The sequence below is a fragment of the Hevea brasiliensis genome, chromosome 4, assembly GCF_030052815.1.
Source record: "Hevea brasiliensis isolate MT/VB/25A 57/8 chromosome 4, ASM3005281v1, whole genome shotgun sequence".
Lineage (NCBI taxonomy): Eukaryota > Viridiplantae > Streptophyta > Magnoliopsida > Malpighiales > Euphorbiaceae > Hevea > Hevea brasiliensis.
The window spans coordinates 110,708,158-110,780,246 of NC_079496.1; the positions used below are offsets into that span (position 1 = coordinate 110,708,158).

Genomic DNA, 72,089 nt, shown 5'->3' on the forward strand with positions numbered 1-72,089 from the left:
TACACTGCTTCAAATTATCATAAAACAACATCCATAACATTTCATCAAATAAAGATACAATATAAAATGTGCCTACTATTTAACTACATAAATATATATTTATAAGTGATGCATGGGCATGCCTAAACATATAATAATATTGAAATTATAATTAAAATTAATATTTTACTCACAGACGTAAACTGAGGTCACTGTGGTGGCTGAGCGGAGGAGGAAGACTGTCCTGGCTCACCTGATAATTACATTACAATTATTTAATATAATTGACTAAATACAAGCTTAAAAAGAATCAAAGACACCCTAAGTTGTGCGGAAAATCCAGCAGAGTTGTCCCTATACCTAGGACCTACCCATCCTGCAAAAGAGCTCAAAATACACTTCTATATTCACAAGTCACACAATCATATCTCAATCACATCACATGACCCCTCCTGGGCCCATCCAAATAGTCAACAATCATAATTTTGGAAAGTTACAATTTAGTCCCTATAACTAACCCTTTTTACAAATTCTAAAATTTTTTCCCGTGGCCTTAGCAATATTACTAAGCTAATACAAAATGAATTATAATTTTCTAACTGTCCACGAATATTTTATAGATTTTTAATCTAAACCCGAAACTAAATAATTTACGAAACTTAGGGTTCGGGCCAATTCTGATACTGGAAACATATCCGAGACGTCTGAAAATGGTGGGATAGCCTATAATCTTGACTCAATTCTGAAGTAGCTTTGGCCGCCTGTTTGTCCGACCCGAAAATGCAGACCCGATCGACAGTCGAATTTTCATGAATCGAATGTATCTACATGAAGCCCATAACATGAGGGTTAGTACATAATTTTTTATGAAATTTATTAAGCTCATTTAATGCCAGAAAAAATATTACGAAGTTTCGTGGGACCCATCGGAAAATGGTGTTAGAAAATTTTGAAATGGGTATTGCCTGGAAGCTCTCGTCAAGGCACTCTGGTGCTCTCGAATTTTTCGTGCGGTTCACAGTTTGCGAGAAATCTAGCCTAACATTGAAAATGGGCTAAAATTTTTCGGGAAAAAATTGAACAAGCCGCTCTATGGATTTTTGTGTTCTTGGCGTCTATGGAAAGCTCTCGAAGTGTAGATGGGTTTTGGGATAAAACTCGATCCAATTAGTGGCCAGATCAACCGGAATCGGGCCGAGAAGGTGGAAAGTCACACACGCACTGGGGGGAGTTTGGCGCGACTTTTCGGCCAACTGAGGAGTTCGCCGGCGAGGGGGGGGGGGGGGAGGCATCCAGGTGGGGCGCCGGTGACTGGGAAAGGGTTGGGCTGCAAGGGGAGGAGAGAGGAGAGAGAAAATGGAGAGGGAAGGGAGGTGCAGCAGGCGCGCGATGGGGAGGAAGAAAAGGAAGGAAATCCGATCCAATTCGATCAGTCTGATCCGGTCCTGTTTGATTCGGCTGGTCTGATTCAGGATACTCAAAATTAAATTTTTACTTTGTCCTGGGATAAAAAATGAGACCCAAAAATTCCAAAAAAATTACAGAAGACTTAGAAAAATTTTTGGAGTTCAAATATATTTTTAGTTTTGCCACGTAGTCTTTAAATTAATTTATAAAAATTAACGAAGTTTATTAACTTTGAAAAATCGAACCCGATTTCTAAATTCTTAAAATATCAAATAAAATTTCAAAATTTTAATAAAATAAAATATTATTATTTACCCATAAAATAAGTAATTTAAAAATTAGGGGTGTTACAGAAGGATCGAGGGACATGATACCTATCAAATTAACACAAAAATAAATATTTAGAACACTATATGCAGATATGTATTCTTATTAATAAATTTATATGAAAAAATTCCTCACCATCTTTGTGTTGGCTTCCCACAATTAGAGACGCATTTGTTGTTATCAGATATACCCCTGTAATTACAGGCCTCAGTGCTACAGCCATCCTCCTCAGCAAGGAAACTTGGCCAATATCTGCCAATGCCATAACTGATAAGGGTATCCTATCCCATATCATCTACTGTATCAAACTAGATATGTTGATAAGCTTATAAGATGATAAGACTCCTATCTTTATTGTAACTGCACTGTGTATATAGATAAGACTCCTATCTTTATTGTAACTACACTCTGTATATATATCCTTTACATGACCAATAATGAAAAGCAAGTGAGATTCATTTGCCTTCATCTTTATGGTATCAGAGCCATAGGCCACAAAACATGGCTGATAACACACAAGCCATAGTCTTTTCTTCTTCATCTTCTTCTCAAGCTTCTGCTTTTACTTATCTGAATGTCAGCCAGTTTATTTCTATCAAACTTACATCAAGCAATTATCTTCTATGGCAAGCTCAATTTAAACCCCCTACTACATTGCTATAATCTCTCTAATCACATCTCTGTTTCCTTTACTCCACCATCTCAAACATTAGAAAATGGTGATGCTAATCCACTTTATGATCGATGGTTTCGTGAGGATCAGTTGGTCCTTAGTTGGATTTTTAGCTCTGTCTCTGAAAGTATTTTGCCGCAAGTTATCAATGCTCAAACTGCTGGAGAAGCTTGGACAAAACTCAATAACATATTTGCCTCTGGCACTCGAACCCAGGTTCAGCAAATTCGAAAATAATTGAAACATTTCTCTAAGGGCAATGAATCTGTTGATGATTACATGCGTCGTACTAAGTCATTCTTTGATCAATTGGCTGCTCTACACTATCCTATGCTCGAGGATATACTTGTTAATGATATCTTGGATGGACTTAGCCCTGATTTTTGTCCATTTTCAAGAGCAATTGAAGCCCGTAATACTTCCATCACGTTTGATGACCTCTATGCCTTGCTCTTGAGTGAAGAGAATCATCTCAAAATGGAGTCTTTGTCTCTTGATTCTGCTGTTTCTCCCACTGCCCAATTAGTTTTTAAATCTTTTGGCAATCCTAGCAATTCTAATCGTCGTTTAGGATATGGCCGTGGTGGCCGTGGTCGAGGGTGTTTCTCTAGTACTTCCTCGCAACATTTTTCCATTAGTCCTACAACTGTTTGCTACAATTGTAATGGCAATTGTCATTTGGCTAGACAATGTCCTACTCCCAAGAAGTCATCTACACCACATACCTCATCCAATCGTCCTAAGCATATGTCCAATTTTGCAACAAGCATGCCACCGCAGCAATGGACTATTGATTTTGGTGCTAATTTTCACATGACTGCTGATCGTGGTTACCTCACTCACTAATTGCCTTATCATGGCACTGATGAAATTTTACTTGGAAATGGTAAATCACTTCCGATTTCTTCTGTTGGTTCTTCTGTTTTTTGTACTAATAATAATTTCTTTCGATTTGATAATATTTTGTGCTCTCCTTTTATGAATCGCAATTTGCTCTCTATTTATGCCTTGACTAACCAAAATTCTATGTCTATTAAATTTTTCTCTGATTCCTTTGTCATTAAGGATATCCGCACGAAACGGTTACTGTATTAAGGCCAGAATAACAATGGTCTCTACCTCATGCCACTTTCTTCTACTCTTGTTGCTCAACCTATTGCTAATGTTGCGGAATTCGAGACTTGGCATGCTCGTTTGGCACACGCCAATCGTCGTATTATTGATCATGTTCTTTCCAAAAATAATTTAGCTTTCTATAAAAATGAGTCTGTTAATTTTCCTTGTAATGCTTATCATATTAGCAAGACTCATAAGTTGCCGTTTGTGGATTCTCATTCTCCTATTTCTAGACCTTTAGAATTAATTTGCTCTGATGTTTGGGGACCTTCTCCTATTGCTTCTATTAATGGTAGTTGTTATTATGTTCTCTTTTATGATCATTTTACCAAATATTGTTGGATCTTTTTCTTGAAACAAAAATCGGAAGTGCTTAACGTTTTCATTAAATTTCGTCACATTATTGAAAAATATTTTGACCTACCAATTAAAAGTTTCCAAGTTGATTGGGGAGGTGAGTTTCAAGCCTTAACTAAACACTTGAGAGATAATGGTATTACCCAATGCATTTCCTGTCCTCACACACCTGAGCAAAATGGTTGTGCTGAAAGAAAGCATAGACACATCATAGAAACTGGTAGGGCCTTATTACACCATGTTAATTTACCCGCCAAATACTGGACTTATGCCTTTGAAACTGCAATGTATACCATAAATCGCTTGCCATTGATTCAAACACAACTGTCCACTCCTTATGAACTGCTCTTTAGAATTAAGCCAAAATATACTGAATTACGTGTTTTTGGATCACTTTGTTATCCTTGGCTCACTCCTTATGCTAAAAATAAATTAGCTCCTCGTTCCACACCATGTATTTTTTTGGGTTATAGTAAATTGCATAAGGGATATTATTGCTTGGATTCTTTCACTAGTAAAATTTATATTTCACGCCATGAATGACAAATTTACTGCACATCTTAAAATCGGAACATGGGAATTGGTTCCTTGATCCCTTGCTCAGAATGTCATTGGGTGTAAATGGGTCTTTCGAATCAAGCAGAAACCTGATGGATGTGTAGATCGCTATAAAGCTTGCCTTATAGCAAAAGGTTTTCATCAAAGACTTGGTATTGATTTCACTGTCACCTTTTCTTCGGTCATTAAACCAGTCACTTTGAGAGTCATTTTGTCTATTGCCATTTCTCATGACTAGCCGATTAAGCAACTCGATGTATCAAATGCTTTTTTTCACGGGGATCTACATGACTCAGTTTTTATGGAGCAACCGCCTGGTTTTTTGGACAAGGAAAAACCCAACCATGTGTGTCATCTTAAGAGGTCCCTCTATGGTTTACGTCAAGCACCTAGACAATGGTACCAAAAGCTACTAGATGCATTAGTTTAATTACACTTTACACCATCTTATGCTGATTCCTCGTTGTTTATCTATAAACAAGGTTCTATTCATGCCATCATTTTAGTATATGTTGATGATATTTTGTTAACTGGAAGTGATTCAAAGTTTTTTGCTTCAACTATTCATCAACTACAACGCCATTTCATGCTTAAAGATCTTGGACAGTTAGACTACTTTCTTGGTTTGGAAGCAACTTTCATGCAAAATGGTCTCTTGTTAACTCAAAAGAAATATATAGTTGACTTGCTACATAAGACTAACATGCATGACTGCAAAGGGATTACAACACCATCGTGTCCCAACATTAAACTCACTGCTGCCAAGGGGGAAAAAGCCAAAGATGCTGCCTTGTTTAGAAGATTTGTTGGTTCTTTACAATATTTACAGTTTACCAGACCGGATATTTATTTCTCTGTTCACAAAGTATCTCAATATATTCATGATCCAATGGAGGATCATTGGTGTGCAGTCAAACGTATTCTACGTTATCTTAAACTTACAGCAGATTATGGTCTTTATCTCTCCAAGTCTAAAAATAATGCCATCAATATCTACACGAATGCTGATTGGGCAAGTAACCTGGATGACAGGAAATCCACATCTGGCTATGCCATTTACATGGGACGTAACTTGGCATCATGGAGCACAAAGAAACAAAAGATAGTGGCTAAATCGTTAACTGAAGCTGAATACAGGGCCATTGGAGCTGCTACTACTGAAGCCACTTGGTTGCACTCCTTGCTACGTGAGATTTCTTATTTACCGACAACTGTCCCTAATCTTTGGTGTGATAATATTGGTGCTACTTATTTATCTGCAAATCCGGTGTTTCATGCATGTACCAAACACATTGAAGTTAACTTCCATTTTGTTCATGATAAAGTGGCAAAGAAAGAGTTACATGTTCGTTTTATCTCCTCAAGAGATCAAATTGCTGATTTACTCACTAAAGCCGTTTCTCGCATAAGACATGTCCAACTTCGTGACAAGCTAACAATTCAATCCTCAAACGGTTTGAATTGAGGGGGCATGATAAGGGTATCCTATCCCATGCAATCTACTATAACAAACTAGATATGTTGATAAGCTTATAAGATGATAAGACTCCTATCTTTATTGTAACTGCACTGTGTATATAGATAAGACTCCTATCTTTATTGTAACTACACTCTGTATATATATCCTTTATATGACGAGTAATGAAAAGCAAGTGAGATTCATTTGCCTTGCTCTTTTAATAACCATTTACCCAAGCAATACCCTTCCCCATATACCTTCCAAATCTAACACAACTGGATCTTTTCCTAGTGGAGCTTTGAAGGTAGTTTGAAATCATATATTGTAATGAACAATTCAAGAACTTGAAATACATATGCCTTCCAATTTATTTACACAAAAGTCATAACATATGTTATGATTTACCTTGTACCAAGTCTTCATCCTGTTTGTGGGAAGATCATGTTCTTGCCATTTGGAAGCTTGTGGTGAATCCAAGCTGTAGAGTTTATTTTCCAAGCCATGCAATCCAACTTTGTACGACAATTTATGTGCAGAAAGATCTTTTATAATGCTCTCATCACCTTAACGACCAACCAACTCCACTGGACCTGGAATTCCAGTTTGTATCAAATCGTACTTAGGACCATAGTTCTGCCAACAAGAAGAAGGTTTAATTAGTTGTTTCCAAGACCAATATGTTATTAAATACTTCAATTTTGTTAAATATATAGATTAACTGTACCGCTAATCCAACTGTTGAACTGAGTAAACTGATCAAGTTATGCCCTAATTTCAACTTGATATTCTTTTCAAAGATATCACTGAAAACGCCATATTTTGCCCATTGAGAATCTAAAATCAAACAAATTATATTTGTAATTGATGATAAAAGATTTATAATTAATAATATCATTATTATACTAATTAAGGTTTCATTACATACCAAGATATTTTCCATTAACATATGCACGAAGAATCTGACCACTGCCATTAACTCTAAGAGACATATCACGGCTCCAAATTGAATCATCTTTCTTAAGGTGTACACTGTTACCAAATAAATTAGTAAACAAATAGCAATTACTAATAAGAAAAAATTAAGAAGAAGATGTAATAACCATTGATTGAAGTTGAAGTTAATTACCTTTGTCATATACAAAAGATAATCAATCGCATCATTAGCTGCAGCTTTCTGATCACTAAGTTGGCTAATTTGAATATGCCCCTTCCCCAAAATTACAGTTCTATCAGAGTTCTCTGTCCTCCATGACCATTTAAGAGAAGAGGGCTCATCCTCAGCTTGGTTCTTTTTCTTTATCATTACTGAAGTTTGTGTTTTCACCTATAGGCATGGTGAGGGTTGGGGTTTTCAATCAATAACAATAAGTGAAAATTACATCCTTTATTGTATTATTGAACGTGTACTGCATGAATTGATAAGTGTTCAATTCGTGAAGTCAACAGCTTAGGGAGGTCTTCACTTTACACGTCCATTATTAGAGGGGATTAGTCTTTTGTCAACCGTAACACAATCAATACACCTAAAAATATATTATAAATAAAATACTATAAATGTGATATGAAATATTTTAATTTTACAAATTAAAATTTATTACTCAATAAAAATTATTGTCAAAATAACATTTTTTTTTTAAAAATTGTTATAAAAAATGAAAATTTGAAAGAAAATGAAGCCTTAAAAAAAAAACAAAAAATCCATGGTGAGAGGTTTATGATAAGGGCGTACTTGTAAGCCAAGGCAATTGATAAAGCCATGCCTTCCTAATGAATCTACATACCCTTTGATGATAGCTTCAGAATCTGCAATGTCTCCTCTTAGAAAATGCACGTACTGTTAGACCATGCCTCAAGAGAAATTGGATGATGAATAATTTAATATGTAAAAGATTAGGGATAGTTTTGTCTCTTCCATTGTTGCCCTTTTCACTTTTATATAAGTATAGATTATAAATTATGATGTTGTATTAAATTATTAAAAATAGAATAAAATCATTAAATTACAATTAAATTAAAGCTATCATAATCGAGAAAAATCATTAAATTACAATTGCACTAAATCTACCATTATCAATTAGTAGATATAATTAAATCGATATTAATATTTATAATTCGATGGAGTAATTTTGAAATACTTAAAAAATCCATCATAATCAGGCAAAATCATTCAATTACAATTAATTAGGTATTTATGAAATTACAATTATTTTAAATAAAATATTTATGAAAAAATCTTATATATCTTTATTTATCAATTTACATAATCATATAATTTTCAATTATTGAATTATCAAATACTTTATTAATCATACATTAAATTAAATAGATTCAAAATTAATATTTTTAACTAATGGTTTAAGGATGTCGTTCTATTTCAAGATAGGGCCATGCCACCAGCCCACGAGATCGTTGCTCCCACCTCCACAAACCCCACAATCTCCCCAACTCTCCTATTTGTCCAACATTTATCAATGCCCCGACATAAGCACCTCGGGCGTCAATGCCCAGGGCCAGCCCATCGACCCTCGAAAGATCTATGAACACTTCGGGGACTTCTACAATGATATCTTTGAAGAACTCAACCAGTTTGGTGAGATCAAGAGCCTCAATGTTTGCGATAACCTCGCTGACCATATGATTGGCAACGTCTATGTCTGGTTCGCGGAGGAGTAGCAGGCCACCACTGCATTGCAAGCTCTACAGGGAACACTTAGGGGACTTCTTCAAAAATATCTTCGAAGAACTCAACAAGTTTGGTGAGATCAAGAGCCTCAATGTTTGGGATAGCCTCGCTGACCACGTGATTGGATGTCCAGTTCGCGGAGTAGCAGCAGGCACTGCTACATTGCAAGCTCTACAACCCTCGATTATTGTTGATTTTTCTCCTATTACTGATTTCCGTGAAGCCACGTGCAAGCAAATTTGAGGAGAATTGGAGCTTACTGTAATTTCATGCATGTGAAGTTGATTGGGAGAGAGTTAAGAGGAAACAATTCAGAAGGCACTGTTGATATAGAGGTAACAGGAGCCGGAGTCAGAGCGTGAGTCCAAGACACAGTACAGTAGGAATAGTTGTAGGGGTGTGGACAGGCACGACAGTTATGACAGAGATCCCAGTTAGGGAAGGCAGTAAAGAACAATGGAACAGAGAGGGAGGGGAAGCAGGGAGGGGGACCAAGTTAGCTTGTTCCCACCTGGAAAAGTCTGGCATTTTCCCCTTATTGGTAATTTTTCTAGGCTTAGATGCTTTTATGCTCCTTGAAACATTGATATTTGACACTTGATGGCACTCCCTTCAAGTGCTGGCAGTGACGTAGCATTTAGGATTAGTTTAGGGGGCTTAAGCAAAAACGATTTTAATAAGTTTAGCCCAATTAAATTGGAGTATTAGAATGTACACAGCATTTGAAAATTGAAAGCAAATAAAAAATAATTAGATTAAAAAATAACCTTTATTAATTCATTTAGAATTTATCTTAATCACTCGATAGAGAACAAAATTGAAATTATCACCGCTAAAAAACCTACTACTAATTAACACAGAGCTTCCACAATTAGAGTATTCACAATGCTACTGTCACAATTTGTGGATCCAAGTACGCCTTTAGAGACTTCAATTTTGCAGGTCTCCTTGCCAACACATGCCTGCAAAAACCATTAATGGAGGGGTGAAGGTGATTGAATGTATAATATTCCATACTAATTAATTTGGATTTGAATGATAATTACCTTTTGAATGATTGATAATGCATCTTTTGATTCACAAGTTCCTTTGACAAAGGAACCTGTTGTCCCTTGAGGGTCACCAAAACTGGCAAATTCAATTGCTGAAATTGGTTGGCCTTGACAAGACAATTCAATTGTATCTCCTTCAATACCACTTCCACTTACTGATCCAACTGTAATAGTTTGAAAATTTACTCTTGCTGGATTGCCACCAAATTCTTCAAATAGAATTAAGGTATTCACATCATTTTCCATGAAAGAACGAGGAACATGATACCTATTATTTTTGACATAAAATAGAAAGAAAAATTAGCCATATAAGAAAGCACAAATATATCAATTTTTGTAGTTGAAATGCTCCTCACCATCTTTGCGTTGGCTTCCCGCAATTAGTGACACATTTGTTGTTATCATATGGACCCCTGTAATCACATGCCTCAGTGCTACAACCATCCTCCTCAGCAAGGAAACTTGGCCAATATCTTCCAATGTTATGACCATTTACCCAAGCAAAACCCTTCCCCATACCATCCATATCTAACACAACTGGATCTTTTCCTAGTGGAGCTTTGAAGGTAGTCTGAAATCATATATCGTAATGAGAAATTCAAGAACATGAAATACATATGCCTTCCAATTTATTTACACAAAAGTCATATGTTATGATTTACCTTGTACCAAGTCATCATCCTGTCTGTGGGAAGATCATGTTCTTGCCATTTGGAAGCTTGTGGTGAATCCAAGCTGTAGAGTTTATTTTCCAAGCCATGCAATCCAACTTTGTACGACCATTTATGTGCAGAAAGATCTTTTATAATGCTCTCATCACCTTTACGACCAACCAACTCCACTGGACCTGGAATTCCAGTTTTTATCAAATCGTACTTAGGACCATAGTTCTGTCAACAAGAAGAAGGTTTAATTAGTTGTTTCCAAGACCAATATGTTAATAAATACTTCAATTTTGTTAAATATATAGATTAATTGTACCGCTAATCCAACTGTTGAACTGAGTAAACTGATGTGGTTATGCCCTAATTTCAACTTGATATTCTTTTCAAAGACATCACTGAAAACGCCATATTTTGCCCATTGAGAACCTAAAATCAAACAAATTATATTTGTAATTGATGATAAAAGACTTATAATTAATAATATCATTATTATACTAATTAAGTTTTCAATACATACCAAGATATTTTCCATTAACATATGCATGAAGAATCTGACCACTGCCATTCACTCTAAGAGACATATCACGGCTCCAAATTGGATCATCTTTCTTAAGGTGCACACTGTTACCAAATAAATTAGTAAACAAATAGCAATTACTAGTAAGAAAAAAAAAATTAAGAAGAAGAAGATATGATAACATTGATTGAACTTGAAATTAATTACCTTGTCATATACCAAAGATAATCACTAGCATCATTAGCTGCAGCTTTTTGATCAAGAAGTTGGCTAGTTTGAATATGCCCCTTCCCCAAAATTACAGTTCTATCAGTGTTCTCTGGCCTCCATGACCATTTAAGAGAAGAGGGTTCATCTTCAGCTTGGTTCTTTTTCTTTATCATTACTGAAGTTTGTGTTTTCACCTATAGGCATGGTGAGGGTTGGGGTTTTCAATCAATAACAATAAGTGAAAATTACAAGTTGATTTTAAAGAAATTGAAGATTACCTTGGCAGTATTATAAGCTACATTTTGACAATCAGGAAGGATACTAACAGACCATGCGGGAACTGTGTATTTAGTTCCATGAAGATCAATGGTAGCATCTGAAGTGCTATTTGCATTTCCCAAAAAGCAGCTTGATACTTTCTCAGTTGCATAAATAGTTGCCTAATTACAAAATCAAATACTACATATTAATTACGAAAAGAATTCAAAAAATAAATAAAAAATTATGAAAAATAAACTAAATTATGTGTACCGTGACAGAGTTGTGATAGTCAATTGTGGTAATGTTGCCATGAGTAAGAGTTTCTTCTATGGAATGCAAGACTTCATGAAGCTGCTTCAAATGTCCCCATTTTGGTTGATTCAAATTTCCTGTTGAAAATTTTCATTTTGGTATATATTTATGAGTATTTATTTATGATGATATATAGAAAAAAAATTAGAAAAAGAAATATATTATTAATTACCAAATTCGTCAAGGGGTGCATCATAATCATAAGAGGTGGTGATATATGGACCACCAGCTGTTCTCCCAAAATTAGTCCCACCATGGTACTGCAATTAATTAAAAAAATAAAGAGAGGACATTTTATATGAAAAGCATATAATAAATAATATATTTATTAAGTTAAAAAATAATTGAAGAAATAAAAACAAACCATGTAGTAATTTTGGAAAGTGCCTCCAGTTTGGAAAAATCTAGCAACAGAGAAAGCAACATCTTCAGCAGTTCTATGAGGATCCTTGCCACCCCAGCTCTTAAACCAGCCAGTCCAATTTTCAGTCCACATTTTAGGACTATTAGGGTTATTAGGTGTGAATGAATCGCAATACCAACCATTGCATGTGTTGATCTGATAATTAATGACAATATTATAATCGTTAATTAATTGTAAACAAAATTAGTATTTTAATTTCTAATTAAAATTAAAAAAAAAATTGATACCATTGGCTCTGGAGCATCACTTTGTTGGCACATGATCCATGGGACTCCAACATGGAGAGAATCGGCCATATTAGCACACCAATCAATATATGCCTTTCCTGCTGCTCCATATGGCGACATCACATTCCCATATTCATTCTCTATCTATATAATTATGTATATATTTCAGATAAATTATTATATTATCAAATAAAACAAGAAAATTAAAAATTTATAGAATACAAAATATAAAAGGTATAATATTATTATATATACCTGGGCAATAATAATTGGACCTCCTTGAGAAGCAAAAAGGTTTTCTTGTTTCATCATATCAACTATCAAGGTTGTGAAGTTTTGCATCTCATTCATGAACACATCGTTGGCGGTGCGTAGTTCAATGCCAGGCATGTTGTGCAACCACACGGGGAATCCTCTAATTTAAGTGAAAAAAAGAATTACGGTAGCTTCATAAAATTAAGTAATCAAAATAATTTGTAAATTATTTATGCAAAGTCCTTACCCATAATTCCACTCAGCACAAACATAAGGTCCAATACGAAGAACAACATAAAGACCTTCAGCTTGAACAGTCTTGATGAACCTTACAAGATCAAGATTACCGCTGAAATCATATTGGCGACGAGTGGGCTCATGAGCATTCCAAAAAACATATGTTTCAATGGCATCTAATCCACCTTCTTTTGATTTCTTGATGAGGTCTGGCCACATCTACCAAAAACAAAACAAGTTCAGATTAGATATATGTAGGCAAAATCATCGTAAGCCTTTTATTCACTAAGGAAGCATACCTCAGCTGTGCTTCTTGGATAATGAATAGAGCCGGATAGCAAAACTCTACGTTTGCCATCAATGGTTATGGCTCTTCCATCATGAGAAACAATTGTAGCAGAAGCAAAGAGATTAAGGGTGAGAAAAGTAAAACAAAACAAAATTGCACAGCAATTAAATCTTGAAGAAGAACCCATCTTCATGTCCATTAGAGAATAAGATTAATGGATGAAGCATAATAACAACACCGATAACCCCCAGTATTTATAGAAGAAAAAAAAATGAAAATAAAGTTGTTAATAAAATCTTCTGCAATATCCAAATTACAATTACAGATAAATTTAAACAGAATAAATATATCCAAATCTTTATCTTCAAGCAGTACAATTTCAATTCTCAACAAACTTCTTCCTTATTTGTTTAACCTTTTTTATTTTCTTTCTCAACAATCTAAATTGAGTTCAAATTATTGAGCAGCCATAAGTTTATTTCGAATGAAAGATCGGTTTATTCAGCCTTATATCATCTATGGGGTTTTCGCGAACACATACCACATGCAGACCATATAAGAAATTGTGATTTTTACTCTTTTTTTTTTTTACTTTTAAATTAAAATATATTTTTAATTTATAAATTAATTTAAAAATTAACAGTTAATTATTTGATAAAATTATTTAAAATTAACTTTTAAACAATTTCAGTATTTGGTTAAAAGATACTTAAAAAAAACTTAATCTATATTTTTATTTATATCTATATTATATATAAATGTGAGAAGGAGAGCATTGGCTTTGTCAAATGCTATTCATTTTTTAAATTAATTATATTTATATTTTTATTATTTAAATTAACTTTAATGTTTGTATAAATTTAAAATTCTTGATTATTAGAGTTCATACAAATTTAAAATTTTTAGTTTTGCTTATACTTAATTTCAATTAAATATAAAATTTTATAAGAAGTAATTAACTAAAATAATAAATTAATAAGAAAAATAAAAAAAATATAATTAATTTATAATCTATAAATTAATTTTAGTATTTGTAGAAATTTAAAATTTTTAATTTTAAAATTTATATAAATTTCAACTTCTTAGTCCTATTTATATTTAATTTCAATTAAATATAAAATTTAATAAAAAGTAATTAATTAAAATGATAAATTAATAAGATAAATAAAAAATATAATTAATCTAAATTCTATAAATTAATTTTAATATTTATATAAATTTAAACTTTTTAATTAGTTAAAATTATAATTTTAATTAGTTATTTAATTTTAATTAGTTACTAATTAAAATAATAAATTAATAAATAAAAAATAAAAATACAATACATATACACACACGAAGGGGAAGAGGGAAGATGATAAATATAAAAAATATATTAATTTTTTTAAAAAAGTGTTTTCCGTGAAAAAGGGAATTATATTTCAATAATATATATATTCTTTTTTAATGGTAAAAGTGAAATATCCCACTATCAAAATATTTATATTTTTTGTATGATTATATTTTAAAGATAAGTGCTAGCAATTTTTTAATAATTTTTGTACTCATAATTGGTCGCATATACAAATTGAAACAAATTTTAATTTTAATTTATAATTTTACTTATAAGATAATATAAATCAATTACTAAGAAATATTATAACAACCCAAAGAAAATATTTACAACGTTTCAAAAAAATGTATATAGTATTCTCAATAAAGTGTTTATGACATTCTCTTTTTCATATTGTTGATATATACTTGCAGAATTTTAATAATTAAAAATTATAACCGTCACGACCCAAATAATTAAAAATTATAATTGTCATAACAAAGCAATCTAGGAACGACCTAAACACCCTGTTCATTAAGTCCATAAAGGCCACTGGTGCATTAGTGAGTCCAAAAGGAACTCATAATGACCATACCTAGCTCTGAACGTTGTCTTTGGCACATCATCACCTCTAATCCTCAGCTGGTGATAGCTTGATCGTAGGTTTATCTTTGAAAAGTAGTTGGCGCCTTGTAGCTGATCAAACAAGTCATCAATCGGAGAAAGTGAATATTTATTCTTAATAGTCACTTTGTTCAATTGTCTATAATTAATACACAATCTCAAAGATCCACCCTTCTTCCTCACAAACAGAACAGGAGCACCCCAAGGTGAAGTGCTTGGCCAAATGAAACTCTTGTCCAAAAGCTCTTGCAACTGCTCCTTCAATTTTTTTAACTCTACTGGTGCCATCCTGTAAGGTGGCATAGAATGTGGTTTGTACTCAGCACAATGTCTATGCGAAACTCTATCTCCCTATCTGGCGATAACCTTGGAAGCTTCTCAGGAAATACATCCACAAATTCCTTGACAATAGGAACATCTTCCACATTGACACCTTTAATAGATGTGTTCCTTACTAGTGCCAAATAACCTTGCCAGCCAAGCCTTAACATCTTTCTAGCACTTATGGCTGACACTAGATTGTATGGCGCTACACTCCTGTCATCATCAAAACTAAACTCTTCCACTCTAAGAATATGAAAATACACATTTTTGTTATTTCTTAATTCTAACTTGATTGCTAACTCCATTACTTTCAAAATTCTAACTCTGCGATTGGTTTCCACCAGCACATTTACCATATAATATCATACTATAGTACTAACCTACTTCTTATTTTATGGAACATAAGCCATTCACCATGGATGATTCTTCCTGTATCTCCTTCTTAACATATCCAAACATTATCGTTCTCCACTATCCTTTGTAGGGAATTACTCTTCATGGTTAGATAGGTATCCTTGAACCTATAATTTCTACCTGCACTATCATGGTAGTGAGAAATGGGTGTTGTACTACAATCCTAGACAAGATACTTTATGCATTCATTCTTCTTAATATAGCCACATCTATTGCCTATAGCTTTTCAGACTTTAGTCTCAAATTTATCCATATCTCTTGATCCTCCTCTTTAATTTTCATCATCTCTTCGCAATTATTGTGCTCTACCTACAGGATTTTGGTGCACCAACTCTTTATTGTACCGCTGCTTTGCATGGCATATAATCTCATAATTTACTTTATCTGTTTATACTCCATTTGTATTTCATAGCTAGCATTATTATCTTATATTTCTGCCTTCTGCGGTATTCTGGAAGATACATTTCATTATCAAATCCTTCCAGAGCTATCTCTAGCCTTTCATTCATTACTTTGATTTTCGCACTTCTTAGCAACTTGAGAGTAACATTTATACCTATCATGTCCTCTACTATTGTTCTATTACCTATTATCAAACTGCCACTCATGTTTCCTCTCAAAGTTACCTAGTTGGTCACACTGAAAACACTTGCTTAACTCCCGATAACAAACTCTAGGTCTCACTATTTTGAATTCTAGCATCAAATCTTTGTGCCATTATCCCTCATTCTTTTCTCTCATTAGGCATATTTGAATCCACTAGGTTGAGTTTTATTCAATTTACTATCTACTGACTTTGCTTCTTTGTCTGATAAGATAATTCAAGTTACCATTGCACACCCTCTGATTACTACCTACTTTGGTTGCATACCTCACCTAGCTTTTCTCATACTATTAACAATCTAAAAAGTCCTTGTCCCATTGCCCCTCATTTTATCTTAGGGACAGAAAACAGAAAAAATCTATTCCAGATCTTACAACTCTGAGCTCCATGATCTGGATACTAATACTATATCAATTATGACTTGCTTTGAGTTCTGCACTTCTAGGTTCTATACCTTGACAAACATTCTCCCTAATGTCATCCTTTTCTAATTTCTCTATCCTTACTTTTCTATTTAACTTGTTACCTTTCTAGAACTGCACTTTGCCTCCTCTATATCTCAACTCTGCTCTTCCTATTCTTATTCCAATTTGGGCCTTTCAGTTTGTTCTTTAGCCAACTCCTTTTATCTTACCCAAATCCGAACTTTAACTATTCTATTCTTTAGCTCTATTCTCTTTCTTGACCTGACTGTCATGTTAGAAGCTTATATCCCTTCATTGTCTCTATCAAGTCATCAACACCTTGATATAACTCAGAATTGGTCCTCTAACCACTCTACCTAGTATTGCTACTAGCATTTAGGTTATTTCTCCTGCTGCATTTGATCCAACTATTTTTTCTTTCTCTTCTGCACTTTTTTTTTTATATATACAGATTTTATGATTTATCTATGCTAACTTTCGTCCTTATCCTTTCCTTTACTTAGAGTATACTTTTGTCTCGAGCAATAAAAAGTTAAGGAGGAACTCAGGGAATAGCAGTCATATATTCACTATGTGATCTTTGTTTCTGTCCATTGGACTATATACTACCCTTTACTATTTTGAAGAGGGGATCTACAGGGATTCTATTTTCCAATATCAACTCAACTAGCCAAAACTTAAGATACTGAGTACCATAACCCATCATTCAATTCACAGACCTTTCATCCATTATGATTCGATCACTTATGGTTCCTATAATGGAACTTGTACCCTCTTCAGGACACCTGAGTCAACAACTCTGTACCACACTCTACAATCTCATCTAGGACACTGTTCCATAGGTCACCATCATTAGTAGTAACCTTCTATCTCTTCTAAAAGGATAAGACCATACCCTACGTCTCAACTGACTGCAAAAGAGATACTGCATCTGCCACCTTGCTACAACCATGTCAAGCTATCTGCTCTCTTATCATACTGCAAACCCCTTAAAGCGTCATTTCACAGGCTATGAACATCATTCATAGCATCCGGTCTTCTTTTAAGGAAGCATAGTCATACTCTGTGCCTTATTGTCACACAAAGAAGATACTATTTTTACTAAACTTTAGGCAAAATGTCCATTGTAATGCTAAAACTATCTAAGACCCCATATCAGAAACCAGATGGTCTCACTCTATAGGTATTACCTTTACTTTGTGATTATACTAAAATCTCTAATCTTATGGCAACTCCTGATATAACTCTAGTTTATGCTAGGATAACCAAGCCACTGACTCTAGTTACTGCCTAACTGTGACCTTCAATATTCTAGATAACCCCTAACTAGTAGTTTCAAACTCTTCTGCAGAAATAGAACTATGTTCTGGCATAACTGTACCAAAACAAAGGCTGTTTATAACTACCCTCATCATGGGAAAGTACGCAGCTCTACACAATAATCCCATGTTGGTACTGAATCTGCAGCTTACAGTACAAACATCGAGAATATTGCATAGTTACTAAGGTACACCCCAACAGACTAGGTTTCCTAATCTCTTATCTCTCTTAAACCCACTAATATCATAAACTTATTCTGAGTAGACTATCCACTGATGACTGCCAGTAGCATTACCCTCGCCCCTATCTAGGGCAACTATACTGCCATAACTCACATTTATGTACTCATGCTTTATGCTAGATAGGCACGCCATCTAGCCCCATACTGATAAAAACACAAAACTTCTTGGAGTACGTATTTCCATGGCAGACCTCAACACATCTGCTAGCCCTAGTTCACATCACCATATACTCCACGGAAATCGAAACACTAAACTAAAGCACTCTTATACTACCCAAAGAATAACACAGAGTCTAAAAATAAAGAATTACAAAAAGAAGACAAAATAGGATCCTATACTCTGCATGTGACAACTCTAGGTATATACTTTTTCATGAATCTGGAGCCTAAGCTCTGATACCAACTTTGTCATGACTCAAATTATGGGCCGGACCGGCATTAGGACTTGGTTTAGTATAAGGCCCCTATGCTAGCCTAATTATTCTAGCCTAACCATGAAGCCCATACTCTAAGTCCCAATTTAAGAAACTAATCAGATAGAGTCCAGCCACAACTTGGACTATCCAACGAGGAGTTCTTGACTCACCCGATCTGTAATAACAAAATATATCCATTTGGGGAGCTCAACTCACCCTCATAATACTCAACACAACAATTTAATTAAATGGGAGCTCAGCTCCCTCATCCAAGACAAATACTCATTCCATATATCCATACACGTATAATTATTAGGTTTACAATTTAAAAAATAAATAAACTATTACAGTCCCAAACCAATTAAAATACTTCTAATACATGCGGAGTTCTAGATTTGTAATCAATACTGTATAACACTGATATTTGCTACTAATAGATCTACGAGAAAGGAAGCAGGTTAATCACAAAACGAATTCTCCTGTATCTTAGAAAAAAAAAAGGGGGTGAACAGGAGTGAGCATTCGACTCATATAGTAAAATATTGATTTTAAATATAATTTCTATAACTATTTAGGGCTAATGCATCTTTAAGGATGAAATACAGCATATATCAATACATTCAACCAAGTTCAAATAATATTCCAACAAAGAATAATTTAGAGCACTCACACACCCGTATGTCACATCAATCAAATATATATATATATATATATATATATGAGAGCTGATCCCCTACACAGCTCTCTTAATTCCAACCTCTGTCAACGAGATCAACTCGAGTCGGACTTTCTCTTAATAATCCAAATGCTGGGGTCAGCGAGTTCAACTCAAAGCCGTACTCACCCCGACTTATTACAAAAAGGACCGAGCCCCTAGCGAAACTAGCTCAAGCCGATCTGTCCGTCTTACCCATATCCAATACCACACCTTACGCACACCTGCACACACACAGCTCCAAATTACCCTAAGGCGACATTCACATCAATTTCATTAAATAATAATGCAACACAAAGCGTACCTATAATAGCTATATACATATACTTATAGATGATGCATGTGCATGCCTTGAATATATAATAATATTGAAATCATAAATAAAATCAATATCTACTTACTGATCAACCAGGGACTACTGTGGCGGTTGGGTGAAGGAAGATGGCTGACTCTGATCACCTAAATAATTATATTAATAAATTTATCAGTATTAACACAAAATAATTAATTAAAAATTTGGGGTGTTATAATACTGTTATAATAACTAAAACTTTAATTTTTTATTATTTGAATTTTTTTTCAAAATGACAACATGATAATTTTTTTTATATATATAAATTACATAGAATCACTTGTGTTGTATAATAAAAATGATATATTCAATGAACAATAATTATGCTTTAAATTAAAATTATTATTTCTAAAATTTTGATTAAAAATAATAAAAACACTAGTTAAAAATAATAAGATGCACGTGCAATGTACGTGTAAAAAAGAACTAGTTTATCGAAACGACCAAAAAAGATATATAACTGAGTGATGTGGTTGTTAAAACGAGGATAGTATTGATATTTTTAAAAATTATAAGAATAATATAATTTTTTTACTTAGTCAAATAGTAATTTTAAAATAAATAGACAAGTTGCTTATGACTTCTGACTAATTTTAAATAATTTTTTAAACTTATAAGCTAAATCAAATACTAATCTACTTATAACTTTCGATTTATAAATAGGTTTTATCTACTTATAAATCAATTCAAACACCCTCTTATCTTTCAAATCTCATTTTACTTTTTTCTCTAATACGAGAGAATGAGATTTATTTTTTGCTCAACATTAAAAATATTTATAATTACATGTGACTTATTATATTCTTAATGCTTAAAAATTAAAACCATTTCTAGTTTCTTGAAAGTTAAACCTTCAATCATGAAAAATTAATTTATTTTTTTTATATCTAATTAAACATTATACTTTTCTTTTTTTTAATTTAACAAAAACTCCTGCAAACATAGTTTAAACGATGTATTCAAAAATTAATATATGATGCACTTCTTCATCTAGTAAATTGGCAAGGCCTAAAAAGGCTGGAGGGATTGGTCTGCGAAATTTACGTCTTTGTATCAAGCGTTTCTAGCTAAATTGGCAGCAGATTTTTCATAGAGAAAGATTCTTTAAATATGTTGCTTATCAAAAAATGATTCTTTAAATATTTTGCATTTTCAAAAAAGATTCTTTGAAAGTGTTGAAAATACAGGTGGTTGTTGGATCAACCATGGGAAGTGCACTTATACAGTGTGTTTTTGGTGAGGGGAATAAGGTGGTTGATCTTCTTGCTACTGCTGTTATACAATCTGCTTAGACGGTAGAGAAACTTGTTCAACCTACTGATGCTGCACTTAATATTTTAAATACTAATGTAATGGCGATGTCAAGTCTCTAGGAATGATGATAGCTTTTTCATCCTTGCAATCCATAGTGGATCGAAATAGGGATAGAGACTTTCTTTTGTAGGTTTTTCACGAAAAATTTTATCTTTATTCATTTATTATTATACAATATAAATTTATTAATTAAAAATAAATTATAAATCAAAAGTATAAGTTTTAAATATAATTTTAATATATATTATAAAATTAAATATATAAATACATAAAAATAAATTATTTTTTAATAAATAATTGTAATAATAAACTATCGGGGGAGACATTCTCTCCATCATCATTCTGCATAATATCAGGGTTAAGGAAAATTGAACAGATTCAAGGTGAATCTGATCTGGTTTGGGAATAATCATCATCCCTATATAATTTTGGAATGAATTATTTTCTATATAATTAACTTTAAATGATATTTCAACTCGAAATTTACAATATTGAAATATCGCTTAGTTAAATTTTATTGGTTTTACAGTAAGTTTCAAGTTCTTTCTGTTATTAAAAAAATAATTATGTAAAAATATAATTATTAATTATTTTGATAGTTAATATTTTGGACCAAGTAATTAAAAAAAAATATCCATCAATAAATAGGACTAAAGTAATCAAAATTTTAATTATTTTCATATCACAGCCTATATCATATTGCCAATCATTTTCAATGAAGAAAATCTTCTTTGGCTATAATATTATATGGTTGAATCAATTATTGTATTAAAAAAATAATTCCATTTTCATCGATGATATCATTAGATTTAATTTCTTAAATTATTCCATCTTTTGTTTTCATAAAGGCAAAGAGGAAAATGATAGTAATAAAAGAGAAGAATTTGTCAATATTTATTGAATAAAAGCAACACTTACCTGCTTTATTTTTATTGCTTTAATAATGACAGTTTAAAACGAGATGAACAATTAAAGATTACTTTTTTTTTTTTAATTTCTCAATAAAAATAAAATAAAATTTTTGCTTCTGGGCACAAACTAAAAGCAACAAATTAAATAAAGGTTCTTCTTCATTTGCAGCTGCTTCTAAATAAGGTTGCCACCGGTCCGATCGGTGTGGTTTAGACCGAAAACAGCTGTTTTAGGTTTTTTTTTTTTGAGTTTAAAGAAATTGAAATTATTTTTTTAATATTGAAATTAAACCATAGTCTCTTTAGTTTTGATTTAAATTCAATTTCGATTAGATTTTATCTAATTTTCATTAAATCTGATAACTGATTTTTAAAAATTTTTATTTTAAGAAGAAAAATATAATTTTAATCTAAAATTAAACTGATTAATTTCAATAAGTTGGACATAATTTAAAATTGATTTTAATCAATGCAATTTTAATTTATATGATTCAATGGGTCTACTTCTAAGTAGGATTGTGCTCAGTTATTGGAGGAACAGAATCGAATTAAAGAACCGTACTAAATCGACAAAAATCGTATTAAATCAAAACTTTTTTTTGATACTTTAGTTCAGTTCTAATTCTACATTAAAAATCAAACTGAAATCATATCGAACTAGAATCAAACTAAAAATCGAATTTATACATTTATTTTCTTATATTTGTTTTGATATATCATATACTTTCAATATAATTATATATATTCATATATGCATATATAATTATGAACTAAATACAATCTAATATTATATTTTATTTTTTTATAGTTTTTAATAATTTTAATCACAAACACATTAAATTATCTTATAATTTTTAATTATAAATATACTATTATATTATTTTTATATTAATTCTTAAATATAAATATTATATAATCAATACATTATTAAAATATATATTATATGATATATTATACTATCATATAATATAATATATTTAATTCTAAATTATATATACACCTTATAATTAAATATTATATAATTTAGAAATAGTTAAAAGATATATTATATGATGTATTATGTATTAATAACTAATTCAAAACTTAAATACTAATTCAAATGTGATTTTTTAATAAAATAATTACATAAATTTGCTTTAAGAACCGAAAATCGTATCAAACTGAAGCGAAATCAAAACAATAAAGAATTGAATTGGAATCATATTGAATTTTTAATTTAATTCTGATTCCTAAATAAATACTAAACTAAATCGAAACTACACACCTCTATTTCAAATTAGCATAAAGTTGAAAAGAAATAATTATAAAAATTTTACGATAATGTTCAATTTTATTGGTGTACATTCATGTCCTACCTTTTAAATATGAAAGACTAATTTTTATTATTGATTTTTTTGATATTAGTACCCATAAAAGCATGATGGATCTTACAGTATTGCTTGATGAAGCATGGATGCCAATCAAATATAATATTTTGGGATAAAAGGTAGATTTGTTATTTTTTTTATTATTATTTGAAATGTGTGGATAGAGTGAGAAACTTAATTCCTGTTTAATTATGAAAATTTGGGTAATTTTTTGAAACAAAAAATTTAAATTAAAAAATAGAGTTTTATGCTTATATGTGCCAATTTTTCAAAAGGAGAATTGTAAAATTAATTTTTCAATTTTTTAAATTTTAACTAAAATTTGAAAAACAACTTTCCTTTATAATAAAGATTCTAGTTTTCAATTATTTTTCAAATGAAAAATCATAACTGTTTTATGATCAAAATTATGCTATAATTTTTTATTATCTAAAATTAAATAATTATTTAGAAAAATATTTATTTAAATTGATAAAAAAATCATATTATTATAAAATAAATGATAACATATATTAAAAAATTTAAAAATAAAATAAAATTTTTAAATATGTTTTACAATAATTTATTTTTTAATTATAATAGATATGAATAATTTTTTATTTTTTAAATTAAAAAATTATTTTTTATTATTTATAGTTGAACACATTTCTATGTTTTCTCTTATTTTTCATGATAAATGAAAATTATAATTTTCTTAAAAAATAAAAAACATTATCAAATTATCTTTTTTTTTTTTAAAAAAGCCTCAATAAAGTAAATTACAATTGGATTATTAATTGAATAACTAAATATTTATTTTATAATATAAAAATCAAAGGTTCAATTTTTTATATATCTTTTTTTAAAATTATTTTAATATTAAAAGAAGACTATAAAATCAATATATATATATAATTTTATTATATAGGGCGACGTTTGAAAGAAAAGAACCAATTTTATTAATAATTGAAAAATGGGTCAACATCTTCACACGTCTAAAATTAAAGAAAATAAATAACCCAACACGGACCGGTCATTGTCAGACATGCAACTCGGTCTGAGCCGAACGGGTTAACTCGGATTCACGTGGCTTCAAAGAAAAGAACCAATCCTACATTCACACGTGTCAGTGGGGCCCAATTTTACTTTTGTTTTGTTTGGCTTGTGATTAGTAGTTTTCTAACCTACGATATAGGGCAATTATCTTTTTTGTTTTATTATCATCCGAAATTCCCTAAATACCCCTAAATAATTGCACTATTCTCATCTTTTTATCTAACCTAATTGTATTTCGCTCATATTCATTATTGTAGGAATTGGATGCAAGCTTTCTCTTACCCCTTTTGTGCTATGTTCTTTATTTTAATTATTTTACCCGTAAAAAGGTTCCTTCTTAAAAGAAGATAATATTATTCTAAAAGGAAGAGGGAATGATTAGATTTTTAAAAATTATATAAATTACTTGAAATTATTATTAAATCTAATTTCTTACTCATTTATAAGAAAATACATTAAATGTTTATTAATTAAAAAATAGCTAATTAATTCTAATTGGATATGCCAAACATTTTATATGACAAAAAAAATCATAAAACATCGTGAGAAAAAAAGATTTACCATTGACTATAAGCTTTTGAATTATTTTTTAATAGATAGACAAATACTTCTTGCTAGAGATCAAATTCTCCCTGCTAAAGATCAATTCTCTATTTACCCATCTTTAGGAAAGTTCTATTTCTATCAGCTCAAGAATTAAGTCTAAAGAAATTTTTTACTATATTGATTTTATCTGACAAAATTCTTAAGATTTTACTGAGTTGGACACCAAAGTAATAAAAGAATACAAAGTAGTCTCCTTAAGAAGATATTCTGTAAAGGAGTACATACAGATTTCTCGTTTAAATCAGTATGTTTTACGTTTAACTATTGCAGAATAATATGTCACACTTGAGATCCCATCTCTTTTTATTTCTCAATGAAAACGCTAGGGATATACTCATTTACATTTTGAAACTATCCGAATAATCTTAACACTCTATGAAAGATAAGGCTTGCCAATCACGACTTGGCTCTCTATATTTTTTTTTAATAAATATTATTTTAGATCATCATAATTGACATTTAAGGACTGTCAAGGGATAACAAGGAGTTTACAAGAACTTGCTCCAAAGATTACATAAGAAGGAAGAATTCCTGAGAGAGTTAGCGGCTAAGGAATGAGCCTGAATATTAGCCTCACTTCTAATAAACAAAAAGGAGCACTTCTGAAAATTAGCTACTAAAGCTAGAATATCATTAATTAAACCTTGAATTCAAGTTGGAGCTGCTGATCCTAGTAATACTTGGATGATGGACAGGGAATCACCTTCATTGACAATTCTGGAAAAGCCTTTGTCCAAAGCCAGAGTGATGGCTTCTTTGCATGCAAGATCTTCCGTGGCGAGAGGCTCTGATATTTATCAATGCCTTTTGCATTGCCAGCCAAGACAACATCCAGTTGAGTCCTGCATATAACAGCAGAAAAACCCATGAAATTATATATAACTATTGTCAATTGACATGTAAAATAATTAATTAGTATATATATTATATTATTTTTAATATATTATATGATTTGTCTTTACTTATAAATAAAAAAAAATATTTTTTATTAAAAGGACAAAAAAAAAAAAAAAAAGGGTAGCGGAGCAAATAGGTAAATTAAAAATAGACAAAGCCTTTGTGAGTGGGCAAAGAGCATGTCGTTTTCGAAGGCAGAAGAAGGGACCTTCAATTCAGTGGGCTCAGCCAACACCTTTGGTGGTCTTGTAATAATTGCTCACTCCACATTACAGAAGATCTTAACACGTACCCTTTAACTCAACGGTGGTGATCATACTTGGAATCTTTTTGGACTCATTGGTGGGCCAGATCCCAATAAGCGGTCCCAATCATTAGATGTGGAATTATTTAAAAGGACCCACTTGATAAGTGACATTTTAGAAAATCATCTTGGGAATATATTTTTTTAATTGAAAACAATTAATTAATCATAATTTAATCTTTCTAGGCAATCAATAATCACATTCCTCCAAAAACCTGTGGGCTATCGGCACCAACTCCATATTATATTGGAGAAGAGAGCTCCAGAGAGTGTCATTTGTGGAGAGATTTATATTCCATCTCCCACATCTCTAAATTTCTCCTCATATAATTTTTGTTGCAGCCTTTCACATAGCTATGCTGAGTAAAAGAACCCATCCCATGATCGGAAGATTATCAGAATTATTGGTTTCCGGCAACCGGTTAGGATTCTTGGATGTTTCCACTAGTCCAAGTCCAAGAAGTCCGTTGGAGTACAGAATTCAATCACCTAGAGGTCTAAAGAATTATGATCTTGGTGGGGTTGGATTGGGTATTGTTGCTGCCCTTGAGAAGTCTAGAAGTGATGGAGGACATGAAATTTTACCAAAATATGCAATTTGCAGTCCAAATATGAATAGGTCGGATCCTATTCCTGTTAAAAAATGTGAGAGGTGCAACTGTGGTGTCAAGGAAATGGAGATTGAGAGCTTGGAGGATTATACTTATGTCACAAGCCATGGACCTGACAAGTCCTTGACTAAGGTGTATTATGATGATGGAAATAAAAAAGGGCGCGATAGAATTGGTGTTGATGTTGTTTCTATACCTAGAGAATCGCCGGCGAGATTTGTCGATGAGTTTGCTATGTATCCCACTTCAGAATTTCTCAGCTCTTGTCACTTGTGCAGGAAAAGGCTCCATGGCAAAGACATATATATGTACAGGTATAATACAACTTGTAGTTCTCATCTTTCTTGCTTATGTTGGAATTTTGATTATATTATGACGAGGCCAAAGGAGATGCTCCTCATGCTGGTGTTTCTTGATTTGGTACGAACAAGTAGGAGATTTTAATGTTTTGCATTGGATTTTTTTACAGGGGAGAAAAAGCTTTCTGTAGCATCGAGTGCAGATCAAGACAAATAATGATGGATGAACGCAAAGAACAGTGCAGATCAGAGATTCCAAGATCTGCAGATGTTACAAGCTCACCTTATACAACGAGCCCCATCTTCTCAACTGGAATTCTTGCCATTTGAACTTATAAAATCATATGTTTTCATGGCTGAAACACCAGTAATCACCCACTGCTATACCTCCAACATAATTATATAGATTTATATATAGTAATCATGTATACATATGAGAATTTATCGGCTCAATATTGAAAAGAGAAAAAAAAAAAAAAGCACAATTTTTGTAAACTTTGAAGCTTGTTTCTTTTTTTTCTTTTCATATCTTATTGATTAATATTGTCATGCATAGTAGCTGAAGAGCTCTGATATTTGATAAATTTTGCATAAGAAAAAAGAGAGAAACCATATCAGAGTCCATTGATTACTAACCCAGAAGAGAGTAGGACCAATCTGTGCTAGACGACAGATAGTGAAGTCAAATTAAGCATCTTCCAAGTTGATTTGGATTTTTCATATTTTATTGGAGATGTTACATATGTATTTGGAATTTATTGCCACTGCCTCAAAACCTGCCCCATCAAATTGAAATCTTATTACAGTAGACCTCATCCACTTTTTTTTTTTTTTTTAATCGGAAGATATATTTCATTAGCCAGGAGCAGAACAGCTATCCTAATACAGCAGAGCTTCTAACTGCATTAGGGGTTTAGAAACCCATCCCTGATACAACATGCACTTAGCAGAAAGCTGGTCGGGAGGGTTTACTAAGAAGTGAAATGCTTTCCATTAACGAGATCGAACATTTAACCTCACTTGAAAATAAATTCATATTAAACACATATTGATTAATAATTTATAATTTAATTACACATAGATTAATAATAATAATAATAATAATAATAATAATTTGTTTTATGGATTTGCAAAACATTCATTAATAATTAAAAAGTAATATAAAAATTTATGCCTGACTTGACTTCGTTTAATATGTTACTTGTCTGGTAAGTGCAAAGTTCGAGTATGCTACTTATATGGCAAGTACGAAATTCAAGCCCCACTCTTCCGAGATATATATATATATATATATATATATATATATATATATATATTAACTAAATCATGCGGCTGAATTTTGATTCACTGTTAAATAATAGTCTCAATGTTGATTGTATTTTTAAACGAATCTGCAAATCTACTATCACATTTCACAGAACCACACATTTAGCCCTATACACGATTATACCTACAGAAGAGAGAATGTTGAAACCAAGAAGTCTTGGGCATGTGACTTGGATTCTTGGAATGCAGCGCAACTGAGGCTAAGAGCCGATGGCCCATGAGTTGAGGTTGACTGAGAAGGCATGGAGGGGTTTCATCGATTACATATGAGTTGAGCATGTTAGACGCGTACAAATAGCAATGCTATGTAATATGAGATACTTGTTTATCCCGAATAAGTTGCCAACCACTGAATTTGAGAGTTTTTATCGCATAACACTGACATTCCTGTCTTAGCACACCCTTAAAACCATTTTGACAACCACACGCCTAAAAACCTCTTGCAATTGACATATAACCAACTGCCCAAAGACAAAGTCCTAAGATTGGAAAATGAACTCTTTCTACAACGTGATTGCGGATACGTTCATGATCAAGAAAACCTTCCAGAAGAAAAGATAATGCTTGTATAATCATCATCCTAAGACAAGAAACACAATCCATACACACACAAGGCATCTGTTGGACTGCACGTTACCAGAATTAAAACCATAAGACATCATCCTACCAATTTTTCAAATACTGTTACTCCCTACCATCATTCGAGGACTTTTTGGTAACAATGTTATTGAAAGACCTGGCATATGTGCAACGGCTGGTGGAGGAAGAGGAGTAGAACTTGTTCCTGGTGGAGTGGGTTTGCTATCCCAGGAGCACTGCAACATAGAAAATATTGAACAATAGTACCTTTTATTTAAAGAAGAACATGCCAAAAGCATTTGCATTCAAGCAAAAGAATGAAGTTTGCATGCATCAATGTTGCCATATGATTATATAATCAAAGCAATAATATATTTTTCATCTAAATATGCTATCTAATCTAATGAGAGAGAGAGAGAGAGAGAGAAGAAAATAAGCAGAAAACCTAGTCTCACCATTATAGACAAGTCACACAAACACCATGAAAAATCAGACAGGATACTATTTTTTTTTTTCTTAATTATTAAAAGTAATTTTAGCTTAACCTGATCAAGAGCTAAAGATTTATGACATAAAAAGCAAGACTCCCCCATGTATTTATCTAAAAAGAATTACCTTAATTGGGTTGCCACATAGAATACGAGCATTTCCCATCTGAATAGCAAGAGCTGCTTCAGTATGTGTACTGTATCTCACAAAACCAAAACCTTTATCCCGTTGCACCCACACATCTTCAATAGTTCCCACGCCAAGTGCATGGAAATGCTTATGAAGATCAACAGAAGTAACTGCAAATTTATTTGTTGATAAGAAACAACCCCACGTCAACTTTTGCCCAAAGAAGAATCACAATTACTAACATAATTAACAGGTTATCACTTTGGATTACAAGAGAAGACACTCAGATTTACCAGACAATCTACGTAAAATTCTCTAAAGAGGAGGGATTCGTCTCACCACCCAGAATATTGTGGTGGAGTTACTCTTATAACCTAAATTTACAGAACTCCAACCAGTTGCCATACCAAATTCATTGGTCCTAGCAAATATTAACCTATTGCATAAGAGCCAAGCTAAAATTCTGTCAAAAAGGCTTTCATCAATACCCAGTTGGGTGAATGTGATATCCCAAGGGGATTAACCCAAAGTGGCTAATGAACCCAGTAACAGCATTTAACTACAAATTAACTTTCCCATTTCCTCTTCATCCAAGCATGCCTATGATGGTCCAATTTAGCATGAGTACACCATTCGAATTAAAAAATTGTATTGACGATAGTTACCTGGAACGCGGTACTCTTGGGTGGTGATACTGGTACGTAATACACAATATGCTACTTAATGAAATATAGCATACGCAAGAGATAGATTTAATTGGTACATCAATTTAATTCGTAGTACATTAATTCGATTCACAATACGCCAATTCAACTTGTGATAGATAAATTATATTTATATCTAATTATTTTTTAATTTTACTTAGCATAATATATTTATAAAAAAATAAAAATATTAATTTAATATAATAATTAATTAATTAATATGATCATTTTTAGTATAATAAATATATTATTCAAAATTAAAATTTTATTTTATTTTATTATTATTAAATATTAAAATAATATAATTTTAAAAATTTTAAAAAATATAAATTAATAATGTTTATATTTTTTAAAATTTCTTACCTTTCCAATAATATATTAATTAGAAATATTTATTATATATTAAATACTCTCAAACCCAAGGAATACTTACCCTTACCCACTCACATAGAAAAGGACAAGTTACTACACGTGTACATCTCTCTATTAGTATAGAAAAAGGAAAAAAAAAATACACACTCAATCAAAACAGCTCAATATTTTTGCCCATGATTTCTGCTCCTGGTTTTGGGATTCTTTTCTGGTTTTGGGCGTCGTTGCTTCTTCTGGGCAGAATCAGATGGAGAGCACGCCAGTTTTAGCGATCCAGATCACGTTTCAAGGCGACTTAGAACACCGAAGAACCACATTCTTGGACGCGCGATCAGATCGTCATTCGTAAGGGGGATGCGCGAATTAGGCAACTATGGTATTGACTAATGGGCCAAGTGAGTACTAGTTGCAAGGTAGAGAAAGTCCTTACCTCAGGAGAAAGATTGCCAACATAAACGGTGGTATACTGAAGATTGTTCTCTGGTGCATCATCATTATTTTCTTGATCGTCTTCTGCATTGAGCAAAAGCATTATGTAAGCCTAGCATGTAAAGAAGATAAGCAAAAAAAGACATGTAATTGCGACCAATGGAAGAATATGTTAACAGATATGGATATACAACCAAATCTAAAAACACAAGCATCTGCCTTATGTCATTTAGATGACATGTTGCATATTGCACATTACAAGGGAACACTTTTTTTTTTTTTTTTCAAACTTGCAATCCATAAGGCAGAAAGAATACAGATCATAACTTAAAAGTGATATCAAGAATCCAGAACACATATAATAACCTATTTGCCAAATTGAACAGTTCATCCTTTAATTTAAAGAGACAATTTAGTCACAATATAAAACTTTGCCAAGTGAGAGAAACTTCAGAAATCAAAGTGCACAAGTTGATATCCAATAACAAGAACTTAAAAGTTCAATGACAATCAATAAGCTCAACTGAAGCACCATTGGTTAGCTCTACAAAACTTTTGGCATCAGAAATCTGCTTGTCATCATTAGAACTAGCACCTTTTGTGGCCCAGTTACACCGAATTTGTCTGCTACCAAGCCACTTTCCTGTAATACGAGGACAGAATACAATTATAAGACACCGAAAATGAAGAAATGTATCAAACAAGAAATGTGTCACATACATGCAACCAAAAAAGGGACAAGAAATTCAAATGCACGTGCACATGCAAGTTCATGATAAGACAGTGGGAAGCCCCATATGCATAAATTTCTTTCCCACTCATAGCAAGATCCTACATGTAGAACTCCAAAAAAAAATTTTGAAGAATCTACTTGAAAGTCAATTCTCATACACTAATGCATTTATTGCACTCAAACACTTCGTAAGATAATCTCCGCAGAGTTCCATATTCTATTGCAAACCACATCTAAGTTTCATAGTTGTCATGAGCCTTTCCCACTTACTAAACCAATTCTCATTCCATCTTGAATTCAACCAATTACGGTTGATAAAAAAGTCAAGGCAACAAGATACTAAGATACATGTACTTCCCTTGTAGTGGCACAATCTAAAATTATTATATGACAAATGAAAATACATTCAGCAATTAATTAAACAAAAAAAAGAAAAAGCAGACGGACCATTCAAGTCATTTATTGCATTTTGAGCATCCTGGCCATGTTAAAAATATAAGTTAGTTATAACAAGAAAACTGAGAACAGCAAGTAATTACAAAAGGATAAACCATAAGATTTCAGCAAAACAATTAAGTACCTGCTGACTCCTGAAAGAAACAAACCCAAAACCCCTTGAGCGCCCAGTCTTCTGGTCCCACATAACTCTTGCATCTCTGTAACCAATGTACAAATGAAATTAGCCTCCAAATTATTTGAATTGCTGAAATAGCAATAGGCAATTAAGCATTCATAGAAAAAGATGACCAGTAGAACTAATTGAGAAAGGGAACTTACGAACAATTATGACACACAGAGAAGCATGCATACAACATAGCATCTGTAACTTCAGGGCTGAGATCACCAACAAAAACATTGAAATGACCTACAGGCCAATAAGAAAACATTAAAATGTGAAAGAAACAATAAACAGCACCAATAGTGATCCCTTCCAAGTTCCAACATACTAATAAACAATATATAATTCAACCAATTACCTGATGTATCCTCTCTTTGACTACGAGCATAAGCCCAGTTGATTTTAATAGGCTGTCCAAACCTATATAAAAAAAATTAACATATTAGGAAATAGTTAGGCATGCTTCAGATATTAGGAAATAGTTAGGCATGCTTCAGACGAAATTTAGTTACAATTCTAACTTACAGATGCCTTCCATTAAGGGTCACAATAGCAAGATCAGCTGATCTGTGATCAAAGTAATCAACAAAACCATAGGATGACTGCATAGAGAAGAAAAAGAAGTGAGCAAATCAGTGATGATATGAGACAACAAAGCCATAAATAAGCAAATTGATTAGATAAAACAAAAGAGTGAAATGAAATAACCCATGATGGACAATTATTGCAAGGACTGATAAGAGCCTTGTGGTACTCATTATAGATCTCAAGAAAACATATTAATTACTGTGGAAAATCCAACCAAATAAGAAACATCACTGAGGCACTGTTTGTTTCACATAAAATGTTTATAGCATTTAGAAAACGGAAGAAATTAGTCAATAGATAATATTTTTCAGGTTTCTCCTTTCAAAAGAGTAATATTTGCCAAACACTTACAAGCTCATTACAACAAAAAGAAGCGACTAAGGGAACAACTACTGATGGTCATTCTTGGCCATAACCAGCCACCACTCGTGAGAGAACCACAGTTCACCATTTTTTGTCTTTTTTTTCTTATATTATTGGAAAATATTTTCTTACAGGTCCAACGATATTTATAGATTCACATACTTAAAGAAAATTAATAAATTTCAATGTATTCCAAAGTCCAAATTTTCCATTGATTTTCAGTATAAAACCAAAAAAGGAAAAAAAAATCATGAAATAAATGTTTTCCTCACAAAACATTTACAACAGACAAGTTATTTTCTGAGAAAAAACAGACGCCTAAGGTTGTTACTATGAAATCTAACCTTTTCTTTCCTAATCAGCTTAAATCCTTCAATGGATCCAGCGTTTGAGAAAACCTCTAGAAGAAGGGGTTCTGTCACCTGAGGTTGGATGTTGCCAACGTACCTGCAGTAAAAAGAATAGAAAAAGAATCCTATCAATAAACAAATTCAAAAGCACAGCCCAATAAACAGAATCTACCTCTATGGGGGCAAAAAAAATTGAAAATAGAAAGTATGCCATATAGCATAAAGTATGGAACTACAAGGGAAGGAATAAGGGTGTGAAAACCACATAGTAAGTGGACACGAACTTAAAAGCGAATAATCATCATCATCCTCTACAGAGAGAATAAAGTTTTTTCACTTTTAGTATCTTTACAAGTTCACCCAGTTCAGGCATCAATGCTAGAACAACTAAAATAATTAAAGGGAAAAAAGGCTACAACACTCACACACTAAAGGGCAAAAAGGCTACAACACTCACACACTGCAGCATGTACTTGAATCAAAGCCAGGAGGCAAATTCCCACTCAAGATAGGCTCTATCTGCAAAAAGAGATGTAAAAATAAAAGGAAAAAAAAAAGTAAAAACCATAAAACTTAAAACCTTAGACTCCCCGTGAAAGCTTGAGAAAAAATATTATTGGACACGTAAAATCTTACTCACAATTCTAGAACAATGGCCAATTAACCAGAAAAAATAAATCGCCCCTCAATGTATACTACAAGTCCTCATATAATAAGTTCCAATCATGCTGACAGAATACATAGAATCACAAGCAGCACAAAGAAGGCACCATTTTAAAGCCTATCCTGCGACTGATTGACCACAAATATTGCCCCATGGCAGATACTTGTTCTGAGCAAATATTGCACAAGGGGACCTCAACACCAAGGCGGCTAAGTACAAAGCTAAAACTCTTTAAATTCATCAATTTAACAATTCTATCAGTCGGTTATCAGCAAAAATACTCAAACCTTGATTCCCCAAAAGGCCAACAGCCACTTAGCACCTGTTTGGATAGGGGGAAAATGAGGAGGAAAGAAAATAAGCAGGGGAAAATAAATTTGATAACACCCTTTCCCCTGTTTGGATGAAAGTGGGAAAATAATAGAGAGGAGGAAATTTTGGTTTATTTTCCTCTGAGTATTTCCTTTCTAAATCGGAGAGAAAATAAGAATTCAGAGGGGAAAGTGGGCTGTTTACATATGAAATTACATAACTGCCCTCCTGTTTCTATTTCTGTCTGAAGAAGCCAAATGTAACCCTCTACCAAAAATTCATTCTCATCTACCACTGAAAAACGATTCAAGATCTTTACTTGGATATCGATTAGCCCTCGCTAAATTGTTACTTCACCATCAAAGGAAAGATTCGGACGATCAGAGAACAACCAATGGCTGCCGAAGCTTTCCACCTCCATTACCGGTGATTAGCATGCCATTATTTCCAAACCCAAACTTTCCATACCTTTTGGTCACTCAAGAAGCTTCTAGTTGTTTTCACTACAAAAGTGCACTACATTCCCTTTAAAAATCAAACAACACCCAACACAAATTGATGAGAAATATTGATTCTACAATTCTTGTTTTTAGTTTGGGTATTGCACGAAAGCCATTGAATTGATTTCTTCATTCTTTTTGATTATCCAGAAATTACCGATTTGCGGGTGTGAATAATTGACACCAAATCGTGTGCTCCTTCCCCTTCAGCTTCTCCTATAGGTCTCTCCCTCTCTCAATCACTCACTCTCTTGTTGCTTTGATTGAGCAGAATTCACACCGAATTTTGATATTGAGTAGTTCTTAATTCATGCATGTGTGCTAGTTTGTCTTTCTCCTTTGCTTGATGATTATGAAGCACCTTGCTACATGAATTCTCAATAAACCCATTGCTAATTCAAGCCTTAGATTTTGAATTCACAGAAAGCAAGACTCTTTTGGGTTGGATTTTTATACTTACATTTTGAATTTTGTCTTTAGTTATTTATATAACAACCAATGTTGAGATAAATGCTCCTGATTTTCTCTCTTGTTTGCGTTTTTTATTTCTGTCAGATAGATGTCTTTTTCCCTTCACATTGAATATTTTTTATTGTTTGACATCTATTTGGTTCTAAGAAAATGAGTTGGAAAGATTAATAAATCTTGCACTTCCATTTTCACATAGAAAATTCTCAACTTTTACTAAATTTGACATTAATTTATTAAAGATGTAAGAGTTAAATCATGAAGTAATCCACACTTTAATAACTCAGATGACTACATTATATCTCAATAACCCATTGGGATGTTTGTTTAAAGGTAAACGATGGGTAGAAATTTCAGTCCAGTTATCAGCAAGAATTGGCAAATCTTAACAAAGATGCTGATAGTCGTAGATGCGCAATGAGGGTACTGAAATCATATGTGAAGGGCTTGGCTTTTCAGGAAACCAATCTTTGTTGTTAAGAACTCCTAGAAACAGACTAAGAAGTACCATTCCCAGTCCTCAGGTAATTATTATGATAAATGTTTCAAGAGTTGTTTGTTTGCTTGAATTTCTTCTGTTTTGATTCTCATATTTAGTAAGGATAAGACGGGGATAATGAATTTTAGCTTGAGTTTTCAAAGTAGAAGAAAAGAGTTGTTTAAACTTCTAGCAATGTTTTCTAAATACAGATCAGAAAGTGGTGCTTGGAATTAGTTTCAAAGGGTTTTTTGTTGGCTTTAGCTACATTTTCTGGTTTTTCTTCTGAAATGAATGTAGTTCTTGCTAATTGCCCTAGGAAGAGGCACAGTATATAACAGGAAAAGGTTGCCCATTTTGAAACAGTATCATTATTATTATTATTATTATTATTATTATTATTATTATTATTATTATTATTATTATTATTATTATTATGCTATTGGTCAAGATTGGTAATGTAAATTATATTTGATTCTCTGTATCTTTTAGAGGTCAAGTTCTCATATAAATGTTGACAACATTAACATCTTCACAACTCCAAGAAAGCTCATTCACTCTGTTCATGACTCAAATGATGTGGATTCAGACTTCTCTAAGAAACTACATAAAAGGTTCCAGCAAATTTGATTATAGTCCAAATATGAGGTTCAATGGAAATGGCTTTCTGCATAATGTGGGATATGAGGTTCAAGATAACAAAAATTCATATGCTGATGAACAGCAATTCCAAGACAGTTCTGAGTTCTGAGTTAATGTCTTCAGCAGTTGATGTTCTAGTTGGTAGAGACATGCAAGTGTCTCCCCAAGTGGTTAATGCAAATGTAAGCATTGTTGAATGTTGAGTCTTGGAGATGACTGTCAAAATTGTTGAATGGCAGACCAAGAGAGAGAGGGAGGGAAATGGGAAAGCAAAGAAAAAGTTTTCCTTCATTTGAAAGCTTCATGTATCTTCTATACTACTATTATTTACCAGTCAATATTATCATTTGTAGTACATCTCCATCACTTCTTTCTTGGTTTGGCTTTCCACTTTCTCTCTCTCTTTATTGATCTTTACTAGCAAGAATTTAAAGCAGAGAAAGTGCCCACTCAATTTAACAAAACAGAAACAGAAATGATCATCTTCACTTGATGAAAAGACCAAGTAACTATAGTTGCCTATTAAAAGGGTTCAATTTTTTTTGTTCTTCAAATTCAACAAGTGGTTCAGGTACTCAAAACTATTTATATCCCTCTATCTTGCTACTTGTCTCTGCTTCTAGGATGGTTTGTACTTGTCTCTGTTTCTAGGATGGTTTGTCAGTCTAATATTGGCCCTGAGCATTGGCATGATAGTCTCTGTGGCTTTTATAAAGTCTGTTCTTGCTTTAAATCATAGCCTGTCTCGTCATTTCTAGTTTATTATGCAATCTTTGCCAAAAAGAGAGGTTATTTCTTTAAAGACCAAAAAGAGAAAGGGTTATTTCCTTGAATTCCTCTTCTTCTTTATTGAATTTTTGAGGGAAATTGTATGGAAGCTTAAAATATGAATTTGAATAGAATTCTATATCAAGAAGTGGTTAATGCAAATACGGATGATTCTCCAATGTTTCCCAGCAGAAAAGGCCATCGGAAGAATTCTTATAGGTTGATTGTTAGCCTGTTTTTTGCTCTTATTGCAATTTTACCTCATTCATATGGACTAATGGTCAGAAAGAAGGTCAATATCTTGTTCCATGTTGTATCAAAATCTATACGTACTGCGTTAGATAATCATTTCCTACCCCTTTTTTGTACAAGATCAAGTCAGTTGTTCCCGCAATTAGTTGGATATTTAATAAGCTTTATATGTAAAAATTTATATCTGATCAACGAAACATCAACAAAATGGATGGTTCTCTAAAATGAAACTTCCTAAAGCCAATTGATAAGGGTAAAATGGTAATTAAAATTATTTTCTTTCCACTCCTCCTCCCAGAGGAGGGAAAATAAGTTTATTTTCCTTCCATTGTTTTTTATTTTACACTTATCCAAACACAACAAGGGAAAATAAAAAAAAAAAAAATTCCTTCTTTTATTTTCGTACCCCTCCCATAAATTATCCAAACAGAGCGTTAATAAAGAAGTCACAACTCAAAGCAAATCTTTTTATAATTATAGCTACATTGACATAGACAAAAGTACTAAAGATACAAAATTTTTAAGACTGATGGAAAAAAGAGAAGGCCAAATGAAAAATAAAAAGAATACTCATTAAAGCATCTACTTAAGTGAACTTTAAAACATATAGAATGAATGGTATCATATAAATCCCAAAATCAAAGCACAAAATAATATTAGAAAAAAAAGACCAAAAAAGGGTGGAAGAAAGCAAACCTGGGGAGCAGATAGGAGAGCAGGATGGGGATTCTGCATCATGGCCTGTTGCTTCAGCCTCTGATGCTGCATCATCTATCTACCACTAAAAGATACGATCACAGAAACCCCAAAGGGCTTTGGTGTTGGTCGTCATGATGAGAAAAAAAAAAATTAATTCGAGGGTAAGGGTTTCGGAAAGAGGGAAAATAACGAAATTGAAATGGAAATTGAAATTTAAAAGAGGTAAAAGAAAAAAAAAAGAAAAAAAAAAAAGGGAAAATCCCTCGAGAGGGCGGGAAAGATTGAGAGAGGAGAGAGACTGCTTCTGAAGGAGACGACAGTGCTAAGAGGAAGTAAGAGCAGAGAAATTATCAAATGCGCTCGAGAGCATTGAGATCAGGAATCGGGTCAAAAGCCAAGGCCTCAAATTGACAGGGACCAGTTCAACCTGGGCCTGTGTTGGCCTGAAAACCTAACAGTAGCCCAATATCACATTCAAGTAACACAATTTTACAGAAAATTACTTCAAGAAAACATGAAGCAAGAATTTGATCAACCTATCGTCGGATTTAGTGGTTCTTTGCCATTTTGGAGGCTTGCTCTGTTCCATGGAAGATGCCTTTAAGTGTGAGCTTGTTAGTCAGTTCTATTCAACAACCTGAGGTCGTCGAGAATCGAGGAGGCGGGAGGCGCAGTGCTTGGCTAGCGCCTCTTTCTTCAATATAATTTTAGGAGTTATTTGTGGGCTTTTGGGCCAATTTGTAGTGTAGAGCTATTAGACCTTTTCTTTGTTAACTGTGTAATCTTTGGGCTCTCTGTTGGGTTGGTCTTCAAAGCCCATACTTATATTAACTCATTTGCATGAAATCTTTCATGTTTTGGGGAAAAAAATCCAATCATTATTAATTAAAAAAGTGAATTCCCATTTTTATTGTGACAAAATTTAATGTTAAATTTAAAGTAGTTAGTGAAGTAAATAGGAAGGTTTTCAAATATGGACAAAAAAATAAAAGTGTACTTAATATAAGCTCGACTTTATATAGAAACGAATTTACTAATTATTATATTAAATATTTATATTTTAATTTATATAAAATCAAATATAAATATTTAATTTAATAATTGCTAAACTTATACAAAGAATAATAAGATACTCAATTGGAGGCATAAGAATTAAAATGAAAAGCCATTTTGCTTTAGGGTCTATTCTTGCCTCAATTTCTTCACTAACCCATGTGAGATTTTCTTCTCATTATGGTTGTATTATCTACCAGCAAGAAAAGCACACATCATTAAATATTTTGATTAAAAACAAGGGATGTTGATTTAATTAATATAATTGAGATTTTTAAATTTATTATATTAATTAATTTTATTTTAATATAAATACTTGATTTAAAAAATATTAAAATCATTATTATATAAAACTAAATTTATATTAAACATATCCAATTCATAATTAGGATTAATCAACAGCCACTCTCAATCATCCTTCAAACACTGCATGTGAAGCCAAATTAAAAACACAATTTTTTTTTTTTTATCAAAGATAGAAAATATATTTACTCATGGCTACCTTTTATTTTAATATAAAAAACATGCATAATAAGGACAACGTGATAGTGGATATATAGGTATAAATTTCATTAGTTATCTTTAAATTTTAGGTTTTATAATAATATTATATTTAAATTTTAATTTATAATATAATATTTTAAAATATAAATTTAAATAAGTTAATCGTAATGAAAAGATAAGAAAGAAAATATTTTTTTTAGTGCTTGCTATATCAATTGATTAATTGAGAAATTAATAATTTAAAATTATATTTATTTTATTAATATTTAAAAAATCTTATATTATAAATTAAAATTTGATATAGAGTTAATTATGTCAATTAATTCCTAAATTTAAGTGATTGTTTTATCTCAGCCGTTAAAATAAAATTCATGAACTTTAATTTTATTTTAAAAAAAATTATTTGACTTACAATAATAAATTTTCAATTAAAAAAAATATTCTTTCATTTGTAAAAAGAAAATTACTATTTTACTTTTTTGTTTTCTTTCTTCCTCTCTTATATTTTTCAATTTACCATGGTCAAGTGAATTGATGCTTATTTATTAATAAAATTATTTTATTTTAAATAAAGCTATTATTTATTGAACTTATCACTAAAATTTTTTATTAATTTATATTTTAATCTGTTATGTTTTATTATTAATTTAAATTTTGTTAAACTTTGATTAAGTTGATCAACAAATAATTCTATTTCCCACTTCAATTTTAAAGCACTACTTTTAAAAAAAAATTATATCAATTAAATAATTTAATTAAAGCGTCAATTAATTTATTTGCCACTTTAGTTTTAAAAAATAATTTTTTAAAAAATATAATTAGAATTAAACAATTAAATTCAATAAAATTTTAGATTATAAGAATTTTTTGAAAATAAAATAAAATTAAAAAATATATTTTAATAAATTAAAATTAAATGAAGGAAATAAAACAATTAAATGCAGAGACATTGTTTTGTCAACTATTTGTACTTTTCAAATTTCTTTTGACTTGGTAGACATAGACAGATACCAACCAACCCTGACTTTTTCTTACTTAATTAATCCAAGGCCATTTCCGCGTTCTTCATGTGTCAAATACGCGTCGTTTTATTTATCAATTTATCTTTTTTCCTTTAATTCCAAAAGCTTTATATGTGTCATACTCATAATCAACTACAAGTCTGTTCCTCATTTTTCTTGCAAGTTTCAATTTTTCTCTATTTTATTTGCTTGAAAAATTTCAACCATAATAGATAATAAAATGCCAAAAATTAGCTATCTTGCGTATGTCAATAAAATATTAATGATAAGTTATTAAATTGTTGACTAAATGATAATTGATTAAAATAAATGTATAAAATATGATATCGTGTTTATTATGAGTCCATATTTAGATAATTTAGTTTCCCATCATAATAATTATCATTTAAAATGTGCCTCATGTTAAATAGTGGAAGTGTACTCGTGATTCATGCAAAATTCCTGTAAAATAATTAGAGATGATTAACACATTCAAATTCTCTATTAGCTATATATATATATATATATATATATATATATATATATATATTTTTTTTTTTTTGAACAAAATTTAATTACATAGAATGAACTAATAGTAAGATTGATAAACTGTTAGGTCTATAGTGGCCGGAGAAAAAGCCTTGGCTTAAAAACAACCAAAAGGAAACAGCAGGATTCAACATCCGCCACAAAAACAAGCAAAGATAAAAAAAAAAAAAAGAAGGGGGGGGTGGGCCGCGCCTGAATTGTAAAAACCTAAAAATCAAATATGATTAGCAATCGTGTTACTGCGAAGATTAAGCAGCCACTTGCTTTCAGCTGGCTTAGAAGGAGAGCCCGACAAGCCAATTGTTTGGTATGGAGATCTTGCAGTGATCCTGTAAGAATGCCAAGATACAAATTAAATAACAAATTCAATGAATCAAATACAAAAGAACACGTTGTTGAATCTAAAAAAAAGAAAAAAAAAATCTTTCGTAATTCTATTATATATAGTCATCAATACAATGACCTGTTGTAATGATATTCATCTAGTAAGATCCCAGAACAGGGAAACATAATAGGAGATCAATTACAATCATATCACAGCAAACTTCACACAAACAAATGGCAGGATTATTCTTTTCCCTCTCTTTGTTTCTGTACATGATAGGTTATTTGTACAAAAGACCTACCTATCTTTCCTCTTTTCCAAAAACCGGTGAAGGGAAGCTTTCCTTGCAATTGGTAGATCTGGCATTGAAGGGGAAAAAAATGTTTTTTGGTTAGAAACTTGATAAAAGTAAAATAAATAAATTCCATCATTTTCAGTGGTGAATGCATAGAAAACATGGAGGGCAGAAGAAATTACCATTAGCAATGCTTTGAGTGGGAGGTTGCATGCGCTCCTGATTTAAATTATTGCCAAAATTAGGAACGGCATTCGAGCTAGGAGGAATTGAACCGCTCGATTCAACAGGTGTTTTAGCAACATTAGGAGCAAAAACAGGATGATTCTTGACTGGAACAGAAGGAACAAACCCCGTGAGTCCTTTGGAGCTTCCCTTGCCAGCTAAGAGCATAACCTCCTTAGCCTTATCAGCTGGAAAATCATTGAACACGATTACTTGTCCAGCATAGAAAATAGTCATTTGGGCAGTTTGAGGCTCTGGGGTTGCCGCCTTGTTAATACTATCACAAGATAAACCAAAACAGTAATCAGCCAAAAGGGAATAAAAAAAGAGTCATTGAAATCCATTCATGTAAGTGGGTAAATCAGCGCACCGCGAGTCACGACTCTTTTGCACATCTTCCTTGGGAGCAGATGTAGTAAAACCAGCTTGTTGAGGGAACAAATCCATGGATATTAAATTAGTCCGAGTGGTAGGCTTGTTTGTGGTGGAAACATCACCTTGTTTCTCACTCATTGGAAACAAATTCATTGTTGTTGCCACCTGACGCACCATCTCTGGTGTACCTGAAACATATAGATACAAGCACCAAAGAAACATCAGATCTCATAAATTTCTAAGTTTTGAAGCTTTTAAGGAGAAACAGTTCAAAGTAGAGTCTCTTAAGGTAAAAAAAAAAAGAGATTATTTTGGATCTAAACAGTTACAATAATTGACATCACAATTTGCCAAAAGCAGTTAAAGAGATTTGAAGATCTGAATTAAAGTTCACTAGACATACTCTCTGTCAAATCTGTACAGCAGAATCAGAAAAACTTGTCTACTCTAATGAATAACTTTAATTATTGCCAATATCATTATCAATTTTATTCCCTAAAAAAAATTCTCTCATCTTTTTCCCCTGTTTTCCTCAAACCAAACAGAAATTCGCATCCGAAACATCCAATATTCTCCATAAAACAAAATTAGAATTCATAAATAAATAAATACACACCATTTCCTTCACTGCTGCATGTCATCCCAAGACTCAGATCTCCCAAACTACCTTTCTCCTTGAGGTACTGACTCAACAGACTACAAGTCTGTGAAAATCCCGACATCTCCGGCCATCTCGCCCCCTTCTGCCCAGCAAACTCAACGAAATCGGGCGAACCAGCCATAATAACAAACAGATCTTACTAGTTAACTTATCGAAATCCAATCGAGTCGACGTTGGTTATCTCTATGCTTGCATTAAGCCACGCTTATTACATGAAGGAGAGGGAGAGGCTTTTCTTTTTTCTTCGAATACTGAGGTTGAATTATTGGGTTAAAGATGCACGAGGGAATATATATGGGGACCTTAAGCTGGTTCCACGCAGCTTCGCGCGGGTCGAATAGTATTACTAAATTAATTTATTATTATTATTATTTATTATTTTAAGTGATATTTGAAGCACGTGTTTTTTGCGTTTCCATAATCTTATATTATTCTAACTACTCGCTCAACTTACCTCGGGGTTTGGCTCGGTCATGTTTGTATACGGGTATATAGTTATCCTACACCAGGATACGGATTAGCTTAAGAACAGTTCTCTTGCTTTCCGCCTTTTTCTAATCTAAATAAAGTAATAATATCTTTTTTTTTTGCCTTTATTTTCTGCTTTTTCTAGGTGGACAAAGCATGCCTCAATTGAGTGTTTTATCTGTTATTATTAAATTATCATGTCCTTATGAGAGGTTAGTTAACTAAATTTGCAAGTTACTTTTGTTATTGTCTCTAAAAGTAGTAAATTTGAAAGATGCTTTGAAAATTTATTTTGATCCTTTAAGATTCTTGAAAATGTCTTTTAAAATTTTACTTAATTTTTAAATTTAAAAAAAAATGAAAATAAAGTAGCTAATTCTATTAGTTGGTCTTAATACTGGCTGTTCAAGCTACTTTACCCTTGTATATATGCAGAATCAATTATCTTGATCAATGAGAAAAGCTCATTTCATTTGGGCTCATGATTGTAATACAAAATTTAACATGTAAAGGTGATTTGAAATTTGTCTCAAATACATCTTGTACGTATATTAGATTAATTTCATTAATTTTGTTATTATCAAAATCACTTTGTACTGCAACCTTAGACCTAGGACTTGTGATGCCTCTTCTTACTTCAAAGTGTGGTCTCCTAAACACTTCAAGAAGAAAGTAGTTATTATTGCTACTCTTGGGATGGTGTCAAGTGTGATGAGGACTATATTATAGGTGCTCCTCACTCTTTATCTCTAGTCTTTTAGTGAGAGAGAGTTTCCTTTGTCTTTTTAGGAGCTTAGTCTCCTGTCATCATTGCCTTTCAGAGGATTCCCCTGCCCCTCCTAGTAAAGGAGCAGAAGCATGTTGATTAGTTCATTAGAGCATTGAATTTCAAAAATTTTTTTCTAGGATTACATGCATCATACTACATCTCTTATGTGCTTAATTAATTTCAATGCTCAATTACATATTAAAGCACTTTTAATATGTATTAGGATCTATGTTTATCATTCAATATTATAAATTAACAAATTAATTCATTTAAACCCTAGTTTAAAAAAGAAGTTAGAACACTAACATCTTTAATGCACTATAAAACACTAACCTCTTTGATGCACTATGGATGTAATTGGCACCTTTAGGAAGCACCTAAGACTCCAAGCGTTGTCTTTCTAATTTGTCCACACCAAGATCACCAATGGGCAGTCCCCAATTTACTTCTCAAGCCTTTGCCAACCAATTATAAATTAGGTTCTTACCTTTAGAGAGATTGTATGTTTGTATAGGACACTATAAATAATTTTTAGCAATTTTAATTCAAAGAAAATAGAGTAATTCTCTTTGAATTGATGAGAAAAGATGAAGAAAGGAGAGGAAGTAAGAGGTGCCGCCACCTTGAGGAAGAGAGAGTGTTGTGTTTTGTTCTTCTTTCTTTTCCCTTTTATAATTAGGTCATTAAGTCACTTAAACCTTATGCCACATATCACCACCACATTGCATCTTATTTTTAATTGACCTAATCACATTAAGTCAAGTGTTAAAGCTAGACTTAATCTTGACTTTGATCACCTTGCATGATAGGAAGACAAATGACAAACTTATATGATACCATGTGTCACCATCTTATGGTGTCACATGTCACCATATGAAATGATCAAATTACCTTTATGTTGTAATTTTGAGTTCTTAACCCAAAATCATTATTTCTCATCTTCAAATCAATTTATATCAAATATAAATTAATTAATTAATCTCTATTAATTAATTTCTCACAATTAAATTCATATTTAAACACTTTAAATATAAATTTAACTTATGTTATTCATCCAATAACCCATATCCATGCTAGGGACTTTGCAATCTTATTGCAAATCAAACCTATTTAATTAATCAATTAAACTCTTTAATTAATCAATTAAATCACATTTTACTTGGTGATTATCTTGTGTATGTGTGTGACTTACTAGGCTCATCACTAATTGACAATGAGATATGATATTAACTCTTAATATCATCAAAACTCTTTCTTACCATAAATGATTTCTCTAAATCATTTTAGGCATCTCATAGACCATGGTTGACACCTAGCATAGCGTGCCATGGCCACCCAATCAGTAACAAGGAATACCTTAAATGAACATTTAATCATGATGTCCCAAAATATGTCCAAGAGGGGGGTGAATTGGACTTTAAAAACAATTTTTCAGTTCTTGCTCAAAACCTTCGAAAAATTGCAGCTTGGTTCAATCTAATTTTCTACTTTGAAATATGTGCAATACTGATCAATTGATAAGTTGATACAAAGTTGGCTCATAAGCATTCAGTATATCGATCTAATAGGATATATTGGCATTCAGTAAGAATTTCAGTAATCTGAATAAAATCACAACACAGCAAACAGAATATATTAGTTGACAGTAGATATAACAGTAAGCAAATTATATTATATATCAGCAGATTCAACAGCAAACAAATTATCATAGTTTGCAGTAGAGTTAACAGTAAACAATATCAATTTTTATCTTAGCAAAAACACTTCATTAAGAAAATTAAAATGCATAAATGTAAAGAGTAAGAGTTGAAAAAATTGAACACTGAATTTTTATAGTAGTTCGGCTCAATTAGCCTACATCCACTCTCTCAAAGATCCCACTTTGAGTCTTTACTCTACTAATCTTCTCTTTTAAAGGCAAGAGACAAAAGCCCTTTAGAAATCTTCTCAACAAAGCTTTTACAAGTAGCTTCACACTTCTAGCAAGTGTTATCCCAAACACTTTTCACAATCAAGCTTCAATAGGTGCTTGAATGACCTCTCATAAATGCTAAGAAAGTGTTTAAAACTCAATCTCACTCAATACAACAGAATCTATAAAGAAGAGATGAGTAGGTAAGCCAATGATGAGTAATAAAAACAATTTGAGTACTTTGAATAAAAGCTTTAATGATCTTAAAAGGTTAGGAACAGTGGAGAGACTTTTATTTTTTTTTGTGCAAAATGGCCAAGAGTAAGTATATTTATAGCTTTGGATCATTTTTGACCGTTTGAGAACTCATTTGAATATTACAATTTCAAATTTCAAGAAAATAGCCGTTATTTTATCTTTTTATGTGATGTTGTGCAGAGTTGAGACAGTTAGCATACCAGAAAAAGTAGCAAACCAGTTAGCATGCCAAAACAAGTAGCAAACCAGTTAGCATACCAGAAAAACTTTTATGCATAACTTTGAAAACTTTAAAACTTTACACCAAATGATAATCAAATGCTTTTAGGCCATTGATGATATTTAAAAGAAAATAATTGAGGGATTAAAAATAAGTATCATTGGCTTTTACTCCTCAATTCTTTTTATAAGCAATCCTAAAAATTAAAACTAACTTCTATACTATATGTACCTTCAAATTTTATCTTCAATGCAGCTTTGGAATGTAACATTTTCTTCCTTTATCTCCTTTGATTCATCCTGTATTATTTTAAAAGGTCATCCTTTCTTTAAAAGCACAAATCCATCATTAATTTCTTGAGTCTTTTTCTTTGTTCTTTGAGAAGCACAACACTTAAAACAATGTTAGTTTGATTATAGTTGAGTTCTGTTATCATTAAAATCTATGTTCCTTTGAACTCATGGGTCAACAAATCATATATTACCATGCACTAGAATCTTTCTGTTACAAAATCCTAATTTGAGCTGGAGTCATAGTTTATGTCAAACTCCATTTGCTATGAATATTATGTTCTCTTTTAATTTTAGTTCTTGATTAATTAGATTTTCTTATCAGAAACTATTTTCTGACTAAATCTGTCTGTCCTGGCTAGGAACTTGAAACATCAAGAATAATTAAATGAATATAGGATTTTATCCCTGTTTACTTAGGGTAATAGATTCCATCTTGATCAACACCTATCTCCATATATAACTAATAGGAGCCAATATACACAGTATAAGTATGAAAGTAGTATCGAACTCAAACTACTTATATACAAGATAACTATGTTATCTCAGGTCTAAAGATTATATGCATTTATATGATATATGATAATGCATTGACAAGAGTAAACTCCATGTGCTTGTCATATGCATCACTGGATCGGCCTACTTATCATGTATAAGTGTCTATCATGTTTGTTATATGGCATGAGACTCACAATTCCATCTTATTTATATCTCATATAAATACCTTGGGAACAAACATGATTACAATCTTTCTGGATAAGTCATGTCTTGTGTGAAGTATCCTCGATTGTGAACAAATTTATGATACTTTGTGCTAGAAATACTGTCACTCATATTCTTAACAACTTAAGAGTAGAATTTCTAACAAAATATCAATAGACATTTTCTATTACATATAAATACATTATGTAAACGGAAAAGTGAAATTGCCATTTATTAATAAAAAATGCATAAAATACATATTAAATGATATGCTCTAGGGTATACTACTAACAATCTTCCTCTAGCACTAGAGCCATTCATTACAATATCTTAGACCCATCTTCTCAAGATGTCGGTCTAAATGAGCTTGTGACATAGGCTTCATGAATGGATCAGTTGGATTTTCAGCTGATGTTATTTTCTGCATGGCTACATTACCTCGCCCAACTATTTCTCTGATAATGTGGTAGCGCCTTTCTATGTGTTTGGATTTCTAGTGAGATCGGGGTTCCTTAGCCTGTATGATCGCTCCATTATTGTCACAGTAGAGTGGAACTGCTGACTCAATGGAAGGAACTACTGCAAGTTCTGTCACGAACTTCTTTATCCAAACAGCTTCTTTTACAGCATCTGATGCAGCAATATACTCAGCTTATGTAGTGGAATCAACAGTCGTACTCTGTTTGGAACTCTTCCTACTGACAGCACCTCCATTACAAATGAACACAAACCCAGAGGTAGACTTTCTATCATCGATATTTGATTGAAAATCAGAATTAGTATAACCATCCAATTGTAAGTCACCACCTCCATAAATCAAGAATAAATCCTTAGTTCTTCTCAAGTACTTAAGGATATTCTTAACAGCTATCCAGTGTTCTAAACCTAGATTGGATTGAAACCTGCTAGTCAAACTAACAGCATGTGCGATATCCGACCTAGTACACATCATTGCATATATCAAACTTCCAATAGCTGAAGCAAATAGAATCTTGGCCATTTTAACTCTTTCTTTAGGTGTCTTTGGAGATATCTCTTTAGAAAGGTGGATATCATATCTAACTGGTAACAATCCTCTCTTGGAATCAAGCATGTTAAACCTCTTTAACACCTTTTCCAAGTATAGACTTTGGGATAAACTAATTATTCTTTTCACTCTATCTCTATAGATACGAATTTCAAGAATATAGGTTGCCTCCCCTAAGTCTTTTATGGAGAATGTATTTGATAACCATACCTTTACAGCTGTCAACATACCTATGTCATTAACTATCAACAGAATATCATTCGCATATAAGACAAGGAAAGTGATAGCACTATCACTAACCTTCTTATATACACATGATTCATCCACATTTTTTATAAAACCAAATGACTTAATGGCTTCATCAAAACGGATGTTCCAACTCCTTAAAGCTTGTTTCAACCCATAAATGGATCGCTTTAACTTGCATACCTTGGAAACATCTTGGGATTCAAAACCCCTAGGTTGTTCCATGAAAATGTTTTCTTCAATGTATCGATTGAGAAAAGCTATTTTGACATCCATCTGCCAAATCTCATAATCATAGTATGCAGCTATTGCTAATAGAATCCTAATTGATTTAAGCATGACAACAGGCGAGAAAGTCTCCTCATAGTCGATTCCTTACCTTTAGTGAAATCCTTTCGCTACTAGCCTTGCTTTATAGGTCTCTACCTTTTCATCACAACCAATTTTCTTCTTGAAAACCCATTTATTCCCTATAAGTACAATACCTTCAGGTGAGTCAACAAGATCCCAGACTTGATTCTTATACATGGAATCAATTTCGGATTTCATAGCTTTAATCCATTTCGAAGAGTCTATATCTGATATAGCTTCTTCATAGGTAAGTAAATCATCTCCATGATCTACTTCTTCATGAGTAAACAACTCTTATTCATCTTCGTAAAGGAAACCATATCTCACTGATGGGTGAGATATCTTGTTTGATCTATGAGGAATTACTGTAGATATTTCATCAATAGGTGTAGGTTGACTAGATGGATCTATATCCATTTGATCTGTTGGTTGGTCAGAATTCTCCAATTCTAACTCTATTTACCTTCCTTTGCCTCCTTCTTGAATAAATTGTTATTTAAGAAATATGGCATATTTGCTTACCACAACCTTTTGTGATGTAGGCAAATAAAATAATATCCAAAACTCTCTTTTGGATATCCAACAAATTGACCATTTTCTGATCTGGTTTTTAATTTATCAGTGTTCAGCTTTTTGATATAAGCTGGACAACCCCAAATCTTAACATGCTTAAGACTTGATTTTCTTGCATGCCATATCTCATAAGGTGTGGAAGAAACTGATTTTGATGGAATCCTATTTAGAATATGCAAAGTTGATTCTAATGCAAATCCCCAAAAAGAGATTGGCATATCAGTATAGCTCATCATACTACGTACCATATCTAATAAGGTACGATTTCTCCTTTCAGATACACCATTTAGTTGTGGCGTTCCTGGAGGAGTCAGCTGGGAAACAATGCCATGCTCTTTCAAGTATTCATCAAATTCAGTACTTAAGTATTTACCTCCACGATCTGATCGAGGAGTTTTAATACTTTTTCCTGTTTGATTTTCTACTTCATATTTAAATTCTTTAAACTTTTTAAAGGATTCATGTTTGTATTTCATTAAATACAAATACCCAAACCTTGATTTATCATCAGTAAAGGTAATAAAGTAATGAAAATCGCCTCTAGCCATTTTCTTAAATGGACCACATACATCAGTATGTATTAGCTCCAAAATATTTTCAGCTCTTAGTCCTTGTCTAACAAAGGGTGATCTAGTCATTTTGTCTTGAAATCAGGATTCACAAGTTGGAGTAGGTACAGAACCCAATGAGGATAAATCCCCATATTCTCCATTTTTGCAATCCTATATTCTGTAACATGACCTAATCTTAAGTGCCAAATATATTTTGAACTTGAGTTGATTTTCATCATGGCATTGCATTTTTTTAGATTGCTTGCATTCATTTTGTGTTTATTATTATTATCCAACTAATAAAGACCATCATGCATATAACTCGAGCCAACATATTTATTTCTAAAATAAATATTACGAACATCATCTATGAATTGAAATTCATAACCATTTCTAGCCAAACTAGATATAGAATGATGTTCTTAAAAACATCAGGCACATACAAAATATTATTCAAACACAAAACATGTCCACACATGTAAAAAGATTTAGATCCTATGGCTAAAGCTTCAACAGTTGAGCCATCACCAATCCGAAGTCTAACATCTCGAGCATGCAAGCTACTACTGTTTGCTAGTTCCTGCATATCATAAGAAATGTGAGAACTAACACCAGTATCTAAAACCCAAGCTGTAGATGAATAATGAGCATCATCATCATCTAAATAATAAGATATAGACATACCTTCTGAAGGTGTATCCTTCTTGTCCTTTAGAGAAGAAAGATACTCTGGGCAGTTCCTTTTCCAGTGCCCATCATTCTGGCAGTGAAAATACTTTTCTTTGCCTCCATCAGCTTTGGTCTTTCCTTTCTGTTTGGCTACCTTCTTGAAAGGTCCTGAAACTTGAGATTTCTTTTTCTTATTGCCCTTCTTCTTGTTGGACTTTCAAGTAGGAGAAGATGCAATCAAAGCTACCTCTTTTCCTTTATTGCCCGGCATATTCTTCTGGGCAATAACTAGCATGTTAAGTAAACCAGCCAAGGTGTATTTCTGCTTAGTCATATGGAAATTTGTCACAAAATTCCCAAATGACTCAGTTAGGGACTGAAGGATCAAATCCGTCTGCAGTTGAAAATCCATGTTAAAGTCAAGATGCTCCAGCTGCTCAATAAGCCAAATCATCTTGTGGACATAATCTCCTACATTCTGTCCCTTAGACATCCTCATGTGAAATAGCTACCAAATATCTCATACCTAGCATTCCTGCTATGCTCACCATACAACTCTTGTAGGTGAAGGAGGATCTCACTAGCATTTTGCATATTTTCATGCTGCTTTTGTAACTCATTACTCATAGAAGCAAGCATGTAACACTTGGCTCTCATATCATGCTCCTTCCACTTGTCCAAAGTGTCATGTTCCTCTTGAGTGGCCTCTGGAGGTAAAGGACCAGGAACATTTAATTCTAAAACATATCCAAGACATTCTAGGTTCAGGACAAATTTTAAATTTCTTAGCCAATTAGAAAGATTAGGTCCTGTCAACCTATTGTAATCAAGTATGCTTGTAAGAATATTGGATAGTGGTGGTTGTTGTGTGCTCTTTATTATCAGAAGAATAACTGCAAAAAATAACTAGATTAATTAGTAAATGTATCAAGTAATTAACCAAAATGATTATGATTTTTTAATTAAATTGGTCCTCCCACTAACTTAGCGAAACCTATACTTTCAAAGTGGGAAATAGAAATCCTAGTTGGATGAATTTCTAGTGGGTGATTGAATTCTTATAGTCTTATTGATCATCCCCAAGCACATCAATTATTAGAATTACAATAAACTATAAGTGAGCAACTCCTTGCCCATCACATCTTATGTGAGGTTCAATACTTTATCTAGCCCCTAATGCTCAAAATCTTAGGCACATCCATTATTAATTCATCTTGCATTAGTTAAGTTGATCCCATTAAGCCAGTAAACATGCAAATAACTTTAGTGTCCTCAGACACATCTATTATTGGCCATCAACTTTTTTACATATTTACAACATCTCATGCTTAACAATTATTCTTAAGAAAATCTCTTAAATTAAATGTATTACATGCAAGTATTTAAAATTTCTTAAAATAATTGTCTCAATGGAGGGCCCATGATATAATTACTTTAATTATACAATTTCCAACTTAATCATTTGTTTGGAAGATTTAGTGGTTGGCTTAATTACTATTATGGTCTCACTTTGCACATTATCCATTTGGTATGCATATATCATATACTTGCATACATTCTCATACATCTCATGCATATATGGATAAACAATTAATATGGTATGATCATGAACTTTCTAAGGGATTCAATTCTGAGCCACCAAGAATTGAATCATGGCATTCCTAGGTGTTTTTCATTCATTCATTTTACAAAAGTTGTTGAAGGAGTACATAATCAACACTTGATCTTGATTTCCTCCCACTGGTCCGACCAATGCTCTTCACCTCATTTATCTTCTTGCAATCTAATTACATTGTAATACTTGGCATACCAAGGCGAATTTACAAGAACATGGACTTTAAAGTCCTCAAATAAATGAAATTACAATCCAAATTATTACAACACTTATAATACATGCCACCAAAATAAAATTAATTATTTTACAACTCAAAGAAAAATAAAGGAAATAAATCCAATCACATTGGTCTTTTATTGTCCATGATCATTCATAGTGCATATTACCATTTAACAATTAAATAAAACATACATACTAAAATTAAATTGAATATCTCATATTCAACTAAAAAATTCAGATTTGAATCTCATGCAAATAAATTTAAAAATTCATATTTGAATCTCATTCAAACAAATTTAAAAATTCAGATTTGAATCTCATTCAAACAATTGAATCAAAATTTGATTGTGTGATTAAAATTCTTAATTAAACAATTTAATTAAGCATGGGCCTAATTATGGGCCTTAAATACCAAGCCCATACATCAAACCCAAACCATGCGCACCCTTGGTGTGCACAACCATGCAAGCCGCCACACATGAGGATTATTACCTCTATGCCGCCACATCTTGAAGCTCAAACAGCCTTTGATTCAATCAACATTTGATTCAATCACATAATTAAATCTTAATAAACAATCTAAATGGCAAATATAGTGGCTCTGATACCAATTGAAGGAGCGGAAGCATGTTGATTAGTTCATTAGAAAATTAAATTTTAAAAATTTTCTTCTAGGGTTACATGCATTATACCACATCTCTTATGTGCCTAATTAATTTCAATGCTCAATTGCATATTAAAATACTTTTAATATGTATTAGGATCTATATTTGCCTTTCAAGATTGTGAATTAACAAATTAATTCATTAAACCCTAGTTTAAAGGAGAAGTTAGAGCACTAACCTCTTTGATGCACTATGAATGTAATTAGCACCTTTAGGAAGTACTTGGGACCCGAAGTGTTGTCCCTCTAGTTTGTCTACACCAAGATCACCAATGGGTAGCCCGCAATTTGCTTCTCAAGCCTTTGCCAATCAATTATAAATTGGGTTCTTACTTTTAGAGAGGTTGTATGTGTATATAAGACACTAGAAACAATTTATAGCAATTTTAATTCAAAGGAAATAGAGTGATTCTCTTTGAATTGATGAAAAAAGATGAAGAGCGGAGAGAGAGAGAGAGGTGCCGCCACCTTGAGGAAGAGAGAATATTGTGTTTTGTTCTTCTTTCTTTTCCCTTTTATAATTAGGTCATTAAGTCACTTAAACCTTATACCACATGTCACCACCACATTGCATCTTATTTTTAATTAACCTAATCACATTAAGCCAAATGTCAAAGCTATACTTAATCTTGACTTTGATCACCTTGCATGATAGGAAGACAAATGGCAAACTTATATGATGCCATATGTCACCATCTCATAGTGCCATATGTTATCATGTGAAATGATCAAATTACCTTTATGTTGTAATTTTGAGTTCTCAACCCAAAATCATTATTTCTCCTCTTCAAATCAATTTATAATAATATATAATTTAATCAATTAATCTCTATTAATTAATTTCTCACAATTAAATTCATATTTAAACACTTTAGATATAAATTTAACTTATGCTATTCATCCAATAACCCATATTTGGTTTTAAGTCATACTATGGACTTTGCAATCTTATTGCAAACCAAGCCTATTTAATTAATCAATTAAACTCTTTAATTAATTAATTAAATCACATTTTACTTGGTGATTATCTTGTGTATGTGTGTGACTCACTAGGCTCATCACTAATTGGCAATAAGATATGATATTAACTCTTAATATCATCAGAACTCTTTCTTACCATAAATGATTTCTCTAAATCATTTTAGATATCTCATAAACCATGGTTGACATCTAGCATAGCGTGCCATGGCCACCCAATCAGTAAAAAGGAATACCTTAAATGAACCTTTAATCATATGTTACCATGCACTAAAATCTCTCTGTTACAAAATCCTAATTCGAGCTGGAGTCATAGTTTATATCAAACTCCATTTACTCCATTTACTATGAATATTATGTTCTCTATTAATTACAGTTCTTGATTAATTATATTTTCTTATCAGAAACTCTTTTCTGACTAAACCTGTCTATCCTGGCCAGGAACTTGAAACATCAAGAACAATTAAATGAATATAGGAATTTATTGATATTTACTTAGGGTAACAGATTCCATCTTGATGAATACCTGTCTCCATATATAACTAGTAGGAGCCAACAGATGCCCATATACCCATACACAGTACAAGTATGAAAGCAGTATCAAACTCAAACCATCTATATACAAGATTACTGTGTTATCTCAGGTCTAAACATTATATGCATTGATATGATATATGACAATGCATTGATAAGAGTAAACTCCATGTGCTTGTCATATGCGTCACTAGCTCAGCCTACTTATCATGTATAAATGCCTATCATGTTTATTATATGGCATGAGACTGACCATTCCATCTTATTTATATCTCATATAAATACCTTGGGAACAAACATGATTACAATCTTTCTGGATAAGTCATGTCCTATGTGAAGTATCATCGATTGTGAACCAATTTATGATACTTTGTTCTAAAAATACTGTCACTCATATTCTTAATAACTTAAGAATAAAATTTCTGATAAAATGTCAATGGACCTTTTCTATTACACATAAATATATTATGTAAACGAAAAAATGAAATTGCCTTTTATATTTCATCTTATTTATATCTCATATAAATACAACTTTGTTCTAAAAATACTGTCACTCATATTCTTAATAACTTAAGAATAAAATTTCTGATAAAATGTCAATGGACCTTTTCTATTACACATAAATATATTATGTAAACGAAAAAATGAAATTGCCTTTTATTAATAAAATATGCACAAGATACATACTAAATAATATGCTCTAGGACATACTACTGACACTTAGGCAAGGGGAGCTCCCTCTTGATGGGTTTTTTTCACCCTCCCAATCTCTGGGTTGGGATGTATATACGTTTTTGGGTTTGTTTAGGTGTTGGGTTACAGATTTGGGCATTCTTAGAGAAGGTGTTTACTGGGATGATTTGCATTGTGGTTATGCTCATTTTTGTTCTGCTGAGTTTGGTGCTTATTCGGCTCTAAGAGCTGTGAAGTATAAGATGATTTCTCGAGGCCTATAACTAACACTTCTTAGCAAGCCGATGACCCTTTGGCTAAGAGAAAGGCCATCCCCTCCTTCAAAGAATCCAGTCTTCATTTATTCTTTGGGAGCTTGAGCATTGATCTAGCTAATAGAGTTTTTGTATGCAGATTCCTAATTCTTGTTCCTCAAATCTACTCTTCTTAGGTTGAAAGAGACTTCTCTGATGGCTTTGCATCTCAAAGCTCTAACAGCACATTTTTTGCTTTGGCTGGGTCCTCTTAACTTTAGGTCAAGCACCCATTTAGTTTAGGGTTACTTGAGGGCTTCAGTTTATTTTTTATTTTTTAGGCTTTGATGCTTGGGACTAAGCTAGGGATCTTATTGTATTATGGGTGTAGGGTTGTATACTGCACTCTGTTGTACCAATGAATTTCTATAACTTATCAAAAAGAAAAGTGTGATGAGGACAGGTCATGTGATTGGCCTTGACCTTGCAAGCAGTTGTCTCCATGGGTTTATCAACTCTAGCAATGCACTCTTTCGACTTGTTCACCATACACCCTTAATTTCGCCTTCTAGTAACTTTAATCGTTTAATAATCCCTTATGAGATCAGAAATCTATCCAATTTGACACATTTTATTCTCTCTTCCTTTAGTTTCTTTAACCAAATTCCATTAGAAATCTTGAAGCTTCCCAAGTTGGTTTCCCTTAATCCCATTCTCTTCCGATTCAGCCAAACAAGAAGCCTCGGTGTGATTAAAGAATTAAGTTTTGACGGTATTAATGAAATTAAATTGATAAAATGATAAATTTAGGGATATGATTGAGAAGCTAGTATTATAGTTGTTATTTCTAGTTTCCACTATTGACTATTGCTTGTTTAATTTTGTTTTAATTTGAAAAATTGGGAAATTGATTGCAAATTGAACTTTTTTTTTTGCATTTGTAATTTGTAAGCAGTGGCGAAATTAAAATTTTAAATTAGGGGACAAAGATCTTGTAAGCATAATCATTAATTAATAAGCACATATAAAATATAGCATAAATAATAAATTCCGTATAAAAGTGATAATGTAGCTTAAGAGAAATAGAAACTTTATTTAAAATTTGATTTTTCAGTTTATCAAAGTGTGGACACTGAGGCTTACGAGTGGACTATAGAGTTAGTTAGCTTTTAAGTTAAAAGAGTTTAATTAGGTTGATAAGGCATTAAAAGCTAAGTTATTGTTGTTAAAACATTAAAGCCTTATCCATCTTTTAACTTATAAGGTATATTTGGGCTAGTTAAAATTTTTTTTAGTATAATTAGGTTCGATAAAAATTCAAATTAGATATTTCATAGCCTTAAAGAGTACTCAAATACTACTGAGTTGGTAGCTAGTTAAAACTTTTAACTTATGTTATTGGTCACATAACTTCATGGGCTGATTATAAGCTAATTTTAAGTTATAAGGTATGTTAAATTTGTTTTATAATTATTTTGTTTTATGATTTATTGATTTTAATTAAATTTTTAGATATATTAAACTTAAAAATGATATGGGCATCGTGAAAATGAGTAAATAGAAAGCTGACTTTTATTATTGTTAAGTGATTAAATTATTTCAAAATAAAAAAAATTATAATTTTATATAATATTATGTATAAATATATTAAAATAAAATTTTTAGTGTATTTTTTTTTTTAATAAGTGAAATAGGGGATTTGGCAACAAGTCCAAGTGTAATCAACTTTCCAAACAGTCGCTAGGCACTTTTCTCCACGCTGTGTCATGTCAGAGATTTCGGCCCTTTAGACGGCGCTATATATAACGACGTTAGGTTCGGTGCTCGATTAATTACTTGCCGACTCACAGGTAAAATAGAAATTCAAAAACAAAACAGGCAGCCTCAGCACGCTCCTTCAACAAATGGTTAGTAGACACGTGGAGCTCGCTAGTTGATCGGCAATTTCGCGTGGGATATTCTAGGTTGAACATTAGACTTCCAGAAAAAAGAATAGTATGTTACCCTCATCACGAGATTCTCAAGAGTTCACGGTCATACCCCGTTTTTGCGTTGCTTTCTTGTTTTTTGGAATTTACAATTCAGTCCTTCAATTTTATTTTATATTTCACTTTATTCCTTAAATTTTAAAAAATTAATAGATTAATCTATAAATTTTATATTTTATTATACTTTAATTTTTAAATTTTAATAAATAAATTATTTAGTCCCTTTAATTTGAATATATTAAATAATTTAGTTCATATAATTTCATAATAAAATTACATGACTAAAATATGATATAATATAAAATTTAGATACTAAATAATTAATTTTTAAAGATTAAAAGATTAAAATATAATATAATGTAAAATTTAGAGATTAAATAATTAATTTTTTTAAATTTAAAAATTAAAATATAATATATGATAAAATTCAGGAAAAAAATTTATAGGATGCTTTATCAAATTTTTGTATTTTATTATCTCCAACATTACTTTTACATATAAAATAATAAAAAAAATTTGTAAAATATTTTTGTGGATATAGTCATGTAACGTGAAAATGTGGTAAGTCTTAGATTATGATAAATTAAATATATTTTTTATTTTAATAAATAAATAAATAAATATATATATATATATATATTTCACACGTATTTTTAAACTAATAAATCATAACTAATTTTGTTCATATTGAGTTGATTCATTAAGAAGTAAAGCGCTATTAATGGATATTTGATAATATAAAAGCATATAAAAATTCTTGATTTATTGATTTATAGAAATGTTTATTAATATTTTTATAAACATTTCTTATTAATAATTGAGAGTTAATCGATAATTTTTATATCTTTTATAGTTGATTTGAGATGTTTGATATATAATGATTAAATTTAGGAAAATATAAAAAAAATATATTATTCGGTTTGACTTTTTTCAATTAAGATCAAGTGATTCATTTCGTGATAAACATGTATTCTGTGATTTCTATCATTAATAAATTGAGTATTTCCCCAAACACCTTCTAATATTGATGATATGATATTAAATATTTAATTTAAAAATTATAATTATATGAGAAATTATTTTATATAATCACTGTATCTATAATAAATAAATTTTAATTTTTTATTATAATGAGATTAATATGAAACCCATTATAATCAATGAATGTAATAAAATTATTTCCGGAAAATCATCTTGTCTATTTTTTTTTTGGGCAAGAGGTAGTAATTTTAATATATATAAAAGATAAAATTCACATGTAAAATATATAAGATTTATATATTTATAATTTTAATTTTTGTTTAATAATATTAATTATTTTATTAGTTATTAGCTGTTTCAGTACCTGCTTGCCATTTTATTAACTATTTATGTTAGTTGTTTATATAGTGATTTAAAGTGAAAGTGTCAGATAAAAATATTTGTTAGATTAGTTATTAAATACAAAAATAATAATATTATTTTATTAATTCTGATCAAAATATTTTCTTAATCTCTAAAAGTTAAGAGGAATCTCTCAATTTTTAAATACTACTATAAATATTATATCATCAAATAATATATATAAGAGAAATAATATTTCAACTATAATTAAAATATTAAATATTATATTAAAAATTATTATTAAATAAAACTTGAACTCATGATAAATTATGTATAGATAAATAATTTTCTTGTGAGAGTTAGATTAAAAGAAGGAAATTAATAATTAAAAATCAAATTATAGGATATTTAATTCAACTCAACTCAACTAAACTTTTATCTCAAGAATTTGGGGTCGGTTATATAGATTCTCTTTTTTCATTCTAAACGATTTTGGGTTAAGTTCTCGAAAATATATAATACTTTTAGGTCATGTTGTACTACTATTTTTTAAGTTAGTTTATGTATACCCCTTCTTTTCTTTCTATCTTCTAACTTAATTTATCCTATTTATCTAACTGAATCTTCATATGTCTACGCTTCACATGAACAAATCATAGGATATTAATAAAAAATTACCCAAACCACATGTCATGTTTGTATAATTTCTCCTTAAATTTGACATTATAATAACTGGTTGAATTGGTCAAAGAAATTTAGCGAATTGTTTAAGTTTTCAAATTTTCACATGTTTGGTAATTATAATAATAGAAATAAGATTTGCAAATTTCAGCATTAATTTGACTTTCAGTCAGATACTATTATTAATCCAATTAATCTTTATTTAATTCCATTAGCTGGACGTAGGGGGGCACGTGGAGGTATACCGAAGCGAGGTAGGTGGGGCATGCGGGCGGTGCACATGCAAAGCAGCACTAGATTTAAAAAAAAATCAAGTATACATGTGGCAGAAAATTAAAAGGTGGATAGAGGGAACATTTTTCTCGTGAAGGTGACGTAAGAATGTCAAAGTCCAAAAACATTATGTATATAAAGAAAAAGTAAAAGAATGTTTTTCAAAAATCGAAATTTCTCGGTTCCCATTGCGGATGAAATTAGGATAATAAAAAAATTATTTTTTTAAAAATTATTTACAATGCATTTAAAAATTAGTTTTAAAATTGTAAATTGTTATATAATTTTGTTATTAAAATATATTAAATATAGTTTTAATTTTTTTATTTAAAAAAAATACAACAACATAAGTTGCGTCACTGGTGACCGTTGACAAATTTGGTTTAAAAAAAGAAGGAGCATCTTCCCAATCCACCACGTGATTTGCGTGCCCGCTTTGGTATTGGGATGATGAATGCTACTTTCCGAAACACCCTTCTTCTTCCACATAATTACATCATTGCTCCAACCACACTTTATGCTCTGTTTAATTAATATTATAATATTTTAAAAAATTTATTATTTAATGTTTATTTTTATGTAATTAATTATTTAATTTTTATATTTAAAAAATATATTATTTAATTTTTTTATTTTACTTTAATAAAAAATCTCTGTTAAATTTTCCATTAATAACATTCATCAAATTATTATTTATTCATTTTATTTTAGTTAATTTAATTAATTAGTTATATTTTTTTAAAAAATATATTAATATTTAGTTTTTTATTCTATTAAAATTAATAAATTTTTATATTTTAAAAATATAATATTTTAAAAAATATAATAATAAAAATTTTACTGTGTGGAGGTTAAATATCAATTTATATTTAAAAAAAATATTTCAAGTATTTTAATTCAATTCTTTAAGCATTATTTTTATATTTTTTTTAGAAAATAATTTTCTCCACTTATTATCTTAATTAATTAGAGATTTAAAAAATTAATTAACCTTTTTATGCATATAACTCGTATCAATTTATATTAAAAGTGGAAAATAGGGAGAGAATAAGAGGAGAAGAGCGTGAGTATATAGAGGGGAAGAGACTTGGGGAGAGAGAAATGAGGAAGAGAAGGCCGGTGTAATTTAGGTCTAAAAAATAATAGAAGAGACTAAAAAATTAACAGAATCAAATTATATAAATTAATTAATATATTTTTTAAAATATATGAATTAATTAATTAATTTTATTAAAATAAATAGATTAAATAATAATTTTATTATCATTAATGAAAAATTTAATAAAGAAATTAAATAATTTGATAAAAATTAAATATTATTTTTTTTAAAATGTATGAATTAAAATTAAAATGGAATATAGGAATTAAAATGGGGCAAACGTGCAGCTTGGCAATTCTTATTTATTACACTAATGCATGCTTCCAAGAAACTTCCTTCTACATTTTTTATTAATAAAAAATAAGAGTATTGAAAGTATTAATTGCAAGGTAATAACGAGGCAAATGCAAAATGTATTTTATTTACATAATAAATGTTCCTACCAACCAACTAACCATGTTTTATGAAATAAATTATTCTTCTTCTTCTTCTTCATGATATTCAATTGTAGAAAACAAGGAAAGTCATCGTCTTCTTCACATCAACATCTCAATTTACAATCCACCATATTAGGATAAGTAAGAGGAAAGTAAAACACGAGGGAAGAATAATCTGATATTAGGCTGTGACTTTTTATTGCTTTTTAGCTATCAATGGCCCATGAAGGAAACTTCCAAGCACCTGTCCTTGATGGTTTTTAACCCTAATTTTAAAATGTTTTCATAGTGTTCTCTCGTTGGTCTTATGGTATTTTGAATGAAATATATGGAAGTCTTTTAAAATATTTAATTTAAAGCAAAGTATCAAAACTTTTTAAAGGTTTTAAAATTAAAAAAAAAAATTAATCTCTTTAAGAAAATTTTCTTTTAAATGACCTTTTGTACAAGTGTTTCCCTATGAAATTAATTTTATTTAATTTATGAGTGTCAAAAATATTTATAGTCTTTTCTCACGATAAGTTGGATTTCGAATGTGCCAAGAGAATGCATGATCAATATGAAATAAATGTGCGACCAGTCGAGTCTTCTGTCAACTTGAGCTATGGGTTTAATCACATTAAATTGATAATTTAATTTAATATTTCAAACTCATTAATTAACTAGGGTCTCAAAATACTAAAATTAAATTATGGTATAAACAATAGATTACATGAATTAACAATCTATAATTATTACTTTTCATCTAATGGTTAAAAATAAATTGGTGTATTGGTATATGGGTGCACCATAGAAGGACTCTTTGAAAACTTGATTTTGGAGGTTCGTGGAAAGTTACCCATGTGTGATTTGTGAAAAATAAGACTAATCTAAATTAACATGTCAAAATGAGAGGCATTGATGATCGTAGAATCTACCATTTAGTCTTTATATTATTATTATTATTATTATTAAAAAATAGATTTTTTTAGTTTTGCTTTTGTTATGCACTTAAGTTCTTCTATTTATTTTGGTCATTAATTTCTTTTTTTATACTTTGGTCATCAGTATTTAAAATAAATTATTATTTAATATCGATATATTACAATTATTTACAATTTTATCTCTTAATTTTGTAATTATTTTATAATTCCCTATATATTTTTCTCTCTCTCTTTCTCATTTTCATCTCTCTCCTTTGTTTCTCTCTCTTTCTTTATCCCCTCCTCTCTCCCTTATTTCTCTTTATTTCGCTATTTATCTCCCTCCCTCATTGTTTTGTTTATCTCTTTAGCTATTTTTGTCTCTCTCCCTTGTTTCTCTCTCTTCCTCCCTTCTCCTTATCTATGTCTCTTTCTACTGGGATAGAGAGAGAAATAAAGGAGAAATTTGGGGGAGACAGAGAGATAGAGGGATGGGGATGGAGAGAGACAAATAGATGAAGAGACAAAAAATATTATAAAATTTAATTTTTTATAATATTTTATTATTTATTTTTTATATGTTGACCATAGAATTTTTTTTTCTATATTCACCATTAGCAATAATATTGTTTCGAGAGCTTGTTACCTCTGTAATTCATAGAAATGAGTAAACCACTAAATATTAGTAGAGGAACAGATTGCACTGCTAAACCTGATTGATAGAAGATCATTACCCGTCTTGAAAATTTAAAGTCTCAAACCAAAAGCAATTAACAATCCATGTTGTATTTTGAACGCTAAAGAGTCTATTCAAATGCTGCAAAAGAGAAAAAAAAAAAAAAACTCCATCAAAAAGAGAAAACAAAACCCCATTAATGGGGTGAACATAACCCAAATATTGGAGGAAAAAATTTCAGATTTATTCCTGATTAACACAAATTTGAGAAAAAGAAACTCAGATATATTCTAAACAAATACAAATCTAAGAATTTATTAGAAAAAACTAACAATAAAACAAAAGAAGAAAAAACATCTAGAGATAGCCATTAGTGATAAACTTACCTTTGATTACGGAGATAGCCACTAGTGATAAACTTATCTTTGATTGCCTAACGAAGAAATCTAAAAAATGAAAGAAAAAAAAAATTAACTAAATTTTTATAATAATAAAACACATACTAAATAATAAATTATTTATATTTTCTATCATTTTTCTTTCTATTTTTTTTCTTAAAAATAAATTTAAAAAGAAAAATCTTTACCATAGAGTTAAAAAAAACTCATCTCTCGAAGATGAAGATGAAGGGGAAAGTATTTAAAAATAAATAAATAACAATGCATACTTTCTGAAATAAGATCCAAACATTTGCGTTTCTGAAAATTGAGATGGACGTTCTTTGTTTGATGGTATCATTTAAACGATCAGATGACATGGGGACAACTATAGTGTTCCATCATTAATGTTAATTGACGCTAAGATTTTCTTAATCTCCACAAATTACAGTGGAGGAATTGCTCATAATTCTTGATTTTTTTTTGCCTCCCATTATGACACCAACTTTCATGATTGTCATTTTCTTATCAATTGCCCTCTTAATTTTATGAGTAATTATTATAATTTTCCTTAAGCTATCCAAACTAATCTCTCTCCTCCACCAAATTAATCCCTAAATCCTTACCTACCTACCACAAGTCCAAAATAATTTTCCAACAACATAAAATCTAAGATATTGTAATAACTTATTTACTCTAATTTAGTTAAGTTACTAATGTCGGTAAATATACATATCTTAAGTACATGGTAAGACTCACCTATTAAATATATGGATTCCACATATTTATATTTTAAGTTCATAATAAATCGAGTTTGAATAAGAATTTTCCATATTGTATGTGTAAAATAATTCTTAATAGATCATAACAATTATAAAAATAAAATTTAACTATCATTTTAATAATGGATCTTAAACAAATAAATTTTAATGGATCTTGAAAACGTACATGATATAGAATTTAATTAAGTCGTGCCAATAATTAAGAGAGACTATTTGATTTAATAAATTGATTTATCCCTGTTAACCTTTTTTGATTCACATATAAAATTTTAGTAATGAAATATTTTTTTCAGATAACTTTAATATTTCTGATTTTATAAAAGATAATATGTGTGACCTTATAAGTAAAGAGAGGACCAGCTTATATATATATATATTCAAAATTTAATTTAGTGCGTTCATGAAGCGATCTTTATATAATTAGAATTAAAATTTATTTTAATTAAAGTAAATATCATTTAATATCGAGTCAAATTAAAAGTTTGATTTTAATCCTTTTAATTTTTTAAAGTCACCGTCAAAATCTTACAGTATGATATTATTTTAATCTACATGGTCTAACACGCATGCTAAAGAGCCATATGCTTCATTTATTGTCCAATAGGGATTTAATTAGTAGTTAATTAACATATTAATTTTGTCCCAATTAAGACGACAGAGTAGACAGAGAGATTTTTCAATTTATATAATGTCTCCCAAAGAACAAACGCTGATGAATGTGTTCAATAGTCCTAATCACATGCATTTAAGAGTTGACACAAGGTTAAGGTTGAGGTTAGTGACTTGGTGTTGGGTTTACCAAACCTTTAACTTCAAATCCTTTCTCCTAGTTGCCTGCTACCCATTACTTAATCAATAATTTTTAAGCTAATGATGATAATCATTTTGTGCGATTCGATGGGTTAATCAAATCTTTTGTTAAAATTGACCATTTTTAAGGTTTAGTTGATTCCATCATTAGCTTAACAAAATTTTGAATTTTTTTACCTCTTACTTAATCAATAATTTTAAGCTAATTATGATAATCATTTAGTATGATCTATGGGTTAATAAAGTCTTCTGTTAAAATAGGATTCCAATATGACATGATATGTATAAGATAGGGTTCCATTTCGGAAGAGGGGTTAATTTTGTGGAATTTCATCCATTATCTGACAATAGTAACTAACTTTATGGCCAAAATTTTCCAAGTAACTATCAAGATTCTTGAATTTTTTTTTTCTTTTCTCCATTTGCTTAATGAACAAGCTGATTTTCAAGAAATAATGAATATTAATATTAGCTTATGTGATGTCACTAATTTATAGATGGTAGAAAACCTTTGGTCTGATATATTTAGAGATCAATGCGATTCTCATCAATTTACAACATCAATTTATACAAAGGTAAATAAAAAAAAAATTATATTCTTATGTCCCAAATCTTTGTAAAGGATTTTTGAAATTGCATTTCTCATATAGATTAAGAAGTAGGTTGATGTTCTTTTTATCTCCATTTGTTCTCTCATCTTATAAATGAAATCCCTTTATCTTTAACAAAAAAAAGAATACTTTTAGAATAATCCTTCTCCCACTCCACTTCTCATAAACACCCACAACACTTTGTTCACCTATGAACAGTGAAAAGATCAAAAAGATAACCCTCCCTTTTGGTTAGTAGCACACAAGAAAAATCATTGAATATGAGAAGCAACATACCACAACACTTCACTCACAATTCTCTATTCTTCAAGTCCTGAATGCCCCATCTTATCATTTCAGATGGAAAGTACAACTACCCAAATATGATGCTCCAACAACCCTTGCATAATTCCATGTGTTATTACAAGGAGGGCACACAAACTTTAAATGTTTTCATTTTCAGGACTACTAAGAAGCATGTCCTTCCAAAAAGACAGACAGCTGCAAAATGAGTACATCTGTTAAATTAGGTTCACAAAATGTCACTGAACCGCAACATGAGACATTAATTTCAAGATTAAGAATTCAAGTAGTTGTGCATTTATGTATATAGAGGATTTGGAAAGTGTAGAAAACATGCTATGCATTTCAGTCTCCTCATCGATGTATAAACAACTGAGAAATTTCTGTATATACAACTCTTGTCAAGAAATTTAAAAACTCAATAAACTGCTCAAGATGATTTTTCCAGCTTGGCTCATATAGACACAGGATGAAGTCATTGACCTCAAGAAAGCCATGCCCAGGAGATTGAAAACAAAATATTTTGTCAAAAATCATAGTCTATATCTGTCAACTTATGGGAGACAGAGTGCTTAATGAGCCGTTCTTGCTCATCATACTGATCAAGGTTCTCACATGGGGCAGGGAAGATGGTACCTATCACACGACCTTCAACAAAGGCACACTGGAATATATGCTTCTTCTTGTATGTTATTCCCAGTGACGTATCCCTAAAAGTCACATTCCTCACTGGAATTTCTTCACTCCCATGTATCCTCACAGGCACACGAACTCCTAGACCATGGACCCCAGTGAAGCTTATGTCGTCAAGTTTTGGAAATGCCTTGTGATCATAACCTTCATCAGGATGTTCGTTATAATCTGTCTTGATAACAATTCCGACCCGGACATTGTCAAATGTTAGATTCCGGTAGGTTATATGTCGAACATATCCACCTCTTCCAGGGGCCGTCTTGATCCGAACTGCACGCCTTGAGCTCCACACAAGGAGGTTTTCCACAGTGACATTTGATACACCACCTGACATCTCACTGCCGATTGATACTCCAGCACTGTTTCAAAGTTCAACCAGGTGATCTCAGTTACCATTTGAAGAGTAAAGATAGGTAATTACTGCATTCTAGCACAAGTTCATGACAAGTCCTCATGCATCATTCTGCAGTTATCAATCAACCAATATTGAGGTTGCTATATTGGCTTTTTCTTTAATTAAAGCTCTTTATTTATTCAGTGATCGGGTTCCATTTTACATTAAGATGGTTGATTGAGGTTGCTATATTAGCTTTTTCTTTAATCAAAGCTCTTTATTTCTTTAGCGATCAGGTTTCATTTTACATTTACTTATCTTCACTATACCAAAATCCATGGCCAAAAGCCACACAGGTTAAACACAAGCAGTCTATTTATGATAGCCAAAACAAGCAGCAGTTTCCCCATTTATCAGCTAATTTTACAGTATGAAATAATATTTCCTTGTTTCATACTTGGGAATAGAATTACCTTCAAAACAATTGACTTGCAAATATTAAAGAAATTCAAATTAGTTAAAATAATTTATACAAACAAGCTAAGCTACCTGGATTATAAACAAATATAAATAAGAAAATCCGAGACAAAAAGATAAATATTAAAGAAATTCAATTTTTTAAAATAATTTATACAAACGAGCCAAACTCCTGATTATAAACAAACATAAATAAGAAAATCTGACACACAAAAAGATAACTAGGTCACAATACTTTGGAGTACTAAACAAAGCTACCATTTCTCCTTTGGATAGAAGCGAATTGCTCATTTTGAAGTAATTGTTTACATAATAGTATTAGCTTTTTCTGAATTAGTTCATAAACCAATAATTCAGGCCAATTAGATTTATGGTGACTGAAGAACGAGGTCATAATCATAAATATGGTACATCTATAGGCAAATCTCTCTTGAACATTTGCTATATACAATTATGGCTTTATGTATTACACGCGTACATCCAAAGGTTCCATAATCCAAGAAAAGCAACCAAAAATACTAGATAAAACATTCAGTAATATATTGCTTGGGTATGAATATGCTTAGACGCCATGCAGGCAAACAATTATAAAATAATATTTTCACCAAGTTGGCATAAAATTATGAAAGAGATTTCACCTGACCATAGATTGAACCACAAGGTTACGGATGAGAATATTCATTGAAGGTCGTCCATATGCAATTCCATACTGATCCCACCCACTCTTTATAGCAATCCCATCATCCCCCACACTTATGTAACAGTTTTCGATTATCATATCCTCACATGAATCTGTCATATGCCAAAAATTATATTCAGGACTGAAGAAAGAAATTGCTAGCCAACTTCATGAACATGTTTTATCATAAAAAACCAAGTAGTAGAACAGTTAATATTTAAAAGGCATCCTAAATCACAGTAACAGGCTTCTGGCATGGCAATTTGATGCACAAAGTAAGATATTAGTACTTATTAAGTTACAGTATAGAAGAAAAAAGAAGAAAAAGAAAAAAAATGAAATGAAGACAAAAATGATATTAATAGTAGTGCAACTTGTTGAACACATGACAATTATGTCAGCTTAGGAACATTAAAAACAAACAAATAAAAAAAAGGTAGATGAACTTATTATCAAAGATAAAATTTTGAGCTCATGCAAACTCTCAATCTCATAATAAAACATTTCCATCAAGTATACCTGAAATGTATGGCAACTAAAAAACCTTCCATAATTAAGCATTTACAAACATATTGTCTTACCATTGATAGAAAAAGTTTTAATTAGTTTTAAAATACCATTTTAACTTTTTCTCATCTTTGACATGGCAGGATTATTGCTGAATAATTACTCAATTGGTTGTCCATCTCCTAAAAGAGTTTATACAAATGACAGAAATTCAGATAAATAAAGAGGCTGAACATCTCTAAAGAAGAAAAGCCATATATTTTTGCCTATGGCCCACCATTAATTTGTTGAGAGAAAAAGCAACTGTAAAAATACATACCAGGATCAATTCCATCAGTATTTGGGGCTTCAAATATGGGGGCCAAAATTGTAACATTCCTGATAGTTACATTCTTGCAGTCATATGGATGGAGTGTCCAAAATGGCGAATCCCTCAATGTTATATTAGTGATCAGAATGTCACTTGACCACATAATTTGTACAAGGGGCCCCCTTGTGTGGTTGAGAAGCTTTTGACGATACTTTTTCCACCATGTTTGACCCTGTCCATTTATGGTTCCATTGTGTCCTGTTAATCAGTAATAACAAAAACTAGCATCAGATCTGGTCAACAAATAATTTCTTTGCAAATAAATGAGGCTGACAAAACTAAATGTTCACTGTAAAAATGCCCAAAACAGAGCTAGATTCAACCATTTTTGGATCCGATTACAACCAGTTCAAACTAGAACTAGTCAAATGGATGTAATTGGTCACAACCTACCAATTATTCCATTTTAACAACAACAGTTATTCCATCAATTTAATTTGCAGCCTTTAAGAATTTACCTGAAATTGTATGAAACCCTAATTGGATGATAGAATTAATATCACTGATGCTCCTTTAATGTATGCATACTTCAGGCAGTAACTGATAGGACACTGAATTTAGGCACAAAATAATAGGAGAATGAATTTCTCCAACATCCAGAAGAAGAGCACAGGCTGCTTTCTCTCCATGCAAATTTGTTATAGATTAAAGTCACTCAAGAAATTCTACAGAGGCATCATGCTGTAGTAGGAAATGTAACCCATAAACTTAAAAACTAGGATAAATCTGCACAAAATACTTCTGACTGATGCACCAACTTGAAGCACCATAGTCAATGGCATTATCATTCATGATGCACAAAGGTTGCACAAAATAGCCATCCCAGATTTCCTCTTTTCTTATACACAACCTAAAATAGCCAACCATGCTCACTTAGTTCCAATGCAGATAAATCAATTTAATTTTTCATACGGGAAGTCCTTGTGGTTAAAACACTGTCACAGGTTTTCCAAAGATTAAAACACATTTTTTTGCTTGTTTTGTGTTTTTTTTGGGGACAAAAGTTATTGGGCTTCCCTAATAATTGCAATTTATTTACACAATTTGCAATATTCATGAGACACTCTTTTGATACTTTCAGGTGTATGGGAATTTGTATGTTACTTTCTCTTTGATAATTCTTCCAAATGTTGTGGAAAATAATTTTACTCAATTCAAGACACCACTGAATAGGGATCCTTATTTATGTCTCTTGGAAAATAGATATCTTCATAAAATATTTTAAATTAAATATCCCCTCCCCCAACTTAGATCAATAAAATTATCGAGTTTGATATCCCAAAACCAAATACATCTATAAAACAACACAAAGTGTATGTTATACCAGTCACTTGACTCGCTTTCCATGTTAAGGACTTTAAAAATAAATACCAGGACATCAAATAAAAGTGAATTCAGTGAGGAGATTTTGAATTGACTGACCAGTTATAACAACATCTTTGAGATTTTGACCATGGATTAAACTCCCATAGCGAGGTCCAGGATGCTCTCTCCCATATCCATATGAAGGCAATGGAGGCATTAGTGGCCAATACTTCTCATCCTGTTTAATATTACACAATAGAACATTAAAAAAAAAACAGTACGTTGATTCTCAAGAATCAAAAGAAAAAAAAGCATCAAAACAAGTTATGCAAATGATAAAACAATAATTTAAAGTTTCTAGGCCAACAACATCATATTACTTGTTCATATTTCAACAATTTCAATTTCATTCTACATATCTATGGTTAAAACATCTTTTCAGGTATGATGATGGATTTAATAATTTTTGATTCTGAGGAACTAAATGTTGCACATTTGTGTGTGTGTGTGTGTCCCTAAACCACACAGAATAACGGGTTGTTTGGCACACATATGTTATAAGAATTTGTTTGACCATAATATAAGTTCCTATCCACCACGGTCCAGAAGAACTAGGCAGCGCATCCACCACTTAGATCCTTCTTATTATAGTACTTGGTTTTGATTAAATGTATAGTCTGCTGTCTGCACAATATAAGCTCTCTATTTCAGGAGATCAGGTATGTGCCAAAAGCAGAGAAAAATATTTGAACAGTAGTTACAAGGGTTATCAATTTCATATATCATAATCAAACATTTATTTCAAACAATCTCTCTTTAAGCAACTACAAAAAGGAACTCCATCTAAGTACCAATCAAGCTGTTCGAAACATGCCCCACAACTATAGTATTGCCAAAATTACAAGGACTTGCAGAAACTTAGAATCTCATGCCACCCAAAAGGCACATCAGCAAAAATCA

General features: G+C 31.3%; 5 protein-coding genes and 1 pseudogene across 8 annotated transcripts in view; 2 read left to right on the forward strand and 4 right to left on the reverse strand.

Annotated features, from left to right (window-relative positions):
• Positions 1-8,237: 8,237 nt before the first annotated feature.
• On the forward strand, positions 8,238-8,997 carry LOC131179494 (splicing factor U2af small subunit B-like; annotated as a pseudogene).
• Positions 8,998-9,324: 327 nt separating this feature from the next.
• On the reverse strand, positions 9,325-13,219 carry LOC110632528 (beta-galactosidase 15-like). Its single transcript, XM_058145910.1, has 15 exons — positions 13,019-13,219; positions 12,730-12,938; positions 12,483-12,642; positions 12,228-12,371; positions 11,941-12,135; positions 11,749-11,836; positions 11,535-11,653; positions 11,282-11,443; positions 11,001-11,197; positions 10,794-10,897; positions 10,593-10,702; positions 10,274-10,501; positions 9,968-10,182; positions 9,606-9,879; positions 9,325-9,521 (listed from the first exon to the last, which is right to left on the reverse strand). Exons 1-15 carry the CDS (start codon positions 13,205-13,207, stop codon positions 9,411-9,413), a joined length of 2,505 nt encoding a protein of 834 aa, XP_058001893.1. The 5' UTR covers positions 13,208-13,219; the 3' UTR covers positions 9,325-9,410.
• Positions 13,220-26,378: 13,159 nt separating this feature from the next.
• Positions 26,379-27,594, forward strand: LOC110638279 (FCS-Like Zinc finger 13). Its single transcript, XM_021788784.2, has 2 exons — positions 26,379-27,114; positions 27,270-27,594. The coding sequence occupies exons 1-2, from the start codon at positions 26,546-26,548 to the stop codon at positions 27,427-27,429; spliced, it is 729 nt and encodes a 242-aa protein (XP_021644476.2). The 5' UTR covers positions 26,379-26,545; the 3' UTR covers positions 27,430-27,594.
• An 855-nt stretch (positions 27,595-28,449) lies between these two features.
• On the reverse strand, positions 28,450-38,839 carry LOC110638281 (oligouridylate-binding protein 1). Of its 4 annotated transcripts, none has more exons than XM_058145911.1 (13): positions 38,561-38,834; positions 34,238-34,299; positions 33,775-33,877; positions 33,005-33,081; positions 32,838-32,899; positions 32,638-32,725; positions 32,441-32,516; positions 32,308-32,338; positions 31,660-31,770; positions 31,127-31,211; positions 29,620-29,791; positions 29,121-29,240; positions 28,450-29,005 (listed from the first exon to the last, which is right to left on the reverse strand). In XM_058145911.1, exons 1-13 carry the CDS (start codon positions 38,633-38,635, stop codon positions 28,958-28,960), a joined length of 1,110 nt encoding a protein of 369 aa, XP_058001894.1. In that variant the 5' UTR covers positions 38,636-38,834; the 3' UTR covers positions 28,450-28,957. The 4 variants fall into 4 exon arrangements, with proteins under 4 accessions (XP_058001894.1, XP_058001896.1, XP_058001895.1 ...); XM_058145913.1 differs by having other exon boundaries at positions 34,206-34,299; XM_058145912.1 differs by having other exon boundaries at positions 31,723-31,770; positions 38,561-38,833.
• Positions 38,840-41,706: 2,867 nt separating this feature from the next.
• LOC110638282 (protein TIFY 10B) lies at positions 41,707-43,824 on the reverse strand. The gene is made up of 5 exons (XM_021788791.2): positions 43,507-43,824; positions 42,886-43,078; positions 42,473-42,792; positions 42,297-42,354; positions 41,707-41,999 (listed from the first exon to the last, which is right to left on the reverse strand). The coding sequence occupies exons 1-5, from the start codon at positions 43,670-43,672 to the stop codon at positions 41,885-41,887; spliced, it is 852 nt and encodes a 283-aa protein (XP_021644483.2). The 5' UTR covers positions 43,673-43,824; the 3' UTR covers positions 41,707-41,884.
• Positions 43,825-67,087: 23,263 nt separating this feature from the next.
• Positions 67,088-72,089, reverse strand: part of LOC131179320 (probable polygalacturonase) — a 6,347-nt gene continuing 1,345 nt past the window's right edge. The window contains exons 2-5 of the mRNA XM_058145916.1: positions 71,247-71,367; positions 69,774-70,022; positions 68,907-69,060; positions 67,088-67,816 (exon numbers count right to left, since the gene is read on the reverse strand). Of these exons, the coding sequence (XP_058001899.1) occupies positions 67,291-67,816; positions 68,907-69,060; positions 69,774-70,022; positions 71,247-71,367 (1,050 nt within the window). The 3' untranslated portion in view covers positions 67,088-67,290. The remainder of the gene's footprint in view (positions 67,817-68,906; positions 69,061-69,773; positions 70,023-71,246; positions 71,368-72,089) is intronic.

Coding starts and splice junctions, on each gene's coding strand:
- LOC110632528 (XM_058145910.1), bottom strand. CDS start 13,207: ATGGACATGAAGATGGGTTCTTCTTCAAGATTTAATTGCTGTGCAATT. Junction 11,198..11,281: donor TAGCTTATAATACTGCCAAG/GTAATCTTCAAT, acceptor CCATGCCTATAG/GTGAAAACACAAACTTCAGT. Junction 10,502..10,592: donor GTTCAACAGTTGGATTAGCG/GTACAATTAATC, acceptor TCTTGTTGACAG/AACTATGGTCCTAAGTACGA.
- LOC110638282 (XM_021788791.2), bottom strand. CDS start 43,672: ATGGCTGGTTCGCCCGATTTCGTTGAGTTTGCTGGGCAGAAGGGGGCG. Junction 42,793..42,885: donor CAAAAGAGTCGTGACTCGCG/GTGCGCTGATTT, acceptor ATCTTGTGATAG/TATTAACAAGGCGGCAACCC. Junction 42,000..42,296: donor TTGGAAAAGAGGAAAGATAG/GTAGGTCTTTTG, acceptor GCATTCTTACAG/GATCACTGCAAGATCTCCAT.
- LOC110638281 (XM_058145911.1), bottom strand. CDS start 38,635: ATGATGCAGCATCAGAGGCTGAAGCAACAGGCCATGATGCAGAATCCC. Junction 32,726..32,837: donor TCAAAGAGAGGATACATCAG/GTAATTGGTTGA, acceptor ATTGGCCTGTAG/GTCATTTCAATGTTTTTGTT. Junction 29,241..29,619: donor TATGTGGCAACCCAATTAAG/GTAATTCTTTTT, acceptor TCTATGTTGCAG/TGCTCCTGGGATAGCAAACC.
- LOC110638279 (XM_021788784.2), top strand. CDS start 26,546: ATGCTGAGTAAAAGAACCCATCCCATGATCGGAAGATTATCAGAATTA. Junction 27,115..27,269: donor AAAGACATATATATGTACAG/GTATAATACAAC, acceptor ATTTTTTTACAG/GGGAGAAAAAGCTTTCTGTA.